At 42.6% G+C, this 71,487-nt stretch overlaps 4 protein-coding genes and 1 long non-coding RNA gene across 10 annotated transcripts in view; 3 read left to right on the plus strand and 2 right to left on the minus strand.

Moving 5' to 3' along the window:
* Positions 1-16,978: 16,978 nt before the first annotated feature.
* LOC147633562 (replication factor C subunit 4-like) lies at positions 16,979-21,320 on the plus strand. Of its 6 annotated transcripts, none has more exons than XR_015267141.1 (4): positions 16,979-18,589; positions 20,497-20,625; positions 20,717-20,863; positions 20,946-21,320. XR_015267141.1 is itself a non-coding variant. In XM_086806666.1 (4 exons), exons 1-4 carry the CDS (start codon positions 18,395-18,397, stop codon positions 21,094-21,096), a joined length of 633 nt encoding a protein of 210 aa, XP_086662792.1. In that variant the 5' UTR covers positions 16,979-18,394; the 3' UTR covers positions 21,097-21,320. The 6 variants fall into 6 exon arrangements, 5 of the variants coding, with proteins under 5 accessions (XP_086662792.1, XP_086662794.1, XP_086662795.1 ...); XM_086806666.1 differs by having other exon boundaries at positions 20,497-20,633; positions 20,717-20,866; XM_086806668.1 differs by having other exon boundaries at positions 20,497-20,633.
* A 2,239-nt stretch (positions 21,321-23,559) lies between these two features.
* Positions 23,560-26,161, minus strand: LOC147633563 (uncharacterized). The gene is made up of 2 exons (XM_086806672.1): positions 24,377-26,161; positions 23,560-24,291 (listed from the first exon to the last, which is right to left on the minus strand). The coding sequence occupies exons 1-2, from the start codon at positions 26,159-26,161 to the stop codon at positions 23,905-23,907; spliced, it is 2,172 nt and encodes a 723-aa protein (XP_086662798.1). The 3' UTR covers positions 23,560-23,904.
* LOC147633564 (uncharacterized) lies at positions 26,078-26,399 on the plus strand. The gene is made up of 2 exons (XR_015267142.1): positions 26,078-26,217; positions 26,262-26,399. It is a non-coding gene; the product is annotated as an uncharacterized LOC147633564 (long non-coding RNA).
* A 21,134-nt stretch (positions 26,400-47,533) lies between these two features.
* On the plus strand, positions 47,534-50,915 carry LOC147633565 (cytochrome P450 709B1-like). The gene is made up of 5 exons (XM_086806673.1): positions 47,534-47,879; positions 48,340-48,566; positions 48,760-49,025; positions 49,326-49,737; positions 50,315-50,915. The coding sequence occupies exons 1-5, from the start codon at positions 47,588-47,590 to the stop codon at positions 50,774-50,776; spliced, it is 1,659 nt and encodes a 552-aa protein (XP_086662799.1). The 5' UTR covers positions 47,534-47,587; the 3' UTR covers positions 50,777-50,915.
* An 18,860-nt stretch (positions 50,916-69,775) lies between these two features.
* LOC147633566 (xylan glycosyltransferase MUCI21-like) overlaps positions 69,776-71,487 on the minus strand; it is a 2,168-nt gene continuing 456 nt past the window's right edge. Inside the window, exon 3 of the mRNA XM_086806674.1 lies at positions 69,776-71,403. Within this exon, the coding sequence (XP_086662800.1) occupies positions 70,151-71,403 (1,253 nt within the window). The 3' untranslated portion in view covers positions 69,776-70,150. The remainder of the gene's footprint in view (positions 71,404-71,487) is intronic.

The following is a 71,487-nucleotide window of genomic DNA, read 5'->3' on the forward strand; positions in this document are numbered from 1 at the left end:
TGCCTGGCCTGATTCATTACCCTTGGCTGTAGAATAGTAATTGAGTGCACAAGGTTGGAAAAGGTGTGGATGCATTGGGCCAGCCAGGTGTTGCCAGTTGCATGTCTTGGAAGGTTGTGCAGTGGTGCCATTGCTTTGCATATATATATATATATATATATATATATATATATATATATATTGTAGCCAAGTGAATGCATTGGGCCAGCCAGGTGTTGCCAGTTGCATGTCTTGGAAGGTTGTGCAGTGGTGCCATTGCTTTGCATATATATATATATATATATATATATATATATATATATATATATATTGTAGCCAAGTGAATGCCCACACTAAGGCTCCACTAAGGTGAGAGTAAACAGTGAATGCTCAAGGGCACAATAGGCAAGATTGTATTGTTTTGATAAAGGGTTGTGAATCCCCCTAGAAGCAGAATATTGGCTTAATAAATAGACCCAAAACCAAGCTTAGAGCCATACTCAATCATAGATCTCATGGAAGCGAAAGAGAGCTATATCAACAAGTATCTTCAAGAACACTCAACTAAAGCCCTACTAGAGCAAAATCATATTGCCACAATTAGTGATGCCCTGCAGATTGTATTATGCATATTTGTCATTTTACAAATCATACAGAACAACTTAAGCTAAAGTGAGCAAACTAACAAGATTCAACAAAGCACTGAAATGCAAGAACCCCTAGGAGGCAAAGGAAAACTTTGCGGGGCTCATTCATTACTACGAGGTGGTGAGGGTATACAAGCTGGAGAACCCCAAGGAGCCATACCTTGGAATTGCACCTATCTTGACCAAAATTCTCTATTATGGCATGAAGGCCACAAAGAGATTGCCCCCTCCATTGCAAAGGCTAGCCCTCAACTCCAAAGGAAGAGCAAAAGACTCTGCAAGGAAGAGAAAAAGACTCCGCAAACCCCTACTGTGATGAGAAGAAGCCATGCCAAAAGAGAGAACATGAAGGCCATCAAGAATTATAGGGACTGAAGAAAAGGAGGAGAAAACTTTTTATCACTATCAATGAATAGAGCCAAGTGTTAGAATAATCAAGCTCAAAGGCAGACACAGACACAAAGGATGCAGAAATAGATAAGAAGAGCGAGGACACAAAGAAATAAGAAGCTAAATAGTAGACCACAAATACACCGAATACCTAAGAGGCCAAGGAGAAGAAGTAAGAAAGAAGTCCAAGCTACCATAAGCAAGCTAGAAATAAATAATCAAAAAATGTAGGGCAGTCGAAGTTGTGCTGGAGGTAAAATACGAGTAGCTTTTGAACTCTTACACCCAACAACAGGCTGCACTTTTTGAAGAAACACACAAAGCTGCCAACACCCTATAGGGCCACCTGGACAAAGAAAAGGTGTACCTCAAACAAAATGAGGAGACTAAGCAAAATCTCTACGTAGAGTTGAACAAGGACAGGGGTGTCATGGGGGGAGGGTTGACCATTCAGTTGGAAAGTGTGCAAAAAGCTCTCCAATAGCACAAATGCAAGCATGAAGGCTCATTTGGATGCAAGGGACAAAAGAATTAGAAGGCTAGAGGAAAAGGTGGTGACGCTAAAGCAGAGAGAAGTAGGAAGCCCCTCAACACTGAGGAGGATGAGTCATGCCACATTGAGCACTCTCCCTCCATATCCAAAACCAAAGGATAGCCAAAAGTGCCCATGAACAAGCTGGGACACTACTTTGAAAGAGATGAAATAACCGATGTGTTGTCTGTTTTATACAATGGAATAACAGTCTCCGCAATCTTGGATGGTGGTGCTGGTGGTGTCAACATAAGGTGTTAGCATAATCACCAAGGATTGATCAGAGACTTGGGAAAGCCACCACAAAGAGCTCATAACAATCATGAATGTCAAGATATTTTCTCCAACATGTGATGAAATATGCAAGCCTTTTGTATTGTGAAGAAGAGAAGTACATACACAATTTTTGAAGGGTATTGCAAATGGACACAGACACAAGCACGAACTTAATCTTTTACGCAAGTTGGGGAGATGACTTAATGGTTTTCAACATGTACCAAAACATTGGCATGATAGGTGTTTGTGTGAAGTAGAAAGAATTCTTCATTGTTCGGGTTGAAAGGATTCATAAGCATAGAGATGCATTTGGTGTTACATATTAGATAGATTTACATTTGAAGGGGCATTCACAACAATAAGTGCAACTCTTTCATATTGATGAAAATGGTAGATCACAACATAGTGAAAACTTCAAACATATTTATTGTGCTTCATTTTGCAAGTCATTTTTTTCTTGAGGGGGCATGTTAAAACTCAAGATTAAATGACCAACATGCTTGTGGTGGCAACAAATCAATCCACTAGTTAGGAACATGTGTAGTGGTCGAGAACAAGCATAGTGGTTGACATAATAATCGTGGTGGTCTAGAACAAGCATGGTGGTTTTGGACTAGCATGTTGGTTGGTAAAACCAGCTTATTAGTTAGTGAAAAAGTACTTAATACACTCCTTTGATATGTGGGCAACATTCAGACAAAGATTGATGTACTAATTCCACTTGGAGCTACAATCACGAGCTTCCCCAAACTTTGAAGAACCTAACTTGTGTGGTTTCTTAGTATTGGTGTTTACTTATCTCTATGAGTTAAGAGTTATTGTATCTTGTGTAAACACTTGTGTCCCTTATCATCAAGCAAGATAACAGAGTGTTGAATCACAGCGCTATATAGCAGTCGGCAAAGTTATCTAGTCTGGCTTATTTTTTCTAAACATCTCTCATGGTTCACACATGCAATGAATATTTACGATGCGGTCTGCATCTCCAACGCTTTTTGGGGCACATGCAGGCGGGCCCCAGTGTTCTCGGAGCGCACCATTTGTTCAACAGAACACCATTTTCAAAAACACTCTAGTGTCCCTTGTGGCCTGGCTACGAGTACTGTCATGCCACAAAATTGTGGATTTCTTGTGTACACAGAAAATGTTCGAGAGACATAGCGTACCACATAGTAACCATTTAGAACGTATCATATCTGAGTTCGAAGCATTGACATCTTTACCTAAGATATGTGGTGCTGTAGATGGTTCTCACATCAAGCCACCAAAAAGGTATTTCTAGTTAGTGAGGTATTGTGGAAGATAGTCTCTGGTGATGAAAAGTAATTCTAATAATAGTTTATTTTACAACTGAACTTTTTGGATGACTGATCGGATCTGTCCCTTCATGTGCGAGAAAGGCCTCCGTCGTCCGACCAAGTCACTTGTGGGCGGTACGAAGTTGGCTGGAGATAGTCAAGATCACAGGCTCTCTCTCTCTTTGCACAGCTAAGGAGGAACCGCGGAGCAGGAATGCCTCCCTCCCCCCTCTATATGGAAGGAAGGACGCCTGGCAAGCTTGCATGCCTCCCTTGCTTTAACACAGCACATCCATCAAAAGATACGTGGAAGGTTTCGCAATGGAGTTCTCTCTCTCTTACGGGGTCCAGGGAGACCGTTACAAGAGCTCATGCAGCAAATGGTGAAGAGATGCAAATACAGAAGGTTAAGGGATAGCCATAGCTCTGCAGCAGTGCATCTCTCTTTCTCTCTGTGGCACGTCTGAGGGGAGGTCGATGAGGAATTATAAGGCTTCTCTCTCTCTCTCTCTCTCGTGCGCAACCTCAATCTGCTCCGCGTAGAAGCGAAGAGTAGGGTGAGTGGTTACTATATGTCGGTTTTATATCCCAGCCGGTTTTTCCTGATTCTGCCGGCACAAATACACTAGTTTGTACTGTGCAGGCAACGCCTATGTAATTTCTGGTAGGCAATTGCCGCACGAGCACTGTGAGCTCGGAAGCAGAGGGGTAGGGTAGTCCGCTGAGGGCTATATTTTATACTACACACGGGAATAGGAAATATATTCTGTAATATATATTGGGTAATTTTGTTTTGAAATTTGGCGCTCGATAGCCATTGCCTTCGGTCGATTCTTTTTGGACTCTGGAGCTTCTAGTTGCGGAGCACAACGGAGAGAAATTCCAGCGTTTCGCCATCGACCATCTCTCCAGGTGCTGAGCTTGCCATTTTGCATTTGTTCAAGGATTTTTCCGTGTTATCAGTTTGGCATGTTTTTTGATTCTACGCCATTGCTAGGGTTTCGGATTTCTGACTTTGCGAGGGCTCCTAGGGTTTTTCCGATACATGTACTCTTCCATTGCTAGAGTTCTTCAGTTGTAATAGAAAAATAGATGCATGTCGGCAGGCCAAGCTGTCATTAGCATCTCCACCTGACATATTTGGCGTGCTAAATGCTAAATACCTCTCTGTGGTCCACTGGGATGCTGATACGGCTGAGGCTGAGATGGTTGTAAACCGAAAGTGTGAGCTGGACGGCAGGGCCACAAGTGCCATCCTCCTCATAGTGCAGCACCTCCCCTGCCTCAGCCACCCACAGGCTCCACACCGGCTGCATTGTGCAGGCTGCCCTGCAATAGCCAACCAATTATTGACTGTGAGGTTGCCATGAGCTAGGAGCCACATGAAGTGTGTCATCTGCCGCAGCTGAAAGCTCTCCCATAGTTGCTGCCAGAAGTTCGAGAGAGAACTCCTGTGCGTGACACCATCAGGAGGCTGCAAGAGTGCTGTCACGCTCATTTAGTAGTATGCGATGGTTGAGTCTTGCTGTGTACTGCAAAAAAGGGAGACTCCGGTCGGCAATGATGGTCTTGCCATGACCACCAGCTGGGATCCCACTGAAGCTGAGCCAGAGGGATTATCCCAGAGCCAGAGACACCACGAAGGGTCGTCTGCAACTTTGAGAGGATGTGGATCAATGTGCCATCGTGGGTCGTGGAAGCCTACCACTCTCACCCCCTGTTGGGGGGGAGGGTAGTCATCACCCCCGAAGGTTGGGCAGCTAGGAAACAGGCATTCTAACTCTCCAACTGAGTAGGCCATCCAAGGGAATCCCCCCTACATGGCAAAGACCGCCAAGAGCACATTATGGTGAAAATAGAAAACTACCCACTCTGGATCAGGTGGAGAGCCTAAGAGAGCTAACCAATCCGGTGGAATGGCCGAGTTGATGGTGGGGCCAGGTGTCCCCCCGCGGACCTGAGCCAAGTGCTCCTGTTTTTTTTTGGGGGGTGCTCTCGGAAATAGAATCAAGTGTCCACTGTTTGGGCCGGCCTTGAGCATAGGTGGGCCCATGCTCTGTGAGCGAGCTGAGGTAGTGACGAGAGGGGAGGCGAGTGAAAGCGTTCCTTAACAAAGGCTACCAAAGATGCTTCTCCTCGGAAGAGGGCTGCTCCTGAGAGATGGAAGGATGAAGAGCGGCTAGCCTTCCAAGCTCAGAAGAGGCTGGTTGCAAACTTGTCCCTAAAAAATAGGCCAAGCTTGTGGAGAGGAGCTGCTGAAATGATCCACCTGATGTGGGGCAGCCACTGTCCTCTGTGGGAAGGGGTGCTGTATAAGCCTCAAGCAAGAAGGAAGCCCTTCCATGGTTCCATGGTTCCATGCTAGAGACTACGGACAATGTGCTTCCCTAGAAGGGCTCGACTTTGAGTTGCAGAATCAATGATGCTAAGGTCTCCCACTGAACGATGACTCTCCATGCCATCTTGGCATGAGCTGCCTGCCGTTGCTGCTGGTCCACAAGAAGTTCCAAATGAGCTGCTGGATTTGTCGAATGCAAGACCGAGAGAGCGTCCAACATGAAGTGATGCACCATGGTTGGCCACCACCACCCTTCTAGCTGAATCCTAGTAGACTGTTCTGAATGCTAGGAGGAGGGGGATACTTTAATAACTTGAATAATTTGGCCCGGTTACTTTATAATAACTTTTTAAAACATGCTCTAATTGTCAGAATACGCAGCAGAGATGATGACCAGATCTGGGAACACAAGAGCAAAAACGCATGCAGAAAAATACAGCACAAGAGAGAGAGAGATATAGGCGTGTAACTCTGCTCTATATACACAAGAAGATCCCGGAGTATGATACAAAAATGGTATGGGGGCTGGGGGCCTATTTATATGCCCTCCCATCAGCAGTCGGCCTGCTGTAGGGCAGCCGACTGGACACAAGAATCCTCCATGACTGAATAATCACAGTCGGCCAGCATCAAAAGAGTCCCATGACTCATGCAGTGCAGTCGGCCATGTCACAGATGCAGTCGGCCAGGCTCAGGGTCCTCCTGCCACTACTAGACTGCCTCCCATGTAGGGGAAAAATGCGGAGAGTGGGGAAAAATGATAAAACACCTCATAAGGGCGGGCACACCCACAACAAAGACCCTGGTGTATAAAACTAGACAGGAGATGACTTCTAACACCCCCTCTCAGCTCTTGACTGTGAAACCAACCACAGGGAGCTGGGGTGCCGCCTGAGCAAATCCTGAGATAGCGACTTCGTGAAGAGGTCCACCGTACTGTCCTCCGTCGAACAGAACTCTAGCAAGATGTCATCAGCAACGATCTGTTCACGAACAAAGTGCCTCTGGATGACTATGGGTTCCTCCAGTGGAAGCCCAAGCCTGCAATGCAGCCTCTGCATCCTCACCACCTCACCAACAGCATCACAAGCAGCCCGGTACTCTGCCTCTGTCCGTGACAAGGCAAAAGATGACTGCCTCTTACTGCTTCGTAAAACTGCTCCTGGGCCTGAAGTAGATCTCCTTGTGTCCGGATCTCCTCCCCAAACTGAGTCACTCCAACCGTGGAGTCGGACTCCATCCAACAATCCCCCTCGTGTCTACAAGAGTCCATGATCCTTCGCATGCCGCAGAAACCACAGGAAACGCAATCCTGCCTCCCAAAGAGTCATCCGCAACCATGAGCTCAACTGCCTCACCAGGAAGCTCCCGTCCAATCTGGTGTCCATCAACCAGATGAATGAACCATTCTGCTTCTGAGTCAAAGAGGCATCACACTGCTCACAAGGATCAACACCTGTTACGGTGCAAAAACAAGTCCTGGAAACCTACTGAAGACCACGCAAGGCCTTCTAAAACCTGTGAACCACCCCCTCTGAATCCGGAACCACAAAGCCTGGAGAAACCACCTCCTTCTACAAGTAATCAACTGCCACCTGCCTGGCTTTCCTAAAGGTTCCCGTGGAAAGAACATCCTCATCTACAGGAGGTTCTTTGTCTCGAATACTACGAGACATCAGAGCATAAGTTACCTGTTCAGTTTCCTCTTACTGACGAACACAAGAACCACCAACATCAGTACTGGAGAGTTCTTGCCAACTGCTGCCATAGCTATCCACCATCTGGTCCCGGAAAGCCTGCACCTGCAACGTATCCACACACAAGTGGCCATTACTAGAGTGCCACTCGTCACAAACCTGAGGACCTGGGAGAGAGTGTTGAAAGCTTGTAAACTCCATTCTCCACTTTGCCTTCCCAAACCACTTGGCCTGTTGCTTTGTCCCGGAGAGCAACAAAATGCTCATCAAACTCCATCCATACGCCAGTCTTGCAAACCTGATGCACTGACAACAGATGAAAACCAAGTGCCGGACATACAACACCTGGGAGGAATGCTTCCCCTCTCTGCCATCGGGAACTATCTCCATCCTGCCCTCATTGTGAACTGGGATAGTGGATGTATCCCAAGTAAGAATGTGACCAGAAAGCCTGCAGAGATCCTGTAAACCGGAACGGGAAGGAGTCATGTGCCTGGAAGCACCACTATCTAGAATCCACTCCCGAGTATCCGTTGCGGAGAGTCCTCCAATCTCCTCCCTGCCTGAAGAAAATGAAACATCGGTGTCCACCACCTCCAGGTGCACAAAAGCTGGAGTCTTCATGATTGCTGCTGAGGAATCTTCACTCTTCTCGGTCTTCCGCTTGAGACATTGTCTCCAATAGTGGCCTTTCTCGCCACAATCATTGCAGGTCCTCTCTGCCTTTAGTTTCTCGCGATCAGTAATGGACTTCTTCTCAGAAGACTTCTTAACTTAGATGAAGACACAGAGGAGAGAGACGAAGAGATAGATTAGGTGTCAAGGTTTCTTTATTCATATGGTACAAAAAAGTGGCTTATGCTTGTACATGGCTGAGGCATGTGGTCAGCCCCATAGGGTTGACCTATGCCCTTTTTACATAATGCTTGCTGAAAACTAGATGAAGGAATGCTTAACTAATGACTTATGTTATGCTGAATTATGAGTTGTGTTTATATATGTGGATGGGATGCCAGTCGGCCAGCTGATTCTCTGTCGGCCTGTTGCTTGGACAAAACCTGGCTTAAATACTGAATTAAAGGCTGATTATATCTTCTGGTTTCTGCCCACACATGATGCTCTTCCTGTAGCACATGGCCAACTGCTGTATGGAGCATTGGCTGCCAGCCGACAGCACCTTGTGGATTCCCATGAGATGGGTGATGATGCATATGATGGTGCTGTGCTGCTTATGATGATGATGCTGTAGACCATGCTGAGGGTTATACTGCTGATGATGATGATGTTGATGTGCTGCTGTCACGTGCACACCTAGTCGGTGTACAGGTGACATGGCATTCTAGGCACTCATAAGCATTAAGCAGATAGCATTCATGATCATCAAGTATTATCCAGGCATTTACAGTAGTTATTCACAGTAGTTACAGCATGGTATGGGGCTGTTACAGCACCTACACAAGGTACATAAGGCATTCAAGGCATTTAGGGCATGTAGCACATCAGGTCGTGGACTGTGGAACCAGTCGACAGGTTTGTATCAGGCAGCCGACAGCATCTTAAGCATTTAATGAAGTCGTGAAGACATAGACAGCTGGCCAATAGTAGTATACTGACTGACCAGCAGTATAATCTCATATAAATAGGCAATTGCATCATTCAGTCATTCAGCTTCCTACTTCTCAGCATTTCCTTCCTAGAGAGCAAGGGGAGTCAGCAGTTCATCATCATCATTCAGCAGATCATCAACATATTCAGCATTCAGTTAGAAGACAACATACAGTTCATCTCCTGCCTCCTACATAGAGGAAAGCCAGCATCTCAAGGGTGGACCTCAGCATTGGAGAAGGGAACATTCAGTCAGCATCAACATTCAGCATATCTCTCTTCCAGGCATAGATCCATTCATAGATCCTCATTGTAACCATTCATTTAATATAGCTGCATTGCATTGCATTGACACCATTGCCTATCTCTTAATTATAATTAAGTGTAGTTTAGTTCAGCCAAAGGTTGTTTTACTACAATCAATCCCTCGCATGTCACAGCTGTTGATGCTACTGAAGATGATAGAGATGATGCTTATACTATTGCTAATGATTCTTATGAAGGTACTTCTGATGCTACTTGATTGCTAACTGAAAAGGGATTAAGACTGTTCCTGCACAGGGCTAGCCATGGCACGGGCGTGCACGTGACAGCCTAGCTACTCAAGCCTCCTCGTATGAACATATTGGGTGCCACAGAAAATCCCCCATAGCCAACCCCAACCACCTCTCCAATCTAACCAACTTCAACTCCAGCTCCCACCCATAACCCTCTCGTAAGCAATCCACAATATCTTCCATAGGAGCCTCTTCCTCTTCCACCACTCAACCCCCCAGCCTCGACCTTCTCCACTAACTCAAACCCCTCGTTAACTGCATCCATGAGCCCTCGATCCTCAAATTATTCCACAAGGGGTCGGATCTCAATGAGGAACCCTTGCAGACTACTCCAGAAGAAGCCAATGAAGACGACGAGAAGGACCTAGGGGTGTCCATAAACATCAGCTCACATACTTGCCAACCGTGTGGGATCTCACTTTCCAAGGCAACTTCCATAGTCTCCTGGATACCCCATGGTCGAAATCCGCTTGGTGAACCTACACTTGAATGCCTTATTTACCCAATGGAAGATCAACCACCCGTGGTACACTAGAGGAGGTTGGCATTTTGTTGTCCCCAGGGACTATCGAGCCACAGGTCACATAGGAATCTTGACCTTTACAGCATGGTCAAATACTACCACGGCCATAGAGTGGTCACCTTCGAAGTTATGTCAGATACAGGTGATACAGGGTTTTGAAAGCCCTTTGAGATTATACGCCGATCTGGTCGATGACTTTCCGACAAGCCTTTTGTCACATCTTTCTATGACTGGCGACATATTTGGTACCAATGCGGATTGGTAAGTCTCACCCCACATTGAGCCTGGCCTACTTCTTGTGGGACAAAACCCTTGTGGAGGGGTACCAAAAAAAAAGCAAAATGCAAAGTGTCGAAGTAAGAAGAGTGTTGGAGTTTTCACTGAATGAAGCTTCTACATGGGCCCACCTTTTGCCCAATGTCCATTGCCTTGCACTATTCACGGGCTCTGCATGTAATAGACACATAGACATTGTTTTTTCATTTTTGGATGGGAGGACCATGGTAGGCGCTGGCCCATGGTACGACCCATCACTTGGAACTTCCTATAATCAGCAGGACTCTTCCGTGCCTCGTCTTCGACCACCCCGCCCATTCAAAACACCTTGCCTCTAGTCCACATGCTTGACAACGCTAAGTCCATCGAGGCATAGAGGCCGCCTAGCTCCCTTGTAATTGTGGGCACAATCATGCACAAAACCGCTGCCGTGTCTCAAACACTCTAATGATCTTGACTTCCCAAGAAAAGGGATGCCAAGTAAATGTCAAACACCCCGCCCATTCAAAACACCTTGCCTCTAGTCCACATGCTTGACAACGCTAAGTCCATCGAGGCATAGAGGCCGCCTAGCTCCCTTGTGATTGTGGGCACAATCATGCATAAAACCGCTGCCATGTCTCAAACACTCTAATGATCTTGACTTCCCAAGAAAAGGGATGTCAAGTAAATGTCGAAGAAAGCAGCAAAGAGAGTCGAAGAAAGCGGTTGTGGTGGAGAAGTCCTTGTGTTGGTGGAGCAGTGAATCCACATGGTCACACCTTCTACCTATTGTCCATGTATGTCAGCTACATATTTCACTATGGGCATCACTTTTTTCTCGCCGCTCACATCTCATGTCATGCACAAACACATTCACTTGCACATAACGTTGTCAACGCCAACCTCCAGGTACATCTATGGATGGGGAACACTCTCGACCTTGTAGGTACCTTCAACGAGCTACCATATCTATATCCTTTTCTTTGACTCCAATTCACCACCAACAAAACCTCATCCTTGCCCACTGGCCAAAAGGGATGAGAGGTGTAGCCAACCACCCGTAAACTTGTTGCGTAACGCAGCAAGTCCATCTCGGCTACTGCGAATCGACTCGCAAAAAGGTCCCAAAAAAACCTCATCCTTGCCGACGTGTTCATCAAGCTTTCCCAGAGTTCCTTGCATCCACTTGAAGACTTTTGTCGAGAAGGATCGCGATATATTGAAGATTTCAACACTCCAGACGCTTCCATCGCGAAGACTTCTGTTGACATCGACTCTACTTGCAATTGGTAAGCTTTAATGGTCAATTATAGAAGCAAGTAGTAGGAGGGAGGAGCAAGACTCTATATTCGCATACCCTGTTTAGTGCTCTCTTGGTCCTACGTGCTCTCTTGCAGATTGTTTCTATCATGTGTGGGTGAAACAATAGAGAGTAGATGGTAGGGAACATGGGCACTTGAGAGGGTAGTTTGAGTTGCAGAGACAACCAGCCTACCAAGAAATAGGAACATGTGGGACAGCCGTCCTGTGGTAAAGAGAAAATGCAGGAAGGAGAGTCCATAGCCTTAAGGGCTGAATTTACTTATATGCAGGCTCTTCTTCATGCACAAGAAGAATTGAAGCTCTACCGCCAAGATCCATTGGTACATGATCGTTTAAAGGCCAAGAAAGGTGAATCATTTATGGATCATGCCATGGCAATGATAGCTCAAGAGTTGGCACATGCAACCGAGGGATGCATCACGTGCATACTTGGCTTCATAGTCACAGGGGATGGGAGGATGGGACGTGGAGCTACTGTGTCGGGACGTGGCAGGAACGGGGACAGAGGGGGGTGGTTGGACGCCCCCCCTGGAGGCGTCCCTCACAAGGGACGGGGGGACGGGGATGGATATGGGCAGGGATGGTGTGGGGGACGGATCTAGCGGGGGATGGCAATTGTCCTTTGCGTGATCTAACAGTCAGTTTTATGGCCGTTGGGGGACGCCGTCTTGGGGGCCTTTGGGCCATTTTGGCCCATAGTCACAAGGGCCATAGTGGCCCTCTTGCCTTGCCTCTTCAAGTCTTCAAGACTCTTGCCTCTCCCTCTGGCCTATCTATATAAGAACAAGCACACACACACACCTTCAAGCCTTCAAGCCTCTAGAGTCAAGGAAGTTCTAGTCTCATTGCTCATTGCTCAAGCTTCAAGACACACACACAAGCACTCTCTCCCTCAAGGCTCTTCCAACTTCCAAGCCTCTCACACAAGCACTCTAGTCTCTAGTCTCTCTCCCTCAATCCTCTTCCAACTTCCAAGCCTCAAGAGTCAACTTTCAAGCCTCAAGAGTCAAGACTCAAGCCTCACACTCTCTCTCCCTCTCTCTAGCTATCAACTTTCAAGTGACAAGCCATCTTCAACCATGGCATCCTCCTCACGTCCCGGGGCTTCCCGTAGAAGGACGACGGGATGGACATGTTGGGAGGATGTTAACTACACCCCATCCGCTCATGGAGGTGGTTCTCGGCCATGTGCCTGACGAAGACAAATACGAGGAGATCCATGCCTTGTGTCTAGGAAGGTGGAATTCCTACTACTCTCCATTGCAAGCCACAGCTTATGTGGTGGACCCAAAATTCCAAGGCAACAAGCAGGAGAGCGACCGGGATGTGAGCGCTGGCTGGAGGATCATCTTGGACCGTCTTGTGCTTGATGCATCGGTTAGGCGCAAGATTAGGGACCAGCTTTCCATGTACAGGTCATTTCATGGCTCCTATGGTTGTCATGATGCATAGATCAACCGCTCCAAAGTTGGTGCCGCTCTATGGTGGGAGGACTTTGGTTCGGATGGAGCGGAGCTACAACAACTGGCCATTCGCATACATAGCCAGGTTGTCAGCTCCTCTTGCTGGGAGCAACTTTGGAGCACTTAAAGACACATTGTCTCTAGGAAGAGAAACCGACTCGAGGTAGAGCGTGCCAATGACTTTGTCTTTGTCAGCGCGAACTTGCGAATGATTTACAAGAGTGTGACCAAGAAGGTAGATCCCTTCACCGAGTGGGAGATCAATCAACAAGAAGAGCAATAAGAGGATCAGGTGCAACAGAAGCATGCCAGTGAGGATGAGCTTGATGTTCATTTGGCACAAGCTACCCATGCATAGTTGTCTCCATATGACGTACGACGGCATATCGTATGGAACACCGTACAACACAATACTGTACGGACTTTTTCGGATTTTTTTTTCCGAGTTTTTTTTTTCAAAAAAAAATATTTTTTTGGGAGTAATGGTCTTGTTTTTGCTTGTCTATAGTTGTTTGAGCTTCCTCTGTACTATGATGCTTCCCTCCTTTTTAAAATACTCTATATCTCGAAATTGGAAATACCTAAGTTTATAAGTAATTTTTTAAAACATCGTATTTTATCGTACGATATGAATTTTTTTAATATCATACCGTATTTTTTCGTACGGTATCGTATGGTACGAATCGTACGATATCGTACCTGACAACTATATACCCATGACCATGAGGCGAGCACTTCACGTGGATGATCATTCATGGATCATGATTCATGGGCCTTACTACTTAGCTCTAGGCTTTAGCACTTTTGAGTCTTTCCATGCTTTAGCCTTTTTTGTCCTTCCATGTATTGTGCCTCCTTAAGGCTTAGTCCTGACTCTTGAGTCATGACTCATGTTGTATCTACTTAATACAATCAACTGTCAACGCCTTCACTCTTTGATCGGTGTATTTTATTAATATGACTCAAAAGCTTACCATTTTAGTGTAAATTTGTGCTCATTTTGATGTACTTCCAAAGTAGAATAAGTGTAGAGTAGAAAAACTTTTAAAAAAGGTATTTTTTAAGTGCCATTTCCTCCCCCGTCTCCGTTCCTTACTTATGGCCGTCCCTGTCTCTCGGTACCGTCCCCCGTCCCTTGTGACTATGCTTGGCTTCTACCGAGGATGCCTATGGAGAAAAGGCGACCACCTCACATGTCTTGGTATCCCCAAAGAACAAGAGAACAGGTCTAAGAGGATGAACCCTCATGCAACTAGAGAGCAACCATCTCGATGACTTCATGCCATGCATGTGTACCTTATGTAGTCTGTGAAGAATGCAATGTTTATGGTAGTTGTCAAAATGTATGTCAAGTGTCATTGCCGTCTGAAAATGTGCATGTACAACACATGCAACATGGGATGCAATTTTTTGTTGGTGTAGGTATTCCGTGTATCTCTTATGCTACTCATGTCCTCGAGTGTGCTCGTGAGGAAGAAGCTATGGGTGAGAATGCACCAATGTATGTTGAGGGGCCAGCCATGCCTCATGCCTACAGGGCACATGTTTGTATGCCCAATGCATCTCCTTTTGTTCCCAAAATGATGCCAGTCACTGGAGCTGTCCCAATGGACTTGCATATAGAAAAACTTGTTGAGATGGTGTCTAATGCATCAAAGTCTTGTGACTTCAAAGTCCGAGACAAATTTGTTAAGTTTGATATATATCATGGGAAATATAATGCGTCAAAGGCACTTGATATTGCTTTTAGTGATGAGGATTTCACTCAAAAATCCATGATCCGACATGTAAGCATGTTTATGGAAGATACCGCTACTCATTGGTGGCTTATTGAGAAGCTCTCACCAAATCTTGTTAGATCATTGGAAGAGTTCAAGGAGAGGTTTTATGCCTAGTTCTTGCCTCCCAATACATTAAATGAGATAACAATGAAGTGGGATTGGGTGAAGGAGAATGAAGAGGAAACGGTGAATGCATATGTGCACAAGTTTTAGAAAGTGCTTTTGGAGGTGTCTCCATTTATGCATGTTCCAAAGGTGGAAAGGAAGAGAAGGTTTCAATCGAGATTACAACCCGTGTACAAACCGAGACTACAAATGTATCTTGGTCACACTTTATAGTAAGTAATCGCAGCCACCGTTGCCACCGAGCAATTGGAACTCAAGTTGAGTCGATCCAACAAGGCTAAATCCTCATTCCAAGGCAAAGAGAGTAAACCGTCATTCGAAGGCAAAGAGAGGGTTGTCCAAAACCTGTAAAATAATGGTCAGGCACTTAAGAAGGACCAAAACCAAGACAAAAATGGTCCAAAGGCTGAAAATAAGTCTACCAAGAAGCGTCTCTTCAAAGTGAAAGACTATGGTCTCAGTGCTGAGCAGTATACGAGTGAGGGAAAATGCTTTACTTGTGGTAGCATTGAGCATATAGCAAAAACATGCCCAAACAAGAAGAAGCGTAATGATGTGAATGCATTGAAGCCCAATGTGCATATGGTTTTTTGCATGCACGGAAGCCTTTGCTGTACTGATCCACAACCCTAAACTTGATTAAGAACAAGATGCTAATGGTAATGCTTGTACTGCTAATGATGTCCTAATTGATGGTTCAATCAGGGATTAGGTTGTTCACGCTAAGGATTAGCCATGGCACGGGCGTGCATGTGACATCTCCTCCTGCTAAATTTGATGATGGGGTGGACTCTCTTTCATCCTTCCTCCCTGGACTTCTAACTTTGACTTTGACCTTCTACTGTTGACTTTGACACTTCTACTTTGATGGTTTTGTTTGAACACCTTTCACTTCTGATCTCCACTTCCAAGTCTTGTTGAAGAACTGAGCGTCTGTTCCACTGTTGTCTCCATGCCTGCTATCCCTTACCCTTAACACAGTGGCGGGTCACCTATTGGAACTGATCATGCCTGTTTTTGCTAGGCCTTTGAAACTGATCTGAGAGTAGTGTTGCATGCACGGAAGCCATTGTTGTACTGATCCATAGTCCTAAGCTTGATTAAGAACAAGATGTTGATTTAAACATGATTAATACAAAGGAGAGAGAAGAAGAGAGAAGAAGAGAGATAGTTGGTGTCAGGTTATCTTGTATTTATATGGTGACTTTAATGCTTGTACATGGTTGAGCCCTTGGTCAACCCCAAAAGGGTTTTGTGGGCTTCAGCATGACAAGTGGAGCACAGCAGGCGCTTCGACGAACCATGGAAATTTACTCCAATACCACCAGATTTGCTTTGGCTTGCAATACTTACGCAAAGATCATTGAGCCGATTCAGAGCAGGTGTGCGATTGTGAGGTTTTCAAGGCTTTCAGACCGGGACATCTTGGATCGGCTGCTTCGTGTTGTTCAAGCGGAAAATGTACGTCATGTAGTACACTAATTTTTTTATTTGTTGACTGTTTTTTCATGGTATCATGTTCAAGGGATGTGTTTGTCTATCTATCTGGCATGTATGTAACAAAAGCAGCAACATTGAATGCAATGCTGGTGGGGGGCAGAACTCTCAACTAATCAACAAGCTTGTTTTCATAAAGGCTTTTGGACCAAGTGTAGATCCAATCTTGTGCTCATCCTCTAGCCATCACCCTTACTCCAGCAAGTGCAGCCTTTGTTAGCTCAGCATACTTAGCAGCTTTTTTCAGTCTTTCTTACTGCACTGTCCAGCTATACTTTTCTACAAAAGACCTTAGCCTTGAGCCCTATCAAGTGCGCACACGAGCCTTGACAATCTTGACAGATTCTTTTTGTTTACAACCTTTTGGCCTCAGATCAGTAAGAAATACTCTCAAGGAGGAGGAAGCCAGGGGAACATATGATGGTGTTTGTACTCTCTTTCAATTCTGTCTCCTCATGTGTGTAATTTTAAAACTTATGGGGTTGACTTCGTTGCGACAATCTTATGCTGTAGAAACATGACAAGAGAGAGTAGTCTAGGGAGTACAGACATGTAGATGATAAGGGGCAAGATACATGAAAACTGCAAATTCCTAAGAGCGGTTTTGGATAATTTGTGTTGGAGAGAGGGAGCAAGCTTGAGAGACAGCGTGTGTTGTGCCATTCATTATCTTGCATATGCGTGTGAGAGAGTGAGCCATCTTGTGTGAGCTGGCAACCACGGTGAGTGACACACTGACAGAGCGAATGAGGGGAGAGAGCATCCAAAAGGAAGCAACACCTTTGAGCACAGCTCGGTGTGGGTAAATGATAATTTCCCCAATGACAGTTGGGGAGTAATATCTTTGGCCGTTGCCTGGGAGGAATGGCTTGTTGCCTTCCCTTTTCTTGTTTGCTAGCTTAGCTCACTTTAGATTCATCTTCTTGCCCATGTTCTTTGAACATGGTATCCAAAGAAAAGATGCGTTTGTTTTCTTTTTTTGGTGATTACTATGGGTCAAAAGATAAGGCTTCAGCCTACAGAACATGTACTTGGTGAAGGTTCAACACATCTATCAAAATCATTTCTGACTCGTGCACCTCTCTCTCTCTCTCCCCCACAGCTTCTACATTGGTGGTCGAGTCTCTCCATTTGTTCATCCAACATAAAGCATACCCTAATTCTTGAGTCCCAGCTAACACATGCAAGCCAAACAATTAAAAAGGCCATAATAGTTGTGACTGGCATGCTTACAACCCAACCATAGCTCTATATAGTGCACCCCTAAACTTGAGGCTAGACCAACACTATTCGGGCCATGTCCATTTACCCAAACCTTGGTCTCCCATATCATCAAATTTTACTATCCAAGTGTTTGGCTATTGCAAAACCAAGGCCAGGCTTTGGTCTTCATTCCCTGAGGATGCTTAAGAGCCAATAACTCACTCAGATAGGCATGCACGGAAGCCTTTGCTGTACTGATCCACAACCCTAAACTTGATTAAGAACAAGATGCTAATGGTAATGCTTGTACTGCTAATGATGTCCTAATTGATGGTTTAATCAGGGATTAGGTTGTTCATGCTAAGGATTAGCCATGGCACGGGCGTGCATGTGACATCTCCTCCTGCTAAATTTGATGATGGGGTGGACTCTCTTTGATCCTTCCTCCCTGGACTTCTAACTTTGACTTTGACCTTCTACTGTTGACTTTGACACTTCTACTTTGATGGTTTTGTTTGAACACCTTCCACTTCTGATCTCCACTTCCAAGTCTTGTTGAAGAACTGAGCGTCTGTTCCACTGTTGTCTCCATGCCTGCGATCCCTTACCCTTAACACAGTGGCGGGTCACCTATTGGAACTGATCATGCCTGTTGCTAGGCCTTTGAAACTGATCTGAGAGTAGTGTTGCATGCACGGAAGCCATTGTTGTACTGATCCATAGTCCTAAGCTTGATTAAGAACAAGATGTTGATTTAAACATGATTAATACAAAGGAGAGAGAAGAAGAGAGAAGAAGAGAGATAGTTGGTGTCAGGTTATCTTGTATTTATATGGTGACTTTAATGCTTGTACATGGTTGAGCCCCTGGTCAACCCCAAAAGGGTTTTGTGGGCTTCAGCATGACAAGTGGAGCACAGCAGGCGCTTCGACGAACCATGGAAATTTACTCCAATACCACCAAATTTGCTTTGGCTTGCAATACTTACGCAAAGATCATTGAGCCGATTCAGAGCAGGTGTGCGATTGTGAGGTTTTCAAGGCTTTCAGACCGGGACATCTTGGATCGGCTGCTTCGTGTTGTTCAAGCGGAAAATGTACGTCATGTAGTACACTAATTTTTTTATTTGTTGACTGTTTTTTCATGGTATCATGTTCAAGGGATGTGTTTGTCTATCTATCTGGCATGTATGTAACAAAAGCAGCAACATTGAATGCAATGCTGGTGGGGGGCAGAACTCTCAACTAATCAACAAGCTTGTTTTCATAAAGGCTTTTGGACCAAGTGTAGATCCAATCTTGTGCTCATCCTCTAGCCATCACCCTTACTCCAGCAAGTGCAGCCTTTGTTAGCTCAGCATACTTAGCAGCTTTTTTCAGTCTTTCTTACTGCACTGTCCAGCTATACTTTTCTACAAAAGACCTTAGTCTTGAGCCCTATCAAGTGCGCACACGAGCCTTGACAATCTTGACAGATTCTTTTTGTTTACAAGCTTTTGGCCTCAGATCAGTAAGAAATACTCTCAAGGAGGAGGAAGCCAGGGGAACATATGATGGTGTTTGTACTCTCTTTCAATTCTGTCTCCTCGTGTGTGTAATTTTAAAACTTATGGGGTTGACTTTGTTGCGACAATCTTATGCTGTAGAAACATGACAAGAGAGAGTAGTCTAGGGAGTACAGACATGTAGATGATAAGGGGCAAGATACATGAAAACTGCAAATTCCTAAGAGCGGTTTTGGATAATTTGTGTTGGAGAGAGGGAGCAAGCTTGAGAGACAGCGTGTGTTGTGCCATTCATTATCTTGCATATGCGTGTGAGAGAGTGAGCCATCTTGTGTGAGCTGGCAACCACGGTGAGTGACACACTGACAGAGCGAATGAGGGTAGAGAGCATCCAAAAGGAAGCAACACCTTTGAGCACAGCTCGGTGTGGGTAAATGATAATTTCCCCAATGACAGTTGGGGAGTAACATTTTTGGCCGTTGCCTGGGAGGAATGGCTTGTTGCCTTCCCTTTTCTTGTTTGCTAGCTTAGCTCACTTTAGATTCATCTTCTTGCCCATGTTCTTTGAACATGGTATCCGAAGAAAAGATGCGTTTGTTTTCTTTTTTTGGTGATTACTATGGGTCAAAAGATAAGGCTTCAGCCTACAGAACATGTACTTACAGAACATGTACTTGGTGAAGGTTCAACACATCTATCAAAATCATTTTTGACTCGTGCACCTCTCTCTCTCTCTCCCCCACAGCTTCTACATTGGTGGTCGAGTCTCTCCATTTGTTCATCCAACATAAAGCATACCCTAATTCTTGAGTCCCAGCTAACACATGCAAGCCAAACAATTAAAAAGGCCATAATAGTTGTGACTGGCATGCTTACAACCCAACCATAGCTCTATATAGTGCACCCCTAAACTTGAGGCTAGACCAACACTATTCGGGCCATGTCCATTTACCCAAACCTTGGTCTCCCATATCATCAAATTTTACTATCCAAGTGTTTGGCTATTGCAAAACCAAGGCCAGGCTTTGGTCTTCATTCCCTGAGGATGCTTAAGAGCCAATAACTCACTCAGATAGGCAGTCAATTAAAGCACATTCATTAACAATTCGGTCGGTTTACACTTGGTCCACACCCAAGTCCCATAAATCCCTTAGAACCGTAAAATGTCCTTGACCAGTGCCATTTAACTCTCAAATTAAATGGCAAGGTGAGAAGAATCTTAACAAATTTGTAGGAGGTAGGGAGGAGTTATCGCCTAGTTCCACTTTGAGTGCCAGTTAAAATTCTGGTCACCAAGTGTGTCAATGTCATGACTGCACTGCATGAACCCTTAAGGTTGGGTAGAATCTCGATCAGTACAGTGACAGAGTATCCCACAAGCAAAGATCTTTTCTAACAAATTCCTGATTTAAGCATTTGAAGCTAGTCTCAATCAATGGAGCACTACCCAGCAGCTTTGTCATGGTAAACTTATTTGGGCAAATAATGCATGGTTGTAGGTGCCATACATACCTGAAGTGTTGGAAGCAGTGGTATTTACGGCTGATGGAGACATGCGACAGGCGCTAAACAACCTTCAAGCAACGTACAGTGGTTTTCACTTCGTCAACCAGGAGAATGTTTTCAAAGTGGGTGTGTAAGTAACATCTTAATTACCATTCTGTCACTAAAAGTTGGTGGGATCCTGTTGACAATCAGCATACGGCTTGATTTGTGCAGGTTTGTGATCAACCGCACCCCCTCCATGTTGTTAATATCATTCGTCACACTTCAGGAGGCAACGTTTGATGAAGCTTATACAGGGCTAAAGAAACTCTATGATCTGGGCTATTCAGCTTGCGGGAGGTGTCTGAAAAGGCACTTTACGTGGTTGTTGTTTGCTGTCTAACAATATTTGTTCTCTGCAGGAGTTGGGGTTTGCTGTCTAAACAATATTTGTTCTCTGCAGGAGGTGGGTTTCGCAAATATGCGAATTGCTGATGGTGTTGGGACAATTTTACAATTGTCAGGGCTTCTGTCAAAGTTGTGCATCATTCGTGACAAGGCAAAAGCATGAGAGAACATGTAACACTCCTGTTGTCACCTCCTTATACTGTTAGTGCAATTTGTGGCTAATGTATGAGGTCTCAGTCAAAAGTTGTGAAAGAGCTTTGCATGAGCTACTTGGACAAGCCATTTTTCTTGTGTCAAAGTTAGTGATTGTGAGAACCTACTTGTTCAAAAGAGAGCTGCAAAAGTAGATACCTTTAAGGGCAGTTTTTTAAATGTATATGGTGTTGACTTGATTCTAATGCTGATGTGCCTATACGTTGAGATGCTCTTATCATATCATGCCCCTTAGAACTTTTTGCCTACTCCTCCGTTTGATGTGAACATGCATGTACTTGACCTATGCCAATGTGAGAATGTGATGGATGTATACCGTCCTTTTAGGGAATTTGAACATAATTTCTCAAGTGTCATCATCATATTAGACACTCAATGTATGTACAATTGGGGACTTAAATTAGTTTTGGAGAACTTTAAAGCACTCTAGTAGCTACAAAGAACTCAAAAAGGAAAGGCACTATACTCATTTAGAGCATTATAATATTGAGGTGAGTGCTGCACATATTTTGGTCAGGGGTCTTTTTACCTTAAGAGGCATCTCAACATAATTTCTCAAGTGTATGTACTCTTATCACTCAATTAGACGTTTCAGTACGAGCTGGATCATTGGGAGGACATTATAATATTGAAGTGAGTGCTGCACATATTTTGGTCAGGGGTCTTTTGACCTGAAGAGGCATCTCAACTTCTCAAGTGTACGTACTCTATGATTCAATTGGACGTTTCAATATGAGCTGGATCATTGGGAGGACATTCTAATCCATTTCTTTTGTCTCCATTGAGCCCCTTTGTTGTTCCTTTGGAACTTCATTGTACTCACCATGCTCGAGCAAGGATGTTCATCCCTAGACCAAATGGAGCTGTTGGTGAAATGAAATCGCAGAAATATACAACCATCCATAATCAAAGTGCTTGGCTACTTGTACAATCTCAATGCTGTAGTGAGGTTGAGGCCCATTTATATTTGATTCTCAATGCTGTAGTGAGGTTGAGGCCCATTTATTTTTGAATAGCATGTCAAGTTATTCATAAAAACCCTTTTTTGGAACATGACAAGGTACGATGCAAATCTGGCATGCCAGTCTAAGAACTTCGTCAACTTTGAATGTGCATCTTAGATAAGAGTATGAATTAAGATTTTTGGTCTGCCATGGTAGGCCGTAGCGTTAGTTCCCAATGAGTGTATTCTCTGTTTCCCCTAAACACTTCAATATCTTTGGCCTCTGTGTTCTGACTACCAGCTTGTAAATCTAGTATCCCACAGCAATAAGTGGTGGAAGCAAATATACCTTCCATTTGTGCCTCCATGCAAAATGGGCTAGAACTTTTTCACAAGTGTCTGTGGTGCAATCACGACAAAGAGCAGGCCAAAGTAGACATAAGACAGTAAATGAGACTGAACTGGACCTCATATAACAAAAGTGAGCCATGCAACTTGCGAGGCTCACCAAGCCGGCATACCCTTGGTTAACTTTGGTAAGAGTGCCATCTTGAAGCCAGTTAAGGCCATAGATGTTGCAGCTGAATCTCCACCCTCCTGCATGCCCCTATCTGCAATTACCTTACATTCCAAACCCTCGGGAATAGCTTTAGTTGGCTGGCCTTTTCAAGTGTGTATTTAAAGACCTAAACCATTGGCCTGCTTTGCCTTTAATATGTGCATGCATTCAACCCTCTCGGACACTCATTCAAATGGTGATATGTTCACATGAAATATGGATGAATCCAAAAAAATTTAAAAGAGAATGTACATAAAAGCATCAATATAAGGGGGGTTCCATGGGCAATCCAACAAGGGTCAAGGCCCAATGGCCGTCTTTATTCTCCTAGCCGCACGTGCTTAGCAAATAATTGGTGTTACTCTTAAGAAAGAAACTCCTCTCCTCACGCCCCTCCCATTCCATCCCCCTTGCCTTCTCACCCCTTGCCTACTACCTCTTCCACCAGCACCCTACTTCTCACTTAACCAGCACCATATGAAATGGCCCACTGGTGCCACCATTAAAAAATCAAACACAATTTGAGAATGGTCCCTAACAAGGCCTCAAATGGATAGAGATAAATATCAAACCCTTAGCCGTATCTTTTGTACACGTGTGAAGCACGAATGATGTCAGCAAACCTCTGTTGTCCGAAGAGAAAATCTCACGTGTATGCCATTGCATGACCAAAAAATACACGCAAATGAATGTATGCCATTGCATGCAGGTGGCATGAGGATTCAAACCGAGTTCACCTCCAACCACTCTAAACAATGCACCAGAGTGACCACATTGATAACTCCACTTTTCAAATGCTATATTAATTGTTCTTACGCATGCGCATGTTCCCGGCCTAAGGCCAGGAACGGCTAATAGTGCCCAGATGATGCAAGCACTCTTAATCAGACAATGAGAGCGCTCGATAATATCATGCACTGCCTCAAACAGTGCATGTAGTGCAAAACTACATCATTAGACATTAAAAAGGATGAAATGCTTCTGCATTGAACCAAAGGCTTCTGAAGACTGTGAAGTTACTTAAAAAAAGCTTTTTGCCAGCCTTGGTCCTAAGAAACAACAATGATGATGGGCAATGGGCCATAGATGTTAACATCACAAATCAGGCACCTGGAATCTGAATACCTTACAGCGTGCCCTTCCCAAGGAACTCTCTCATTTACATGAGATTCTGCCCATAGTAAAGCCAAGATACTGATGCCACTCTATGAATATGCACCAAATATGGAAGGCACGGATTTGAATATAAGACTGCTTGGAAAGCCTTGCCAAAAGAAAGACCATAGGACAGCATGACATTTACTCTTCACCATCACTATCAGCTGCTGTTTCCGGTGGCTTCACAGATGCTCTCTTAAGCTTCTTGTTTTTGGCTTTCTTGGCCTTCAAGCGGCGCTTCTTTTCTTTCATGTCAATCCAGGAGTAGTCACTAGGAATGATGAAAGGATCCATATCTTCCACAAAATCTTCATGCACAGAAGATGTGCTGCCAATCTGATCTCGAGAACCCCGGATCCATGAAAACCATGAGCTTGAAGACTGCGATGATTCATGCTCCTTGCCCTTGGAATCTGAAAAGTGGGCAGGACTTGAAAGTGGTGTACCAAACTCTTCTGTTGTGGAAAGCTCCTCGAATTTATTGAATGTCACCACCACCCGAATTGTTGGAATGATGGGGATTGCCACCTGCAGTTCACCATGACAAAGTCAATCCTAATAAAAAAATTATGGCAGATTTTAATGGTATGTAAGCAAGATTGATTTCTGATACCTTCACTGGAAACATCCCTGAAGGTAGCTTTGTAGTCAATAACTCCCTCAAACGTCGCACAGCCTTGACCTTGTTGGCCAAAATATCCAGTAATGGCAATAGCTCTTCCGTCTTGAGAGGGAAATCGGGTGTCAGCCAGAGCACTGGTCTCAAGCCCTTCTTGTATTCACTCTCAAGGTTGCCATTGCTGCTAGGAATCTGATTGCGCTTATCTTTGATCCCACTAACCCTCCTAGCAGCTCTCTCTTTTCCCTTTTTGGATGGTCCATCTACCAGAGCATCGTTTGCCTTCTTTCCAGTAGACAATCTACTGCTTTCTGCAGTATGCTTTGCACTCAGCTTAACAAACCTGTCTGAGGCTGTGCTCGAGCTTGCATCTGAGCTTTCAACTTCCCCGTTTCCATGCAATCTGACATAAGGCGCATTCTTTTTACCACCTTCCTGTTTGCCAGCCTTCTTTCCCCAACCAAACCAGCCTTTTTTCTGGTCTCCTACAGAAGTCACCAGCTCCATTGAACCATTTTGTTCATGCCCTGATGAGGCAGAGGCCAAATCATCCATGTCATTATCACTGTGATTTTCAGCATGGTCTAAATGAACGCTGTGTCTGGAGCCACTGTCGCCATGATCATCTTCACACAGGTCCAGTGTTTCCATGCTGAGAACATTCTCTAGTTGCTGCTTCTCTTCCTGGGTTAGGAGATCCGCATAGTCATCTTCATGATCTGCTTGGGCCTCACTCTCAGCAGCAAACAATTCTTCATCGGTCATGGCTCCAGGAACCCTCCTTGACCTGACACTGATAAGCACATGATGCATGTCAAAAATTTTGGCTTTCCATGATCCCACCATTTCTGTCTTCTCTTGCCTTCTCCATGTCAATTGTGGAACCAGCTCAGCCTGTGTAACATCTATTCCAGGCCGATACATGTTTGTTTGAGACATGATGGCAACTTCCTGAGCTATCTCAGCTTCTGAAGGCTGTGCACCAGCGCCTTCAAGTGCACTAGTGACCTCTTTATCTTTGTGAGTTAACACAAGAAGCGAACCAGAGGGAACCTTACCATCCTCAGTTCCATCTCCAAGGAACAAGAAACTCTGATCAGAGCGTTGTATCTTGAAGCCATCAAAGCCAGCAAGGGTCATGTCAGCTCGCAGATTGGAGCCCCGTTTCCATATCCTGTACGTGTCCGATGGGGCGATGCGACTGATGAAAGGGATAACTGAGCTCTCGAAGTTGAATGTAATTTCCATGTAAAAGTCTCTCATTCTGCGCATGGCACCAGTGATTCTGGGCAGGCGTCTGCACCACTTAGCCCAGGCCAAGGGCTGGTAATACCTTGTGATAATCATGGCGATACCTTCCTCTCTGGCACAAACAGCCTCCTGCAATGCACTCCATCCCTGCTCATTCTGCAGGCTCCAATCCGCACCTGCGGCCATGAGCATTTCCACAGCTGCTGCATCCCCCAGTCGGACTGCTAAGTGGAGAGGAGTTTCCCGACCTGGCACATCTCTTCGATCTATAACACCGGTGACTTTGTCTGCAGCCTCTTCTGCGATTGCAGATTCTTCCTCTGTTACAACTTCCCCTGCCTTCGGCAAACTTGGGAGCTTGGCAAGAATACGCCTCAGCGATGCATAGTCGTGGCGAGCGATGGCATGGTGCACTGGGCTGTGCCCGTATCGCTCAATCTCCTGCACAGAGAGCTGTGCCATGGCTTTCGTGTTAACGGTAGGGTGGATCAAGCCTCTAGGAAGGGGGACATTGCCAGTTGCCGGCATCAACGATCTTGAAGGCACATGGTGGGGGAACAGAGTAAGGATGCGGCGAAAGAAAAGTTTTTTGCCCTCTTTCTAAAACCCCGAAAGCAGGCAAAGCAAGGCTATGGCAAAGATAGAGATCTCCAACGCTGCAAAAACCCTGATTTTCTGTCTTCGTGGTTAGGCGAACCACGAAAAGCGTTCCTGTTACCTGGGTCTTGCATGCGCAGATCCTTCCCGATGCCGAGTCCGGCTGCAAGACGAAGCTTTGTCTTGCTTCAAAAGGAGGATCTGGACCTCCGGCCAGTCTCTCTCTCTTTCCCTCCTTCCCTCCCTCTCTCTCTCTCTCTCTCTCTCTGCAAAAAGAGCGGGGGGGGCGGGGCCAAGGGTGGTGCCCGCGGGCTCCGTTCCCTCCGATGCAGGCGTTTGTCTGATGCGGAGGAGGAGGGCCACACACACTGCACGTCCTCGTGGGGCGTACTCCGTATACGCGTGTCTGAGACCCCCTGCGCAATTCACTGCAAGCCGGGCTGTAGTGTGTACCCTCTCTCTCTCTCTCTCTCTCGCTCTCTCTCTCTCTATATGGTCCGAGTTCAACAAAGCCTTCTCTACAAAACCCTGCTTTTACCCATCGCTGCCCCTTTCTGCCTGGCTTTTCCTTCCTTCCTCCTAAAATCTCCCTACTTCAAATAACTGTTTCTCCCTCTTCAAAACCCTAAACATCCCCTGCATTACCAGACGTGTTTCTTGAAAACCCTAACACCCTTTCTGTGTCTGCCGCGCTTTCACAGAACTGTTATTGCCCTAGATATAGAAGCTTCTTCGTTTACTTCTTCTTCTTCTTCTTCTTCTGCACACTGAGAAAAAGTCATGGAAGAGGCAGCCTATCTCCGTCATAGCTAGGAATCCTCGCGCTAAGATCTCCATGTCAGCTCACCACGTGGCTCCAACGGCCCAGATCCTCTGATCAGTTCCTTCTACGTTTTCTTCCTTCTTGCCGTTATTATTCTTCCAATTTAGTAAATAATTAGTCGCCTCATAAAGGGGTGGAATGAGTCATCAAAAACCCACTCCCTTGGTACTTAATCAAGACATTAGCTTGTAATTACATGGTTCTCATGCAATTCCAAATTACAGGGTGTAGGTAGGAGATTAATTAGTTGCATCTCTCATACAATTACAAGGTGTAGGTAGGGGATTAGCTACATTTTTAATGCAATGGTATTTGGAGTGGACCATAGTATGGGAACCCTTACAATTTTAAAAAGAAACCTTCATGGAAGAGCAAATAGTTTTTACTTTCAATTATGTGTAGGTAGGGGATTAGCTACATTTTTAATGCAATGGTATTTGGAGTGGACCATAGTATGGGAACCCTTACAATTTTAAAAAGAAACCTTCATGGAACAGCAAATCGTGTTTACTTTCAATTATAAGGAAAGCTTAGTCTTCTTTGCATCAACCTCCAGATTTGAACTTTAAAATATAAGGAAAGCAAATCTTGTTTGTTAACAGTTGCCTCATTGATATGTGCTAGAGGAGTAGTCAAGCATATGAGGAGGGGATGAGTGCATCAATGAGCCTCAACCTTCAAGGTTGTCTTTGCAAAGTAATAAAACCTTTCAAAAGATTAAAAAAGAAACTTCAAAAAACTTGATAAAACTTTGTTAGTTGTTGGCTTTCGACCTCAAAGAGAACCTTTATTTCTCTCCATTCCTTGTGATTGTTTTACTGTTGTTTCCCACTAGCTAGTTCCCCAAAGATCCCATGACATTGCCAAGGTAGCAATCCCATCCCCTCGATTCCCTCTCCTCAAGACTATCACAAAACTCCACTTTTCACCCAATAAATTCAAACTCTCTTTAAAATTTCTTCCCATCATCATGGGCCAATTGCATGATTGTTAAAGGATACCTGTGTTTGTGACCCTCATCTCACCTTGATGCTCTTTTCTATGATTTCCAACTCATACAATCGTTTTAGTCTAACTTATGTGATCATTTTCTTCTTTGGAAGCAAGTTAGATCATTTTCTTCTTTGGAAGCCACAATGACACTAGAAATACATTTTTCTTTGCAAAGAAAAAAAGTCCCATTCCGTTTTTCAATTTTGTAGTGTCAAAATCAGCGACTTTTTTATAGTGTCAAAATCATCAACTTTTTTATATTCTAAAACATGCTATCCCTTAAACTATGTAAGCATGATAACTTACATAATGACCAACAAACCTTACATTTCACTTTTTTTTTTTGGAGGAATATATAATTGTCATCCCCAAAAATTCACAACTTACATTAAACCCCAGTGAAAAAGGGGTAGTATTTATTAGAAGGCTACACTTGCCTTCTTATGGCTTTGTAGCATGACACCAAGATTGACCCACAACCCACCTTTGATGCCCTACTTGTATGGTTTCCAACACATGATAGTTTTAGTCCAACTTATGTGATTGTTTTCTTCTTTGAAATCACAATGAAACCAGAAGCACAAGTTCAACAGCTTTTGAAGCATGCATTTTTCTTTGCAATGAAGAAAAATCCCTCAAAAGTCAATCCACTTTTCAATTTTCTAGTAAGAAACAACACTTCTGTTTTATTTTCAAAATGCCAATTCTTCCATGCCATTTCTTAAACTATGTAAGCTTGATAACTTGCATAAGGACTAGCAAAACATGTAATTGTCACCTCCATACATCCACAATTTACACATTTCTTCTTTATTCATACATAAAGTGGCCCCCTATTAGAAAAAAGGTAAAGAAAAGTCTCCATAGTGTGGACATTTGCCTTTGTGTACCTTTGCAGCATCATATCTCGAAAGGTTTTCCCTACCCCTACCCTACACCTCCCCCCTTCCCTTCTTCTTTTTATTTCTTTTCAATAATATCAAAGAATGTGGAGGTCATCATTAAATATCGTAGTTTTTATGATTATGGCATTGCTTACAAGAATAGTTTCACTATTAAAGTAATAAGTTATCATCACCAATGTTGTTGATGACAACATAAAATGACAAAGTTTATAAATGGCTTATTATCATAAGCAAATGCAAAAGTTTCTCACCTTGAGCACCTATCATGAAAATAAACATGTGAGGAGGAAACTCCTAAAAAAGAAAAACACATGGTACATAGAGAAGAGCGAGTGACTTATGAAGATCATTTTTGTTTTTCATATGTATCAAATGGTGGTACAATAGTGCTTAAGATTTAACGTTTCACCATAAACCATCTATCTAAAAACTTCAAATATGATTCAACGTGCATTTTTATGAAGATAATGCTTTTCTAGAGCATGTAAAATCTAGGTAACAAGGAATAGTACAATAAAGCAAGGAGGGCGTCTTTTTCCCACATACCACATGCGTTTGAGCCCTCCTTGCAATTTAGTCTTCCTTGTGACCACACTTTGAGAGAGAGAGAGAGAGAGAGAGAGAGAGAGAGAGAGAGAGACCTGTCAAAAGCATGGTAGTTGGAATTTTAGAGAAACTTACAAGTAGAAACCCAAATAAAGTTATAAGTAGAGACCCAAATAAATTTTAGGGTCTTCTGTTTAAGTGTATATTATTGTTCAAGACAAGGAAGGGCTTACCTTAGCCATGCCGAATCATGTGTCATTGGGCCTTGCCTTAGTAGAGTGGTAATGCAACTCCTCGATGTGGGCACTCTAGCTCATCCATCTCCTTCTCACTCCATTGTCACATCGGAATGCTCCTTTGCTAATGAGGGTAAAGGTAGAGCTCTCTATACATAGATGGAGGAAAAAAGAGAATGTTCTTCACAGTGGTTCTCTCTCATAAAAGATGGTCAAGGAAGAAGTTAATAAAAGAGGTCCTGCAATCAAACCTATTCAAGAAAGCATCTATCTAGCATGCAAGAATCCAATAGAGCACATGCAAGTAAGAGTGGAGAAGAGAAGAGCTCACACTATATAAGTGAATAGTTTTCACACTAGGCCAGCCAAACTTAAAAATAGAAGCTTTGGGTGCCTTAATCTCCATGAAATGTCCCAGAGTCACTCATGTGGTATAGCTGCATCAATCTGACCAATATGTATGCGAGAGCCCCTAAGATGTTGAATGGATGTAGCTCTCCAATCTACCAGAAGAACCTTAAATGGATGTTGAATGGATGTAGCTCTCCAATCTACCAGAAGACCCTTAAAGGTCTTCCAAGCAAGAATTGTGTATGCACATCTCTCCCATCCTGACCACTGCATGTAATGAGATGCACCAAGTGGCCGACTGGCCTCATCCCTAATGAACTGGTTCCACATAATAGGTTGCTGATTAGCCTCATCCAAAGACCTAGGAAGCTTTTATCGCAAGAATGGTCTCATGCTTCTAGCTGCAATAAGAGGGGAGGATTTTGCCTTGATATCAGCCTCTGTTAACAAAAACCATGTGCTGGGCCGAGTGAGAGAAGACTATCCATGCTATGCATTTAAGGTGATCAGAGGAAAAAACTTTTTTTGTTCTGCTTAACTAATGTTATGGCCTATTAGCACTTGGTAGCTTAATCAACAAAAAATTTCATAAAAAACAAAATAAAACTCTTGATTTTTGCTAATTTTCACACACGAATATACTAGTTTTTTGTTTAGTGAAATCAAGAGAAGTCAAGAGACGAATATACTAGTTTTTTGTTTAGTGAAGTCAAGAGACAAAAATCATAAAAAATCAGAGTTTAGAGGGTAGATTGGGCTCCATTGATAAGCACATATTGACGATCTTCATGCTTAGGAGACCCATACTGGACAATTTGGTCAAGTAAAAACATAAAGAACTTCTCAAAAATCAAACTTCAAATTTTTGCAAAATCACGTTTTTGGGTGAAACCTACAAAATCACGGTCGTGATTACACTCATGATTATCTTTCTGAGATTCTCGCTGTAAATTTTGGGATCACAAGGCCAAAAATAGTAAACCTTATCTTATCCTGATTGACATGATTCTGCAATCATGAAAAAAATCGATGTGACTTTGCAGTCACACGAAATCGACGTGATTTTGTAGTTATGGTGTATGGACAAATCACAGTGTATGAGTGACATGATTCTGCAGTCATGGCAGTGGGATACCTTAGCTTTTCTTCTACATTTAAGCACGTGGCAGTCTCCGTGTGTGAACAAGCTGAGCATTTAGCTTATCTTAGTGGCTATTGTTTACAGATAAGGAAGCTCAAGTAACGAAAAGGTCACAGAGAGCTTCGTCAATTGACTCAAAAGGTAGCTCCATTTGACTGAATGGCTTGGGTAAAGAGTACAAGGCATTTGAAACCTCTATCAAGGTTAGAGGTGGAGACCCCCCAGACTTTGATGAGCTGATTTCATTGCTTATTGTGGAAGAGATGAAACTTGGAATAGGTGCCTCATCTAGCACAAATGAAAGTTCAAGGGATCAAGCATTCTACACTCATCATGGTGCTAGAGGCAGGGGGAGATTCAGCCCAAGAGGATGTGTAGGTGGCTGTTGGCAGGATCGATCACCATAGTCTCAACTGAATTTTCAGCCATCATTTGGTGCTAGAGGCAGGGGGAGATTCAGCCCAAGAGGATGTGTAGGTGGCTGTTGGCAGGATCGATCACCATAGTCTCAACTGAATTTTCAGCCATCATTTGGTGCTAGAGGTGGTCGTGGTTTTCACCCTCATGCTAGAATCTAGAGGCAGGGGGAGATGGCAAACACCACAATAGAATGCTAGTAGCATTGAGTGTCACTATTGTGGTAAAATGGGACATATGACTAGAGACTACTATAAAAAACAGAATGACTTTCGTGGTGGAAGAGTGCAGCCAAAAGATGGTCAAATCAGCAGAAAACCATTGGAAATCATTCACAGTGACATATGGGGTAGGACTCCTATGTAGCTATAGTATACTTGTTGAATAGGACTCCTATGTAGCTATAGTAACCTATGGGGTAGGACTCCTATGTAGCTATAGTATACTTGTTGAATAGGACTCCTATGTAGCTATAGTATACTTGTTGAATAGGACTAATATGTAGCTATACATGAGTGTACACCTATTATGAGGATGACAAGATTTAGGCCGGATATCAGTCACTTGAAAGTCTTTGGATGTGTTGCATATGTTCATGTACCAGATGAGAGAAGAAGGAAATTGGATCCAAAGGCTGAAAAATGTGTTTTCATTGGGTATGTGCAAGAGAGAAAAGCATACAAATGCTATAATCCAGTGACAAAACTAGTTGTCATTAGCAGAGATATGATCTTTGATGAGATGGGAACTTGGTACAAAGAAAGTGAGCATATCATGGTTGATGACATAGATGCAAATGAGGATGTGTATCTTCTTATGCAGGAATCTACGTGTATAAGTGGACCACTTGAGGCATCCAGTGATAATGTGAGTCCATGGCGGCCAGGAAGATTGAGACATGATGTGAGCACTAAGAGTAGTGCTGTGGATAAAGGAAAGAAGAAAGTGGAAGGTGTTGACATTGGTACTACAGGTTATGATTCATCAAGATCAAAAAGCCTTGATGAAGAATTGGGGATTCCAAAAATAAGAACTCCAGGTGTTAGAAATGATAGGTATGTGCCACCATATGCTAGAGAACATGGAGCTCGTAGAGCCACCCAGTGAGGAGATCACAGAGAGTGAGATACCTAGTATAGAGGTTGACATACAGTAGTTATGCTATGCATTATGCATATATGACATCAATGGTAAAGCATGTAGAGACTTCATGTTTTGAAGAGGCTATTGGCAAGGAGACATGGGATAGAGCCATGGATGAGGAGATGGATGCCTTGGCGCATAATGACACGTGGGATTTGGTAGATTTTCCAGATGACAAGAATGTGATTAGCTGTAAATGGGTTTACAAAGTGAAGTGTAAATCAGATGGTTCAATAGAGAGGCATAAAGCAAGGTTGGTTGCAAAAGGATATGCACAGACACATGGTTTGGATTATGATGAGACATTTAGCCTAGTGGCTACAGTTAGGTCTATGATATCTATGGCCGCTTCTCGTGGATGGAATCTATTTCAAAAGGATGTGAAGAATGCCTTCCTCAATTATGAGCTACAAGAGGACGTATTTATGGAACAGCCATAGGGGTATGTACACCCTAAGTATCCAACACGTGTATGCAGATTGAAGAAAGCATTGTATGGTTTAAAGCAGGCACCAAGAGCTTGGAGTGACAAAATAAGCAAGTATCTTATGAGCATTGGTTTTCATGTGGGAAACTTAGATTCTTCACTTTAAGTGAAGAAGACACATAATGGATTGGTTGTGATAGTCATTTATGTGGATGAGGATTGTGACAGGTGATCATGGGAAAGACATTGAGGATGTGAAGACATCTATAAGCACACAGTTTGATAGGAAGGATTTGGGTGAACTCAGATTCTTTCTTGGTATTGAGGTGATCAGGACATCTCATGGTATATGGCTGGTGCACAAAGGTAATATGCCGCCTTAGACATGTTAGCAAAGTATGGAATGACAGGTTGTAAGCCTCTGATGACACCTTTGGAGCAGAATATGAAGCTTATGGCTGATTTGGGTGATGAACTGGAAGATGTCACCATGTACAAGAAAATGGGTAGTCTTATCTACTTGATTATTACGAGGCCGGACTTATGTTATGCTATGGGACTAGTGAGTTGTAAGGTTCCTCCTTAGCCCCTAAAGATGTATAAGTTCACCTCTCAGTCCCCTATAATCATCCCCTATTTCAGAATGCAAGAAAACATTAATTTCCTTTGTTTTTAGCCTAGAGAGAGAAAATATTCTAGAGAGAGATAATACAGTTTTGAGATATTTTTAGATATAAAGTTATCCCTTAAATTTAAGATAAATTCCCCTAAAACAGAAAATTAAAAAGAGTTTTCTAATATGCATTAGAAATTAATTGAATATATGCATTGGACACCTTAGCCTAAGGGTATCCATTTTCAAAAAATTATGGATTAAGGTCAGTGTTTTAAAGGGCCAATGGGGTTAATCCAAGTGTTTGAATAAGAAAAATGTAAGAATAAAAGAAAATCCACCAAAAATGAGTAAATTCTCACATAAGATGAAGAGTTGACTGGTACTAGGATTTATTAGTAAAAAAATGAAATTTTGACACCTCTGGAGGATGAGTGGAGCTCATGAAGGAGGCACCTAGAATCTCATCATTTCCCCCAATTTTTAATTCAAAAAAATGAGTTATTTCATCTCTCCTCTTTCAAACTAGATCAGAAAAGTGGACCTACTAACTGGTCCAAAACTTGTCCAAATTGGATCAAACTGAAGCTGGAAGCCTCTAGATCCCAGTTGGACTTGGTTGGTGGCCTCCCTCTCCTATAAATAGAACCCCATTCCTTTGTATTTTCATCTTAGTGTATTTACATACTAGTGTAATTATCAATTTAGTGTAATTCCATTATCCCTCTACCTTGCCTCTCCATTGTGAAGCTTTTGAGCTTCACTAATCCTCTTCTTCTCTTGGAGATTACCCTCTTATTCTTGGTGGCCAAGCTTCTTCTTTAAGGGCTTCACATCTCCATCGTGGTAGATAGCTAGATCCTCACACACGGATGAGGATGAGCCTGACCTTGACATTCACAAAGCTCTACACAGGTCTCAGCCAGGTTCCTTCAAGGGCAAAGGGGAACACTTAGGTGAGGCTGTAGAAAGTGGATCGAAGCTATGGAGGAGCACTTTGATGTCACATGTTACAAGGAGAAAAGTAAGATGGCTCTTGCCAGGCTGAAGATCGTAGAAATAGAGCCAGAGTAGCATGGAGGAACCATTGCGAGACAAACCGCTTGGATCGGAACACCCATACATGGGACCATCTCAAAGCATACCTCAGAAAGAGATTCTGTTCTCCAGGCTTCTTGGAAACAAAGATGAACGAGTTCCTGGAGCTAACCCAAGGAAGCCGAACCACGGAGGAATATCACCATGCATTTGCTCTCCTCCTCAAAGCCATTGTTGGATGAAGAACAGCTGATGGCCAGGTTTATTCGGGGAATGAACGAACCTTTGGATACCCTGGTGAAGAATGCTAAGCCAGTTTCTATGGCCGAAGTAGTGCTGATGATGACGAAGGATTTCGCCAAGGCCTTTGTTGTCAAGGTCTTGCCAAAGCCACAGCACCCTCGTCTTTCAAAAGGTTCTAAACCCCAGAAAGTACTTCCAACTTTGCACCTCCTAAGAGAGCAAGGTCCTAATCAAAACTAGGAGACGAGAAGTTTCATAATCAAAACTAGGAGACAGGAAGTTTCATAATGGAAGGAAGGCCTTTTCCTTGGAGCACATTTTTTGGAACTCTGACTCATTCTAGGATGCAGAAGGAAGAGCTTCGAAGTGAAAATAGATGTTTTGGCTGTCAAGGTTTTGGGCACCAGCTCAAGGATTGCCCAACTCCTTCTATATCAATGGGCCAGGGAAGCCAAGGTCCTAGAATGCTAAGACCGACCCCTTCGTATCAATCTAATTAAGGTCCCTCTCGCCAAAATCAGGGCAACCCCTGAAGAATGCCAACTCAGCCTGCGGCCTCAATGTAGAGTAGTCTCAGAACCCCCTCCTAGAATTAGGGAAGCCAGAGAGAGAGTTCCACCTCAGACAACAGTAGCCAGAGCCACCACAAAAGCTGATGTAGTGGACGAAGAAAGAGGACAGATTTATGTCGCCATTGAATATCAAGGGCAAAATTGTCAGTTCTCAGTCCTTCATACTCCAGCAGAGTACAAGGGTAAGCACTTTAAGCTTTTGATTGATTCAGGCAGTACACTTTTGAAACCTATGCAAGTTATTGGCCAGTGGGAAGATTCTTTTCACACCAAGAGACAGATCGTATTCAGTTTAATCTAGATAGGAATGTAACATACTGCCAGTTAAGAGTCTTACCCTTGGGAATCTATGACGGAATCCTTGGAATGGATTGGCTCCATAAGAATTAGGCTGACATTCACTATCACAATGGAACCATCTCTTTCCTCGACCTTCACGAGAATCAAGTTTAAGGAACTGGAATTTTTGAATCCCCAGTTCTGCAGCTAATCAAAGCTTCTAAATTGCTGAAGGGACTCAGAAAGAAGCAGGCTGTCTATGTCGTTAAAATGAATCCAGTAGACAAAAAATCCAAGGCTAAGGAACCAGAGTGGCTAAGTGAGTATGCTGATGTATTCCCAGAAGAGCTGACAGAGATGCCTCTGACTCATGAAGTAGATCATGAGATAGAGCTAACCCCCGGAGCTTAGCCAGAACTTAAGGAGCATTTAAGACAACTGCTAGAGCAAGGATTCGTAAGACCCAATGTTTCACCTTGGGGTGCGTCCGTTCTCTTTAAGAAAAAGAAAGATGGAATGTTAACTCTTTATTGATTACAAAGGATTAAATGAGTTACAGTAAAAAACAAATATCCTATTCCTAGGATTGATGAACTTTTGGATCGATTAAGTAGAACCCAAATGTTCACAAAAAATAGATCTCAAATCTAGATATTACCAGATTAGAATTAAGGATCAAGATATCCCCAAGACAGCCATCAAAACTCGCTCTGGGAATTATGAATTTACAATCATGCCGTGACAAATGCCCAGCAAAGTTTAATCGCCTTATGCAAGACATTCTCAGAGAATACTTGGATGAATTTGTTCTTGTCTTCTTCGATGACATCCTGGTATACTCTAAGAATGTAGCAGATCATGAAGATCATGTGCGTAAAGTCCTGAATATCCTAAGGAAACACCAAATCTTTGTAAAAAAAGAGCAAGTGTACTTTCTCTGTTGACCATGTCAAATACTTGGGATTTATAGTATCTAAGGATGGGATTTCTCCTGACCCCGCTAAAATCCAAGCAGTCGTAGATTGGCCAGAGCCTAAAACAGTGAAAGAAGTCAGAGGATTCTTGGGATTAACTGGGTGGTATAGAATTTTTATACCCAGGTATGCTCAAATAGCATCCCCTTTAACTAACCTTCTCAAGAAGAGTACCCTATTTCATTGGACCGCTATGTGTCATAGTGCTTTTGATAAGCTGAAGACAGCCTTAGTAGCCAACCCTGTCCTTAAATTGCCAAATTTTTTCATACCCTTTGAAGTAGTGACAGATGCCAGTGGTTTCCCCCCTAGGACGTGCACTTATGATATGCAGGAAGGTCATGTAGTAGCCTATGAATCCAAAAAACTCAGAATGCATGAGAAATTATGCTGTCCCCATGACTAGGAGTTACTCTCAGTAGTTTATGCTCTAAAGTTGTGGAGACATTATCTCTTGGGACAGAGATTCACCTTGATGACAGATCATCAAAGTCTGAAGTGGATCTTCACCCAAAAGGATCTCAACATGCGTAAAGAAGGTGGATGCAGACCCTGCAGGAATTTGATTTTGAGATTAAGTACTGGCCATGGAAAGAAAATGTGGTAGCAAATGCACTCAGTAGGAAAGCCTCCTTGCTTGAAATAACATTGGTGTCAAATCCTTTGATTAGTAAAGCAAGAGAGAAGATCATGCAGGACAAATTCTTTGCCCCTATTGCTACCCTACTGATGCAGGAAAGCAAGACTCCTCAGGAAATGAGTCGAGTTCTTGGGTACAAATTGGATGAAGGATGCATGTATTATAATAATCGGCTATGCATTCCAAATGATGAGGAAACAAAGGGAAAAATTCTGAGAGAAGCCTATGATAGCCCGATAGTTGGACATCGAGGGTTTATAATGACCTACATGTCTGTAAAGAAGAGCTTCTTCTGGCGAGGACTTAAAAAGGATGTACTTAATCATGTGCGTCGGTGTTTAATATGTCAGAGTCAAGGCAGAAAGGGTAAGATGCCAAGAAAGCTGCATTCCTTAGACATTCCACAGATGAAGTGGGAATGTGTTGCATGGCTTACCCAGAAGGACAGTAAGCGATAGAGATCCTAAGTTCACATCAAGGTTCTGGACAGCATTCTTTGAAGCAGTGGGAACTTCCTTAGATCTCAGTACTGCTTATCATCTCGAGACAGATGGCCAGATAGAAAGAGTGAACCAAGTAATAAAAGATATTCTTTGGTCATGCTATGGCAGAGAACCTAAGAAGTGGTTAAGCTACTTACATCTAGTTGAGTTTGCTTATAATGCCTCTTATCACCGAAGTATCAAGATGAGCCCTTTCAAAGCTCTGGTACGGACAAGACTGCCTTACAACATTAACTTGGTCTAACCCATTGATCAGGGTTGAGATGTCCAGACAGATGCTTGATGATATGGAGCAGCAAATGTAGGCAATTCGCAAAGATATTAAGACTGCCTAGAATAAACAAAAGCAGTATGCTGATAAGAAGAGAATGGAGAGAGTGTTTGAAGAATCAGATATGGTCTTCATTCGTGTATGACCCAAGAGAAGTTCTTTATCTTTAGGGAAGTACAAAAAGCTGTCTCCTAGATACTGTGGACCATACGCCGTTACAAAGAAAATAGGAGATCTAGCTTACAAACTTCTTCTACCTCCCCATCTCAAGGTACATAATGTGTTCCATGTCAGTTTACTTAAAAAGAATGTACCCAGTCAGAACAGTTGACTCATTAGACTCAAGGCCAGATCTGGAACTCCAACCCGAAGAAATCCTAGATGTTTGGGAGAAGGCTCTTAGGAACAGAGTCCTTAGGGAGTTTTTGGTCAAGTGGAAGTTCTATCCTTTAGAGGACGCCTGTTGGGAAAAAGAAGATCAACTGATAAAGGACTACCCCCACTTTGCGAGATGAGGACATCTTGTATTTTTTCAAGTGGGAGAGGATGTAAGGTTCCTGCTCAGCCCCTAAAGATGTATAAGTTCTCCTCTCAATCCCCCGTAATCATCCCCTATTTCAGAATGCAAGAAAACATTGTTTTCCTTTGTTTTTGGCCTAGAGAGAGAAAATATTCTAGAGAGAGATAATACATCTTTGATATATTTTTGGATATAAAGTTATCCCTTAAATTTAAAATGAATTCCCCTGAAATAGAAAATTAAAAAGAGTTTTCTAAACATGAACCAAGGGCCAACAGATAGAGGAATAATGCTTTATTACCACCGGCTTCGATGTCTTCCAGGATACATGCACATCACTTTCGAAGACATGGTGGCTGGATTCTGGAGATCACATTCGGCTTTCCGACGTACACTCAAGAAGCTGCAATCTAGGAGAAACTTCTACTGACATGAGTTCACTGACCAGGTCTTAAGACCTCGGTAACAGGTTCTGCGGACATAACCTATATCAGGAAGGGGGGATGTTAATCCCATTTTGGATTAACAAACATGATACTCAATTGAGGACATTAATAAGTGTCATGAAATGGCACTATAAAAGTTATACATTATGAGGTATTGGCCACCCAAGGCCTAGTAAGTAAGTTTTGGGCGTCCAAGTGTGAATAAGTAAGTTTTGGGCGCCCAAGTGTGAATAAGGACCAAATATATAAAAGGCATTTTCTCATAATGAAAAGACATAATCCCCTTTATGCTATAGAGAGATATCCCTTGTTTCTTGAGAGAGATTGAAGGAGTGAGAGAATTCTAGCATTGTGCCTCTTTCATGCTTGTGTGATTCATGCTTGTGTGAGAAAGTGAGAGAGAGAGTGAGAGCCTTATGCGACAGTGTGAGCGACTCTACGGTGACAGGGTGGAGGTGGAGCTTAACAAGTGTTCTTGAAGGCCTCAAGGGACTCAAGTTTAAAGCATTGGTAAGTACCCTATTATAGTTGTGATCTATTGCTCATCCTCTAAGTGAATGTGTAGAGTTCCCTCTTGGAGGTGTGGTAGCCCATAATAGCTGCAGAGAGTCTTTCCCTAACATAGTGATAATGCATCTCAATGTGCTTAGTGTGAGCATGGAACACTGGGTTCCTCACAACTGCTAATGTGCTCTGGCTGTCAGTGAAAATCATAGTGCTAGACGACTGTCCAACACCCAAATCAACCATAAGATGTTTGAGCCACACACACTCAACTGTAGCTGTAAAAGCTGCCCTCCTGTACTCAGCTTCACAGCTGGAAGTGGCCACTATAGGCTACTTCTTGCTAAGCCATGATATACATGAATCACCAAGGCGAAAGCAAAACCCACTAGTGGATACTCGTGTGTCATAATATCTAGCCCAATCTGAATCACTAAAAGCATGTAGCTGTGACTCACCCCCTTTTGGATAAAATAATCCAAAATACTGAGTGCCTATAAATAGCGAAAAACGTGCTTAACAGCCTCCCAATGCTTCTTACCTTGTGTAGCCACAGGTTTATAGTCTTCAAGATTAAACCTCTTCAATAGCTTCTGTATATATTTAGACTACAGCATAACAATGCCATCATTACGCTGCACGATGACTGCAAACCAGTCTTAAAGGCTAAAATCTAATCTATATCGAGTCCTGTGAGTAGCATGTCATCAACGTATAGAACGATGGCCAAAAATGTGTCCTTACTCCTTCACATAGAGGGTACTCTCTGTTGGACTGTTGCAAAACTCATTTGCAACCACGTATGTATGAATCTTCTCATACCATGCTCTATGAGCCTGCTTAAGGCCATAAAGAGCCTTTTTCAACCTACATACTTTAGACTCTTCTCCTTTCACAACAAAACTAGGAGGTTGCGATACATACACGTGTAAATCACCAGTGATTCAAGAATGCAGTCTTAATGTCCAACTGATGTACATTCCACCCATGATGTGTGCCAAAGCAACTGGTGATTTACACCTCCTCGTGTAAATCACCAGTGATTCAAGAATGCAGTCTTAATGTCCAACTGATGTACATTCCACCCATGATGTGTGCCAAAGCAATGAGACACCTAATGGTAGTCATACGAGATGTAACATCTCTAGTGTTGGTTTCACAAGACCCTTTTTTCAAAACCCTGACTTCCTTAATGAAAATCATGAATCTCATATCTCGATGATCCATCCATCAATTACAAACAAATTTCTAAGTTATTTTCTAGACGATTTCGGGTCTTAGGTGAAATTCTCTAAATCAGACAGTTATCCCTTCTTCGTACTGAAGAAATAATATCACACCATGCTTGACCCAAAACTGACACTTCAAGGGGTTCAGTGATATAGGATATAATCGACACCGCTCAAACACTTTCCTTAAGCAGGCCAGATGGTCTACCCATTGAGAGTGTGCACATAGATCGTCAATGAATATCTCCAACCACTTTTGTAAGACTGTGCATATCAATCACTTTTGTAAGACTGTGCATATCAACCGTTTAAATAATGTTTGGGCGTTTGTGAGGCCGAACCACAATGTGTTGAAAGCTGTCTTGTGCTGGTCCTTTGGTGCTATGGACACCTGATTGTAGCCGGAGAATCCATCCAAGAAGCTGTAAGCTTCTCTCCCAGCCACTCTTTCTAAAACATGTTTTGTATAAGGCAATGGATAATGGTCTTTCCTAGTGGCTGCATTAACCTTTTTAAGATCAACACATACCCTAAGCTTTCCATTCTTTTTTGGCACTATTACAATTGGTGACAACCAATTCGTATGTTTGATTTCATAGATAAAATCCACAGCAATGAGCTTGTCAATTTCCTCCTTTACAATTTTCGCATACTTAGGATTCATCTAGTATGATTTCTGCCTGGTTGGTCTCGAACCTTCCATGATTGGAATCGTATGTTGTACCACCTCAGGGCGGTACCCCTTCATCTCGTAATTCTAGGCGAAACAATCCTTAAATTCCTTGAGGAGAGCAATGAGCTCATCTTCTTCAACCGAAGTCAAATCTTTAGCAATGTATACGAGCCGAGCTTCTTCCCTTGGTCCCGTAATATCCACTTCCTTGTATCGTACGATGTGGATAGTCCATCCTGTTTCACCCTTGTAGCTGTCAGAGGTTTTGAAGTGGTCGGGTACTGAAAGCAAGTCTAGTTTGTCCTCATTGTCACTTTTGGCTTTAGCCATGATCTTTTTAGCCTCACGTTCTGCCTCTGCTAGGGCTTTATTGCATTTTCGGCGCCCAACTTTTGTAAGCTTGGGTGTGTCTGGCTCTTGAAGGACGATTTTCTCTTTGTTCCTTCCTTCCAACGATATCTTACTCAACTCCTCGCCCCAATCCTTTGAGAACTCATCGTGTACCTTAGTGGCCTCAAGGTACCTCAGCCCACTGGGCATCCGTGGGTTTTCTTCGCAATAGGGCATTTCGTCAGGCTATATACCATTTCTGTTTTCGCCATCGTCTGAGCTCTGAGCACTGGTATAGCTTCGTGTTATAGTACCTTCTGTACTTGATGTCTCCCCTCCTGATTCCTCCTCAATGATCTGCTAATTAACCATGTAGATAGAGGTCATAGGGGACGGTTCCAGATTCCAAATACTGGGTTCCCCTGGGCTGCATCGCATCAATGGTGGCCAACACATGCATCCAGTTTTCACAGAAGTCCGAAGGAGGGAGTGACACATACATTTTCATTTCCTCTTCATCCGTGGGATCTCCCTCCAAGGGTTGGCATATCTATATAGAAGTGGTTCATTCTGTTGTGATCGAATCGTTACCAAACAATTGCCCCTCCATGGGGTATGCTTTCCGTGTTCTCAGTCAATCTTTAAGATTTTTGAATCCCTACGTACATACACATGATCCAAGGCCCAATAATGCACCAATTTGGATTCCCTCATGAAGGGTCTCCCCAATATTATGTCATATGTATCAGGTTAGCATAGGAAGTCCATGACCACGAATGTATGATGATAGCGAAATGTAAAAAGTCTGAATTTAACATTCTCCAAAAGCCCAATGGGCCTCGAAGATGTTCCATCAACCATTTCAATGATCATATCTGCTTTTTTTAGATTGGGTTTCTCCCAGTTTTCCCAGAGCAACGTTTTGTAATGATGCTAACCCCCGCCCCACCATCCAAGATAGCCAGTGCCTTGGCTGGCTTTAATCACCCTCTACCCATTCCTTTACATCTGTACATAGGGTTGGTGAATTGCGTAACAGTTACCCTAATGGCGTTTGGATAGGCATGGATAGCACAGCCCGCGAGACTTCCTATGTCTCTAGGTTCTTTAGAGATAGAGGGTTCTTCCCATGTAGGGGTAGGGAAGGAATGGATGGACTCCCCCAACCCATTTTCCTCAAACATTCTGGACAGTGTGTTTGCTTGGGACTCCTCTTCTATTCCTTCCGGAATTGGGATTGGCATGTCCAAAAATTTCGGCAAACTTCGTGGTGTCAGAGGTGTCAAGATAAGGTTTTCTATTTTTGGCAAGGCAATCCCGTGATTTTCGGCATTAATTGAGGCACTCATTTCGTGAGCGATTCACCGCGTGAAATTGCAGGAAATGGTTCACGGTGTGAACGATTTTTCTGTAATTTCACATGGAACTTCCCTCGTCGAAAGTTTATGATTTTGGGTGCGTAATACTTATCCACTTGATACCAAATCGATTGTGCCACTCATAAGGAATGAAATGCAAGTTCTTGGCACAATCAATGGTCCCTTATGTTTTTTATTTTTATGAATTTTTGAAAAAGAAAGAAAACCAAACACCAACCTGCTCATTCATGTTGGTGTTTTCAATGATGCAAATATCAAAATTAACAAGAACAAACAGCGAAGCTTTATCCTAAAACCACTCCACCACAAACATACACAACATCACAACCAATTTTTCACAATTTCTTCCTACCACACATATCTTATCCATTCATTTTCCACAAGTATGAAAGAGGCACAATGCTAGAATGCTCCCACTCCTTCAATCTCTCTCAAGACACAAGAGAGAGCTCACTATAGCACAAAGGGGATTGTGTCTTTTCATTATGAGAAAATGCCTTATATACATTTGGTCCTTATTCACACTTGGGTGCCCAAAACTTACTTACTAGGCCTTGGGTGGCCAATATCTCATAATGTACAACTTTTATAGTGCTATTTCATGACACTTATTAATGTCTTCAATTGAGGATCATGTTTGTTAATCCAAAATGGGATTCGCAGAGCAGCAAAGATCAGCTTGGTATATGTGCCTACACATGACAACATGGCAGATTTGTTCACGAAGGCTCTTCCTCGTGAAAATTTTGAAGCTTTTCATAAAGCTTTGGACGTACTGTCTTTTCAGGATTGATCGGCCATACCCTGTACATATTCACATCATCATTCCAGGGGGGATTTGTAGCATTATATGGTAGTGATGTGTGTGAACACACTTAGGACCATCGGGGTACTTTTTCCCTCACTAGGAAGTTTTTTCCCCGTGCGTTGTACACTCTCTTATCTACTCATTTTGGGGTGTGTACTTATCTTTTGTATCTGGCACACATTTGTTCATTCTAATCTAGTGAGTTTTCAATAGATAGGATCCATAGCTTTAAAAAAAAAAATAAATTTTAAAAGGCTAGGGGCAGGGCTAGGGGCCAACCCCCAAGGGTGGGGGAAGGGGGAAAATGTATTAACTTTATATGTGGAAAAGTTAGATCAAGAATGTCAATTTATCATTTAGCTAGAATGCCCATTGACTCTGTGTACTATGTAGAATATAAAAAAGAGAAGAAGATGTTAAAGAAGAGGTAGGATTAGCAATTAGAGAATAATTTAGGAGTTGATTACTAGTAGTAGAAGAGTTGGAGAGAAGTATTAACAAAGGAAGGTTTAGTAACTTAGCAATTTCTCGTAGAGTGGTGACAACACTTTAAGGTAATTTAGTGGCTTCTCTAAGATTAAGAGCCCTGACTCTTGACCTGCCCTAAAAGGGAGTCAGATGAATATACTGATTTCTGGCCTAGCCTTTTTACAGGCCCCAAACATGCTAGTTAGTCTACCCTTACAGCTATTAGCCTGCTCACGATCTGCATCTAATGAAGCACCTTCACACATGTGAGCTTCTGCTGTTACTGGCTGATTGTTACCTATGCTGGCTGCCCTTGACGACGACAGGGTCTTGGGCTTGTCACAAGGCTACCCTAAGTGCTTTAAACCTATTGTTTATTTGCTACGGATTAGCCTGGTCTCTCCAAGCTTATCCCTAGAGACCATGGTTGGTCTTCACCAGGGATTAGCCAGGAGAGATAAGCCATGTCCATGTGTGCACATGACATAAGGAGAGTAGGCTGAGAGTCACCAAGGAGGACTTCATGTCGATCTCGATGGTACCCATGCCATTGGATGCAATAATGTTTGCTGGGAGGTAACTTAAGCATGATTTGTTGTTGCATGGCTATTAATAATGATGTAATACATTGTAACCGGATGAGATAATTAATACAGGGTGATGGTGCCGCGGTTGGTGTTGCATCGGTCGTTTGCACTGCGGCCGATTCTTGATCTTGGTCAAGTTGATGTTCTGAACACTGATAGCACCTTGAAGAGCGCCTTCACCATGGTTTGCTTGCATTGGGCGGGTGGCTAATCAACGGACGGAATTTGATACTTTTTCACACCGGGCATACGTACTGTGTATATGCACACTTGGTGTTTCCACACTATGCCAGCTACACAACTCTAATCTTTCTTACACACATAAATATGTTTTGAGTGTGAATGGAACAAAGGTGTCGTTGGGCACTCTGATGTTGTGGCTACAACCAAGATGCCTAGTTTTGTCTCTTCTGGTAGTGATGTGTGATATTATTATGCGAAGGTCTAACATTACAAGGAGAAGGCAAACTAAGCATGATTAGTTGTTGCATGGCCTATTAGTGTAATACATGGTAACCCTATGAGATACTGGTGCCGTGACTTAGACAGGTGATGGAGGAGGTATAGAAGGGTTGGACATTTATAGCTTTTGATGAATCCTGTTGGATAAAGGATTGGGTTTGGTTCAATGGTGTAAAACTGGACAGAGAGGCAACAAAGGACTTATATAAGGAATTAAGAAAAAGTGATAAAAATGTAAATTACTCCAATAAAATCTGGAGGGTAAGCTAGAGCTCCAAAAGTTGGAGAAAGAGATGGAAAGCAATATGGGAGATTGATATCCCCACAAATCCTAAGTATTTCTTTGGAGAGTATGCATCCAGGCTTTACCCATTGGGGTTAGGCTGCCTTAGAGAAACTTCACCAGTGGTTGCTATCCCAAGTGCAAGGTTGCTCTTGAGGATGAGAAACATGCCTTTTAGGATTGCCCTGCTATCAAAGGTACTTAGACCAGAATTGGGAAATGGGTCTGCTGTAATATAGGTATACAAAGCCAATGGGGGGATGAGATTTTAGGGAGATGATCAACTAATGATGGACATGCTGACTTAATCTTCAATATAATCAAGTTCTGCTGTTTTTGGGAGACATGGAATATCAGGAACTGTATAGTTTTTCAAAAAGTAATTGATACAAGGATAGATGTGACAGAGTTGATGCATAAATGTATATACATGTGCTGGTCTATTTATTATGTGAATAAGCTAATAATAAGGAAGAGATGATGCAGATGATTCTAGCTCTGCAAACATCCATCATTTAATTCCTATTCCCTCTAGGGAGACTTTCATACATACTGGGCTGAGTCTAGCAGGTCTCTGTCTATGTTTTCATGAAATTACAGGGTTAAACTTGAAGTCAAATCCAGTGAAGTTTGGACCAAAGACCAGAAGGTGGTACTGCAAAGTGAAACATATTGACTACACTTATGTGGCCTTTATAGAGAACTCGATTGGAACGAGACAAGTAGTTAAAATCTGGACTAAGAAGGGTGAAGTTTTGGAGAAACAGTCTCCTATAGGTTGCACTGCTGAAGCCATGATTGAAGCTTGCATTCAGCTAGGTTATCAAATCTCGGGGGAGAGTCTTCTTTTGCATTAGAAGATGACAGATGGTTTTTGGTTTGTGATTTGCTGAACAGGGCTTGAATACAATGATGTAAAATTTGCTTTTTGGTAATAAATATATATATCTATTGGTCCCCAAAAAAAGAGAAAAGATTATGGTGCCGCGGTTGGTGTTGTCCACCACGTGCATGGGTTGTTTGCACTGTGGCCGGTTCGTGATCTTGGTCAAGTTGATCTTTCGGAAGGCGAACTCCGATAGAGAGCCCTTGTTGCCTCCTCGTTCGCAATCACGATACTCTTTTTGAAAGGCTTGTCGGTGTTCGAGGGATTATGGGCTCCTTTGCCAGCATCACGAAGCGTGCCACGTTGGATCGTGCTCACTTGCAAGGTGTAGATCTCCGCTGCCCATGTAGCCGCCTGGACCTCTCAATGGGAGGTTGTGGGTTCAAGCCTACGCATTCACATCTTCTTTCCGTAACTAATCTCGTAATTGATCTTTTTCACACCGGGCATAAGTACTTTGTACATGCATTCGTTTTGCAAGGTTAGTGTTTCCACACTATGCAACTCTAATCTTGCTTAGACGTTTTGAGTGTGAACGGAACAAAGGTGGCGTTGGGCAACTAAGATACCTAGTTTTGTCTCTATTGCGACCTTACAAGGAACTCTTGTCCTATATATGAAACGGGAGACTGCAGCAGCAGCCATCATATTTTTTGGTTGAAGGAGGATGGAGCTGCTGCTGAGCTTCTGGTATACCATCAATCCCACGGTTGCTTTAGTAGCGGCGACTGTGCTTGTGGCTGCAGTTATTCACAAGCTGGCATGGCGGACGCCCACCTCCGTGGCGAACCTTCTGCAGGAGCAAGGGGTGTCCGTCCTCCCTTACAGGGTGCCCCTGGTGGGAAACGCCCTCGAGATGGCCCGCCTACAGAAGTCCGCCGAGTCCTCATGCCTCCCTCTCCAGCACTCCTTCTTGCACCGTATCTTTCCCCTTTACGCCAAATATTCTGCATCCTACGGTATGCTGTCATTTCCTTCAAATTTGAGAGAGAGAGAGAGAGAGAGAGAAAGAGAGAGAGAGAGAGAGAGAATCCGTGCATGATGCATGCATTGTTATACATACATGGAGAACGTACACTATATAACATTTTTAAATTTGATCCATGTATGACTCTGTGTGTGTGTGTGTGTGTAGAGAGAGAGAGAGAGAGAGAGAGAGAGAGAGAGAGAGAGAGAGAGAGAGAGAGAGAATTCTTGTATGATGCATCTATGATGATTTTGTACATACATGGATAACATTCTCTATGCCACATTTTATATTTCATCCATGTATACTTGTGCTACAGGTCTTCTTAGCTTTTCAAGTTTTCCAATCCACATTATTGTAGCTTTTTTAAACGGTGGATGTAATAGTTGCAAGACTCCAATATAATGTGTGCTATGATTGGCTCCTCAAGTTGTGCCCATTGATCAAACCAGGAAAATCTTTTGTGTATTGGTGGGGGAGACAACCCACGTTGCTCGTGACCAATGCAGACGACTTCAAAGATATATTGTCCACACACTTCAAGCAATACCACAAGTCCTCCATGATGCCCGTGCTTGTGCATAGACTGTTTGGCCATGGCATTCTCTCAGTGGAAGGGGAGGAATGGGAGAACCAGAGACGCATTATCCAGCCGGCATTCTTTGTAGACAAGATCAAGGTCGTCAACAAACAAGTAGTTGATATAACTGAGCATATTAAGTTGGCACTTTAGATGCGATTCTGCACTATGATTGAGCATAACAAATATCTTTTTTGTAATCTAATCATATGCAATTGCTAAGTTCTATGAGGCTTGCATTAGCTGATTGTTGTGATTTCTAATTCATGTATCATGTTCTTATTTATCTCAGGGTATGGTGAGTGATATGTTTGCTAGTGCAGTGGAGATGACAAACGGGTGGGAAAGTATGTTGGAGAAAGCTTCAAGCCATGGAGGTACTCAAACTCTTGAGGTGGAAGTGGGAGAAGCTCTGAAGGCTCTTACAGCAGACATACTAGCGCGCACTTGCTTTGGCTCTTCCTACCAGCAAGGGAAGGCAGCATTTGAAGATCAGACCTCATTGTTGAAGCTCACATGGAAGGACACTGTGTGGCACTTGTTGATTCCTGGCTACAGGTTTAATCTTTCTATTTTTTTGTTTTTGCTTTGTTTTTCCTTTTTAGGAAGGAAAGGGAAAAAGAGCAAATGTGCTTATATTACTCTTGAAAGAATCCTAGTAATAATTATAAACGTGAACAGATCTTGAGCATTACATAATACAAATTCACCTATTAAACATACCGTTTTGAATCTCAAATTATAACTAATAATTCAAAGAGTCACAACACTTATATAACTGAATACATAATAATGTATGTGTAGGTGATAGTATATATCTATAGAAAAAATAAAATTGAATTGAGTTTATCATGATAGGTATATTCCCACACCAACAAATATTCAAAGCTGGAAATTGCAAAAGAGCATGGTGAAGAGCTTAAGGGAGGTAGTTGAGTCACGCATCCGTTGTGTGAAAGAAGGTCGATTTAAGACATATGGACAGGATCTCCTTGGACTAATTCTTACAGCCAACAATGCAACTACTCAAGAAGATGTGACTCAAGAAGGTGTGAAGCCGCTTGTGCGTCTGTCCACATCCCAAATTATAGACCAATGCAAAGCCTTCTTCTTTGCCGGTCATGAGACCACTGCGAACCTCCTTGCTTGGACGATGATGCTCCTAGCCCACCACTCAGATTGGCAAGAGAGAGCACGCTCTGAGGTGCTGGAAGTTTGTGGAAATCACTTGGAGGTTGTAAGAGCAGATCACCTTAGCAAGCTCAAAGTTGTAAGGACCCTTCATTTGCACTATCCTTCTTTTCTTGAAAATGTGGGATATATGTTATTAGCTACTGATAACTTGCTTTCAACGTATGTAGGTCATCTCTGCTCATCTTTCAATGTTGTGAAAATTAATCTTACTTTTTGGTGGATTTGTGTGTGTGGGGGGTGGGAATATGTGTGTGTGTGTGTGTTTGTTTGGGGGATGGTCTGGGGGTGGGAATATATGTATGATTATGTAGTTACATTAAATCCAAGGGTGTAGGCTAGAGGTTCTTCCTTATGAGGCAAAACCCTTCACCAGCAAGCTACACCACTCGTGGACTATTCACTTGTCATCTTGAACAACCCTTCCATGCATCTTGAAATCAATGTTGAATTATGTACCTCCATGTTGAACAATTACAACCCTATAGTACATAAATTTATTTAATGTTTTTCTATCTCAAATCGTTTACTTGTATATAACATACCCGCATAACTCTGATCCCTATTATAGTAGTTCTGAATACAAATCATTTTTTGAATCTCAAGTCATTCACTTCTACATTTTTAAAATTGCGCTTGTTGTTATGCACATACAGGTGGGCTTGATTTTGAATGAATCACTCAGATTGTACCCGCCGGTCCCCCAGTTCCTGGCGCGCACCCATCATGCAAAGTCCTCTGCATCAAAAGGAGGAAGCATCAGGTTGGGGAAGCTCTTGCTCCCCAAGGGTCTTCTTCGTTTTGCTGCAGTGCCAGCGGTCCTTCATAGGGACCCGTTGCTGTGGGGAGAGGACGCTGACCTCTTCAAGCCCGAACGGTTTGCTGATGGAGCAAGCAAAGCTTGCAAACATCCCAATGGCTTTGTCCCCTTTGGCCTTGGCCCCCATTCCTGCATTGGCCAGACCTTCGCCATGATGGAGGCCAAGTTGATCTTGGCCGTTATCCTCCAACGCTTCCGATTTGCTTTGTCTCCAAACTACAAGCATGCCCCCCAGTCCAGAATCACATTGTCACCTCAATTTGGTATCTCCTTACACTTGCAAAGGTTGCAACTTTAGCCATTGCTCTCCATGTAGCCAAAGATATCACCATTGTTAACCCATGTTTGAGTGTTCCCTAACCTCTTCTTTGTTTTGGAGGAGGGGTGGCGGGGGAGAAACCAATTTGTGAATAGTAGAATAAAATAATTTCTTCAAATTTCACTCAAATTATAGAAGAAATTTAAATTATAGCAGAATAAAGTAATTACTTCAAAGTAATTATATATATATATATATATATATATATATATATATATATATAAGGGTGTTCTCCAAACCAGCACAAGAATTAAGATGAACACAATATTTACCAGTTGTAAATACATTGGGTTACTATGTGAGTTACTCAATGGCAAGAATACAAGAAAGTATTCTCAATTAATCTACTCATCTTTTAATTTCAGTAAAGTAATTAAAACACCAAACAAATATTTAAGCCCACTCCAATGGTCTAAAACATCAACTACTAAAAAGAAGGCCAATCATAATTAACCGCGTTATGTATTAAACAGAAAAAGTAATTGTAGCAAAGTAGCTTGCTTAAAGAGAACCCAACTTAATTCAAAGCAACCCTCCAATGGCTATGGGCTATATGTAAAGCTACTCTTTAAGTTATCTACTCACTTTGTATATGTGTTGTTTTCTTTACATTATGAGAAAATTTACATGATTTTGCACCATATGTTATGAACTTTAAATTTTTTCTTCTTGAATCAAGGTTTCTTCCCTACTCTGGATGCTTGTTGAATCAGAATTCATTCTTCTTTGTGGATTCCTATGGAATTTTTTAGATGCCTTGATTTTGCACCTTACACTATGAAGTCTACTGTCTTCTCCTTATCATGTCACTATTAAATAAAGATTCAAATTAAGATTCCTTCTTCACTATGGATCCGTATTGTGGATTTGTATAAAGCTTCTACTATTGTGAAAAAATTAAAGAGAAAAAAACCATTATAAGGACATTCTTAGAATTTGGAGCCATGGGATGGTTTCTAGTGGAAGTATATAAGGCTTGTAATGAGTTTAGACTCTAAATCTTTGGCTAGCTATGGGATGCATTCCTCTTTCATATCATCAATGGAAAGAACACTTTGTAATCTATGAGTTAAGATAGTTTGTAAGAAATATTTAAGGACTTTAGGGACTAGCTTAGAGAATGGAAGCTTTGAGAAGTAGATTAGAAAAATTAGAAAGAATATGAGTAGTAACATCAAGAAAGTTGTTTGTAGGAGGGAGATAGTCCTCTTACGCAAAGATAATTAAAATACCCCCCTCCCCCCTCTCTCTCTCTCTCTCTCTCTCTCTCTCTCTCATTGCCTCTTCAAAACCAGCCTGGCACGACTATCGGCGCCGCTCTGCTCTGGAAGTTGGCCGGCGGTTCTGCCTTGGGCTGTTGGTCTGCCACTTGCTTGATAGCTCACACTTTCAAGCAAGTGTATTTAGATATCTTTTTGCATTACTTGTGAGACAAAAATAGTTTTTACACTCCACTTTAATTAAGCCTTGTGCGTAAAAATAGAAAGGTCTAAGCTTTTATGCATGAACATTGCTATAACTTTAAATAAATTGGTCTATGAACCTACTAAGGGTGAATAAACCATATGAACAAATGTGCTTGGCCGTCATTTGGCTATAAATTTGCTACAAAAATATAATGTCGACAAAAAATGTGCACACGTGCAACCCTTATATCGAGTCACTCGCACTTCTCTTCTCTATAACCATATAACTAAAAGATAAGAGTACATACATAAAGGGAAAGTAAACAATAACACACAATGGTTGGTCCATAGTGTGAATCCGACTATATGAGTTGACGCTATAACTATGCCATAACTCTAGTATTCCAAAGTGATGTCACACAGCATATCATTCACTAGTGGCATATCAACTATAATCTCACCAACCATGCTAGTGGCATAAGTGCGGAAGCTATCACTCAAGGCAATTGTTGGCTACTTCTTACTACTCCAACTCATAGTAGCACTCCCAAATGAGAACATAAAACCATTGGTAGATCTTGTGTGTGCAACACTACCAGCCCAATCAGCATCTGCGTACCCATGTAATTGTATCTCTACACCAGCCTCATAGAAAAGTCCATAATCAACTGTGGACTTTATGTACCCGAGAATCCATGAAGCGGCATCCAAGTGTGGCTTCCTAGGGGCCTGCATAAACTGACTCGCAAGTCCAACAGCATAGCTCAAGTTCGGCCTAGTAATGGTCATGTAGAGTCAAGCCATCCATTATGTGCTTGTACGTAGTGGGATTCTTCAAAGCTCACCCGTATCTGTGGAAAGCTTTGTATTCTACTCCAATGTCATTGAAATAAGCTTACAGCCTATCATACCATACTTGGACAACATGTCCAAGCCATATTACCTCTGTAATAACAAAATGCCATGAGGTGATCTCACCACCTCTATGCCCAAGAAATATCGCAGCTCAACCAAATCCTTTATCTCAAACTTCTGCTTTCAAAAGCCTCTTGACATAATGTATGTCAGTTTATCACGATTGATAATCAAGTTATCCACATAGATGACTAATAGCATAATCCCTATAGTGTCTTTTTCATATAAAATAAAAAATCTACATTGGATATCTGAAATCCAATGGTAACAAGATACTCCCTGATCTTGTTTAATCATGCTCTGGGTGGTTGCTTCAAGCCATACAAGGCTTTGTGTAACTTGCACACAAAATCTGGGTGTGCATCACTCAGAACTTGGTGGCTACATCATGTATACTTCTTGCAAATCACCATGTAAGATGTGCAGCATCATCACTTCTTGTTACTGGTGCATACCGACTACTCATCTTCTCAAAGACAACTTCTCTACTTACTTGCATCTCATGAGTGGTAGGGTTATAACATCTTTAACCTTTTTGCTCCATAGCATAACCAATAAAGATGCATTTCTCTACCTTTAGATCCAACTTTATTCTTACTTCACAGGAAAATGCACATATGCAATACACCCAAACACTTTCAAGTGAGACACGTCCAATCTTATGCCTGTAAACTTCTATTTAGGCGTCATGCAATGAACATTTATAGTGGGTGACCTGTTCATAATATACACAACTGTTGCTACTACTTCAACCCAAAAATAATGTGATATATTCTTTTCATCCATCAAGGCGACACATGCCTCTTCTGCAATGTGCCTATTTTTTCTTTTTACAACATTATTCTGTTTGTGGACTGTACCTGCATATAAATTGTCTCTTAATTCTCTGATTTCTTAAGAAATCGTTGAACTCATTGGAGAAATATTCTCCCCCACCATCTGATCTCATGAATTTGATTTACATGTCTTTTTCCTTCTCGACTAAGGCTTTAAATCTCTAAAAGTGAGCAAACATCTCACTTTTCTCCTTCATAAAGTAAACCCACACTTTTGTAGTGTGGTCATTAATGAATTTAACATAATAATACCTGCAACCTACAATTGTTTGCAATACAATGACACATGTTCCATGCGCAAACATGTCTGTCTTTACCTTAAGCATGTTCACATTCAAAGTAAACATCCTACCATTTTTGCTACCCTCTGCAACCAAGCGACACTGATCTTTAAATTCTTCCACAAAACATCCTTAAGGATTAAACCTCACTTTGCAGACCCTACTCAACCATCTGTTCATAGTAATTAGGTTTTTTGTAATATTTAAAATATGAAGTACGTCTATCAAATACTTCATTTTTCCATCCTGCATAGACAATGGCACTTTACCAACATGTGTCATATCATCACCTATTTCAACATAAAGTGGTTTTTCCATTTTCCACTCACCAAGACTGGTCATGTGCTTAGAGGCGCCAGAATCCACATACCATATATCTTGAGATCCTAACACATCTCTTATTGTGGAACTAAGCATGTGGTGCAACACAAACAACTGCTTACTTCTGTCATCACCCTGTATACTAGATGATGCATAGTTGCCTTGCTCTATAACTTTCCACTTTTAATGTCATTCTACTTTTTATAGCATTCCTTTCCCATGTGCCCTGGTTTGCCACAATAATAGCACTCTATGCTATTTGCACTCTAATTTCTTTGCCAACCACCTTGGCCTCTTTGGCTCCCCCTGGCCTCTTCCACATGTGTATGATTGGTGCTGCTATGAAACATTAGACTATTATTGTCCAAAATTTTTGTTTCCTTTTCGGCCACCACCTTGGTCTCGCCCATGACCTCTACCTCTCTGTCTTTAGCTGACTTAGAGTAGAAGGTCTATTCTTATGTGTTCTTGCTTTGTGAAGAAGAGTCCTCACCTGGAGACTTTTCTTTTATGATGAGCATAGACACCAAGTCCCAAAAGTTGGGAATATTTTCTCTGACTGCAATGGAGCTCTTGAATGGCTTGTACTCTTTGCCAAGCCCATTCAAACCACCACCACTCACCAAATCATCATCTTCCATCGATACATTGATAGACCCAAGGGATTTAACAATTTCTTTTGATCTTTAAAGCATAGTCATTGATAGACATGCTTTTCTTTTCCACAATATGCAGCTCTTATTTTAGCTAGAGTTTCTTTGCCTTTGTATTTGTTTGGAATAGCTTCACTAGGTTCTACCATGCAACTACTAGAGTGTTGGCATCCTGTATGTGTCCTATCATTGTGTTTGTTACATTGATCGAAAGCCAATACATGACTTTCTTTGCACATTCATTCGAATCCTTGAATGCCTTTATATCTGTTGAAGTGGCATTCTCATAGTCCAAAAATCTTTTACCTATAGAAATTTGGTCACTCTGAACTTCAGGCATGGAAGTTGTTATTGTCCAGCTTCTCACTGATAATTTCATTGAGTCCTTCAGACACGATTACTTGCAACAATCAGAAACCAACAAATAGACAATTTATGTATGCAACCTGTAACACAACAGTCTCTTCTGATGACTACTACTACGGTACTTCAGCATGACCTGTATGTCACCCGATCTGACCAATATCACAGGTGTTTAGTGGACCCGGAGAGTCCTTTAGCAGTGGATCCAATGTTAGTCCATGGTCAGAGAGGTGGAGGACGGATATAGGTACACATGTATCACGTAAAGGGAAGGAAAAGGTAGATCAACCTTTTATACCTGATCTGTTAATAGGTCACTCATATGTGGATGGTGATTCTAACGGCTCTGAGTAGAGCCTTGTTTGTGGTTACTCTTGGTGTAAGGAGAACTAGGGCTATTTTGAGGACACCTGGCAGAGTGAACGAGGTGTACGCAGGTTTATGAGGGTTAGGTACCCTGTTGAGACAGGTTGAGATATGATGGATATATAGCGCATCATTATGCTTACATGGTTAGCAATACAAGAGTTGGAGCCCACTTGTTTTGAGTAGGCACTTGGAGATAAGAAATGGGAAGATGCCATGAATGAGGAGATGGCATCATTGGATGCAAATGCAATGTGGGAGTTAGTGCCTTTGCCTAAGAAAAAGAAGGTAATTGGATGTAAGTAGGTGTATAAAGTCAACCATAACATTAATGGCTCAGTGAGTAGGTATAATGCAAGATTGGTTGCCAAGGATTATGCGCAGATTTATGGCATGGACTATGAGAAGACATTCGCCCTAGTTGCAAGAATGGCAACCATGAGAGCTCTCATTGCTATGGCTACAAAAAAGGGATGGTCTTTACATAAGATCGATGTTAAGAATGCATTCTTGCATGTTAAGAATGCCTTCTTGCATGGCGATTTGAAGAATTATACATGATGTAGCTAGCCACTAGGTTATGAGAGTGATGCACACCGAGATTTTGTGTGCAGGCTATGTAAAGCCTTGTATGGCTTGAAGCAGGCACCTAGAACATGGTCAACAAGATTGGGTAGTATCTTGTTACCATTGGGTTTCAGATATCCAATGCAATTTTTTCACTTAATGGGAAAAAGATAGATAGAAGGATCATGCTATTAGTCATCTATGTGGATGACTTGATTGGTGATAGTTATGTTGACATACATGATGTCAGGAGGCTTTTGAAGTAGAAGTTTGAGATGAAGGATTTGGGTGAGCTGCAATATTTCTTGGGCATAGAGGTGGTGAGATCACCTCATGGGATTTTGTTATTACAGAGGCAGTATGGCGGCTTGGACATGTTGTCCAAGTATGGCATGACACGCTATAAGCCTATTTGAGTACCATTGTGGAGCAGAGCACAAAGCTTTCCACAGATACAGGTGAGCTTTTGGGAGGACCCCACTACGTACAAGCATATAGTGGGTAGCTTGATCTACATGACCATTACTAGTATAGAGATATATCTACATGGGTACACATGCAGATTGGGCTAGTAGTGTTGTAGAAAGGAGATCTACCAGTGGTTTTATGTTCTCATTTGGGAGTGTTGCTATGAGTTGGAGCATAAGAAGTATCCAACAGTTACCTTATCATATACATAGGTAGAGTACATGGATGCTCATATGGCACCTTGTGAGGTAGCTTGGTTTTAGAAGCTACTTGGTAATATGGATGAGCCCATGGATAGGGAAGTTGTCATATACATAGGTAGAGTACATGGATGCTCATATGGCACCTTGTGAGGTAGCTTGGTTTCAGAAGCTACTTGGTAATATGGGTGAGTCCATGGATAGGGCAGTTGTCATTTATTGTGATAACATGAGTAGTATCACTTTGTGAGGGAGAAGGTTCTAGCAGGTGATGTAGATTTGGTATATGTCAGCACACAGAGGATCAGGTGGCTAACATCTTCATGAGGGCAGGGCACAGAGAAGCTCCACAGGTTTAAGATCTTGCAGTGTGTGGAGTTAAGCTCGAGGGGGAGTGCTAAGGTATCGAGTTAAACTAGTGCTATGGACATTGATGACTTGCCAGGGTGATAGCTTCTACACTTATACCATTGGCATAGTTGGTGAGATTATGGTTGATATGCTACCATTGGATAGTAGAGTTATGGCATAGTTATAACACCAACTCATATAGCTGGGTTCACACTATGGACTGACCATTTTGTATGTTATTGTAGGAGAGTAGTTATAACACCAACTCATATAGCTAGGTTCACACTATGGACCGACCATTTTGTATGTTATTGTAGGAGAGTAGTTTGCCTTTATGTATGTACTCTTATCTTTTAGTTATATGGTTGTAGATGTGTGTGTGTTTGCTTGCATCATCAATGAACTCGAGCTCTCTCTCTCTCACTTGCATTCTCTTTTCAACATGTGAGGTGAGAAGCCAGAGGAGGATGCGGGGTTATGACAAGTACTCAAGAACCTGCATTTGTGCTCGGGAAGGAGCAAGTTTGAGGGGCTTGACACGTGCACAAGAGCTAGATCGTTTATCTGGATTAGTAGGGGAGCCACTCATGTGAAAAGGGGTTAAAGTCCAGTTCCTAATTGCAAGCTCTCAAGGGAATAAAGGAGGGGAGAAATAGAGTAAACTTGCTAAGGAATTTTTTTTTTGTCTTCACCTCCTTGATAGATTTCTAGAGTTGGTATCCAAATTGTGCAGATCGCAAACAATAGATAAGACAACATATTTGACCGCACAAGGCATAGTTGGTACATATAGCAGGATCGTTCTTGTCACATCTAGCAATGTAAGGTCCACATGACCCACCACACAAAAGGTGCACAACGCTCGCCATAGTAAGTCAGGTAGTGCAAGGCCCACACAAGCATGCCCGCCAGCACAGCGAGCCCGTTTATGATGCGACTTATTGTGGAGAGAGGAGGTAGTGCACTACAACAACTCACTCCTTATTGGGAGATCTTATGGTCATAATTTTCCCTTTATGCACTAAGCTACAGTCTTAAACGTGCACATGTGGGATAAATCGCCAAGCTCCACAGTCCCTCCTCTAGTGCAAGATATGTAACTTCTTCCTTTTTCAACAGTTTTTATGCTTTGAAAGCTTGAATTGGTGTAAATAATGTTTGGGAGAACGTATATGTGATGTAAATATGCATGTTTTATGCCTAGTTATACTTTGCAATTTTTGATATTGCTCAAAATCTTGAAGAAATTCGAGGCTATGCATTGAAAACTCTTTGAAATACACTTATGTGATGCACTGGAACCTTATGCTTGATGTATATCTCATCATGTATGCAAGGGTTGGATGCTCTTTGATGCTTCATTTCCTTATTGTGTGTCATATAAAGCATTTGTATCAATGCCTTAAAAAAAATAGAAAATCTAAAAAAAAGATAGAAAGACAAAAAGAGCTATGGATCTCGATGTAAATCAAGACCAAAAGCAAGGGCAAGAGCCCAATGCATCTTCGGAGACTATAAATGATCGCATGAATATGTTAGAATATACTTTAGCTTTCTTGATACAAGAGATGCATACTTTAATAGTAGTAGCTAAGGCTAGTCTAGAGATTATTTCATCTGATGTGAACTGACCAGGGCCAAGTGAACCCGAGATTGTGCTAGGTGGACCATTCACTAGCCAAGAACAAAATGGCAACTTAAAGACCTTGAGCCTCCCAAATACTCAGGGCATTAACGACTTGTATGGCTGATGCTGGTTGACTAAGTGTGAGAAATGCTTTAAAATATGTGGTATTATAGATGACAATACCAAGATTCAGCAAGCCATGTATAACCTCCTCAATGAGGCACATCGATGGTGGAGAAAATCATATTTGACAAAGCTGTGCCCGCAACTTTTTGCGAAGAGTTTAAAGTTATTTTTACAAACAGTTTTGTACCTCCCAACGAGCATAGTGGTGCGCTCTATGCATGGTTTTTCTTGATGAAAAAGCACATGTCAACTCAAGAGTATACGAACAAGTATCAACAGGAAATAGTTTTGAAAGCACTTGAGCATATTCCAGATTTTTTGCAAGTGCATAAGTTTGCACTTAGTCTTAAGGCCATTAGTGAGGAAAGAAAAATGTTTTACTTGTTTAGATATCGAGCTCAACTAGTGCTGCAGAGCAGTCATTGATGACCGGCTTGGGTGATAGCTTCTGTACTTATGCCAATGGCATGGTTGGCATTGTTGGTTGGTATCATGGTTGATATGTCGCCAATGTGGATGACAGGCTGTGTGACAACCACCTTGGAGTACTAGAGTTATGGCATAGAGATAGCACCATGTTATGGACTACCACACCTCCAAAGAGAGAAATCTAACATTCACCATTGGATGAAGCAATAGACAATAACCATCATTGGGGACTTACCAATGCTCCGAGCTTATGTCCCTTGAGGTCTCCAAGCTTTCTTCCGAAAGCTCCAATCCTCCAAGCTCCACCTCCATGCTATCACCGTAGAGTCTCGCACCACCACACAAGGCAATCTCTCTCTCACTAGAAAAGGCACATGCACTAGAGTACACTCTCACTCACTCTCTCTCTCTCTCTCTCTCTCACACACACACACACACACACACACAAACACACACACACACACACACAAACACACACACAAGACAAGGCAAGAGCTCTCATAGCACAAGGGGGATTGTGTCCATTCATTATGAGAAAATGACTTACATACAATTGACCCTTACTAACTAAGGCCTTGGGTGGCCAATATCTCGTAATGTTATAACTTTTAATGTGCCTTTGCATGACACTTATTAATGTCCTCCAATGGAGGAGAATAATTGTTAATCCAAAATGGGATTCACACCCCCTACCTAATGTAGGTTCTGTTCTCAGAACTTGTTACTAGGTCCACTTGGTCACCGAACTCATGACAATAGAAGTTTTGGCGGGATTGAAGCTTTTTGAGGGTTCTTTGGAATGTGGAGTGGGAAGTCCAAAGCCTAGTGTCAACCATGTCTTCAAACATTACATGCATGTTACAACTTGGCAGACACTTGAGGCGATGGTAGTACAACATCATGCCTCATTCACTTGGTCCTTGGTTCATGTCATCAAAGAGGAGTTGAGATGCATCAAAGCCATCATACCTTTCTTTTGGTTGGTCAATAAAAACTACGATCAACTTTAAGAATCTGACACACTAGCCACGATAGCTGGATCCAAAATACGGCACATGCACGTATCCAGGGGTCAACATTTGTTGTCTTTGTTGTGCTATATCTGAAAAAGCTGCTGGGACAAATAATGGAAAATTGTAGCACACATGAGAATTCCGCTGCTTTGCATCTTGGAACTCTAGTGGTGTCATCCTTCACTTGACTGTCATGTACAGTGGATCTACTCTTTGTGTGGGTGGTGAACACTGGTATTGTTGGCTATATTTGGGAATGATCAAGTACTCCTTCTGCCACTTTGGTTGTATGCCAAAATCCTCAATTCTAGGATTTGCTATAATTCCCTCTTGTATGTACCGGATGTGCCTTTCTCCACCGGCAGTAACAGTAGCTGATCATAAATGTCACAATCTTGATTTCCAGCAAATTGACTAAATGAGGGTTTGCCAGCTTTGTATGCTTTGCTACATTAGCCCGTAGAGTTCCTTCTCCTGCCATTTGCAATAACTCCAATTATGGCATGGGTGCTCGAAAAGGATATGGTACATACGCTTGCCATGTAGATGTGACTTAAGAGTAAGCTTTTGGCATTATGCAGCTAGTGGGTTCAAATGGTGTGATTTGCGTCAACACCTTGAACATCAACTTCGACTTCAATAATGGATTTCCAGCTTTGATTAAACCTTCATACTCTACATAGGATAAAGACTCAAGAACAGGGTCATCAAGAAAAGGTTGCATGTCATCTCTAGGTTGAATTTGATGTACCTCTTGAGTTGGCCTTAGTGGAGACGGGTGGGGTGCCAGTAACTCCTCGAGGGCGAGAGTGTTAGTGGGAAATTCTACAGCAGGTATAGAAGGAAGATGAGAGAAGATGCAATCCGCTAACATAGGATAAGAGTGGAAGAACTCTCTGTTTCCTCTTGGCCCTCTCCAGAACTAGGGGGTGGGTGGTTGGGCTTGTTTATTTTCATAAATTCTTGAAGCTATGTGATATCTTTTGAAGTTATTTCAAGATATTCAATATGTAATTTTTCAAAATTATATATCACTATTGTCATCATGGCTTCTAAGTGTTTATGTATATAGCCGATAAAGATTTAGAATGTCATATGGGTGATAAAGGGATGATTCAGTTAGATTTAAATGCTGGTGTGTGTTATAGACTCCTAACCATCCATGACTAATTATCCATTGATAACTTCGTGCTACAAGCTCGTAGTTGGCCGGTGTATTAGGGATATCATCTGGTACAAATAGGTCAAGTTTGTCGACACTGTTGTCCAAGATGTCTGATTGCTGCAACACCCGACACCAACTATGTAGGTTTAACACAATTGGATGCAAGGAGTAGAAGAATATATCACTAGGGTCTGTTAGTACTAAGTCCCCCCGAAAAATACCCATGATAATAGTCGGGTCAGTATCCCTTTCTGTATTTTGCTTAATTAGTGTTAAGTCCCCTAGGCTTAGGTCTTTAGATAAGTTAATTTCATACTGAAGGAGTAAGAGTGTTAGTGTAGACAAAAACAGAGTGAGAGTTTGAGGAGGGGCCCGAGGAGTCACTAGCAACGCCGAGGCTCGTTCAAGAAGTAGTTGCAGTTTTTCCAGCGGCTCATAACTTTCACTTCTTTCTTATACGGCTAGCTCGCTCTCCAATTCCTGTATTCTTGAGTCTTTGTTGGTTGATAGAAGATCTGAGATGGCCGTTTCACGAACCATTCGAGCCGCATCTAATTCCTCATATCTGCATGTGGCAGCTTCTTATGCCCTTGCTGATGCTTCCAAAGCTTGACCTTCTTCAATTCGCTTGAGCCTTTTTGCTGCCAATAATTGGCTGTGCTTGAGTTACTAAGTGATTTGTGTTTGTGGCTAGTGGACATGTGTTCCATCTCCAAGGACTTAGCATTTAGCACCTCATTTAAAGCCTTAACTTTTTATGCATGGGTCTTGTTTGTCTACTCCTATTTGGTATGAAGGTGAAGCACTTTCTTTTCAGCATCGGCAAGGGATTCATTGATGGTAGTAATGCTCCTTGTGAACTCTTCTTCTTTGGCATGGAACGTTTCTTGAGCATTTTGAAGCTATTGAGCATGTTGCCTCTCTTTTTCCTTAGTATGTGCGACTTCTTTTTGAAATTGATTCTTTTCTTGCTCTACTTGCGCCTTTAGTTCTGTATTTTTCTTAATCCTTTGCACAATTATCTAGCTGAGTACTTGGTTGTTGCCTTCTACAACCTGGTATCTTGCCTCATGTTCTTCCACAGCCTTTAAGCCTTTGAGGATGACATCTTTATGTGTAGCCGTCACCACCGTAACCATTTGCTCTTGGAGAATTTGCACATGGTCACTTGCTTCTTGGACTTGTCTCCAGATGGTAGCATTTTGGTCATTGAACATGTGAGTAGTTAACAAATGGCAGTGCCATACCCTTTTTTTCTTTTCCCCCCAGATGGAAGCACTTGTGGAAGCTAGGCCTTCTAATCCCCTAGATGGAAGCACTTGTGGAAGCTAGGCCTTCTAATCCACGTAGTGGCAATTGTAGCAAGTTGGCTAGAACCTCCATAGTTTCTGTTAGGAAGTGGTCAGTATCCAGATTATGCAAGAAGGAATTCACTGAGATTTGGTCTTCATCATCCAGCCGTTTGTCGCTTGCTCGGGCTTATTGCTTCTTCATCTCTCTATCTTTTTTCCACTTCCTAGCTTTCATCTGGGGCCTCTACATGTGAAGAGGTTGTCTCTTCATTCTTGTGGCTTATATCCTCTTGTAGTATATCTCTCAGGAGCTTTATCTGCACCAATTTCTGCTGATGCATCCAGATCTGAGATAATAGAATTCAGAGGCAGTGAAAGATTCTTAAACACCATATGTATTGGGCTTGGAGGGGGTTTTTGTTGAGGCAACTCTAGGGCTGTTCTCACTGGTACATTTGAAAGGTTAATTCCCCGTGTTTCTTGTTGTTCCATTACTTGTTGTTTGCTGGTAGGAAGCAATATCCTAGGCCAGCTCTGCTTCCAGGCGTTGTGACTCCTCAGCAACTCTAGGAATGATTCCTCTCATCTTTTTGTCTGTCTTCTTTCTTTTGCTCTTCTTTAGTTCCTTGATAATTTCCTTTGTGTCCTTTAGAAGTGCTTGCCCTTTCCTGGAGCTCTTCAGAGGTAAGTGATGGTGGTTTTTCTGGTGCTGCAGCTTGTGGTACCTTTACCTCTGGTATCGAAAGATCTAATGCATGAATTAGCACCTTGGTAAGAAAGTATGAATTGCATACTTTGGATTGGTGCGCTTTCAAGTAGTTTTCCATTTCTTTGTGAATGTACCAAGCCTAGTCATCTTCTTGCATGTGGAGAGAAAGGTTGTCATATATTGTGACAATCTTAGCTATATACAGTTGGTTAGGATACCATGAAATGGCAGACTGCTATTTTTGGAGAGAGTCTTGGCAAGGGACATCTACTTGGCCTACGTCAGCACACAGGATCAGGTCGCTGACATCTTCACGAAGGCCTTGGGAGCTGAGAAGCTCTGTAGATTTCAAGATATGCTTGGAGTTCATGAGATGGAGTTGAGCTTGAGGGGGAGTGTTGAGATGTCAAGCTCAACATGAGCTGACACTCACGAGGCGCATGCTTGACCGTTTGACATTTACATCACTGGGGCGGGTTTGGTAGATGGCACCGACATATCTTCGCCAGATACTCTACAGTTGGACTACACTAACTAGATTTTGGGCTATGATACTGTAGGGCTATCTTACCATGTATTGTCTACACATTCTTGCTGATTGTGGAGCCCTTGTACATTTGTGCATACTTCCCTAGATAACCGAGCTTTGGAACTCTCGGTGCTCTTTTCCTTATGTCCATAGGTTAACCCGTGGTACTTGCCTATGTGACAACCAGATTCACCTCCTCGACTTTTGGTTTTGGGCTTGCGGAGGACGACATCTGTAACAGTGATAAGAGAGTCAATCATAATGACTGGCAAGAGCATGTGGTCTTCTCCTCTTTTTTTTTTTTTGATGAGTGTGTGTGTTTTATATTGATGAGAAGGGTGTTAGTGGGGTGAGAAATAACAAGGTGTAGAATACATGAGGATTCAGGCTAGAAGGCTTAAGCTGTGAGAGTGCAGAATCTTAACCCGTGAAGTTGCAGGGTTTTAACCCGTGAGACTGTTAGCATGTGAGATGGTTAAGCCGTGAGATGCTTAACCCCTGAGATGGTTAAGCCATGAGATGGCTTAGCCTATGAGATGGTTAAAGCCGTGAGATGGCTTAGCATGTGAGATGGTTAAGCCATGAGATGGCTTAGCTCGTGAGATGGTTAAGCCGTGAGATGGCTAAGCCATGAAGGTGCAGGGTTATAACCTGTGAGATAGTAGGGTTACCTGTGAGATAGCAAGGTTATAACCCTGCACCTTCATGGCTAAGCCATGAAGGTGCAGGGTTATAACCTGTGAGATAGTAAGTTTTAACGCGTGAGTTAGTAGGGTTACCCTGATGTTTTTTTTATTTTTAAATGATATTATGGGTAAGCAAGGGCATGATTTAGATATTTTGACAAAGATGCAGGTGTGTGAAGGTCCATCCTAAGGATTGGAGTGAATACCATGAAATGGCAGACTGCTATTTCACGGGGAAAATCCATCGCCAAGAGAAACATTTTATGCACATATACACAACATAGTAGCAACATACAAACGTATGATGGGTGAACATATACACAACATACCTGCACAACACAAATAGAGCACACACAACAAAGTGTTACACTTTAGAAGATTGAACCATAACATGCAATTGTGTACCAATGTTTTGCAAAGAAAGAAGGAAAGAAAAAGGGGTAAAGCACGAGCTCCCACTTGGAATCAGCGTCGCAAGCTATGACAGAAGCACAAATCCGACTAACGAGCACGATTGCGAGGAAGCTCGGATGTAGAAATCGCACAAGCAAAAAATGCACAAAAGAGGGAAGAAATTGATTTTATGAATCAGTCACGTCTGCTAACTTAATGAAGCAAGCCACATGGCATCTTGTGATTGGCGAATGGTATTTGACCGTTTCACGCTGTGAAGCACTAAGGTGGTTCACGACGTGAACCGTTTCTGATTATTTCATGGCGTGAAGCATTAAGTGTTTCACAACGTGAATTGTTTTTAACCATTTAATGGCGTGAAAAATTAAGCATTTCATGACGTGAATTGTTCTGATATCTCGTGAACTGTTCTGATATCTCGTGCGTGCAAGGTTGATACCCTATGGTTCCTACATGCTCAAACACTCAATTCCCCATATTATGCATTAAGATAAGGGTTAAATACACTTTTACCTTGGACCCATTGTTGAGGAATAGATACCTTTTGTACTTCTTCTCTGCTTATTGCCATGGAAACCAATTTGGTACCTTGGCCCTTGTGGAAATTTGTTGTTGTTGTAACCTCTTCAATTCAGAGTGGGAGTGTTTGATTTTGCTATCCATCCAATTGAATAATGCATCCACCCCTGATTCTTGTTGAACCTGTTGTGTGCCTTGTTCCAAACCAATTTTTGGGTCTTTTTAAGATTTTCTTTAACTGTAAATGGGTCCTCTTTGCCTTCATGGTCCTTTCACAAGCTTCTGAAAGTGCCAATAGTATTGGAACTCAGGTAGGATTTGGGCACCCATATTGATGTATTACCCTGGTAATACCCTTGGTGCAGCTAGAAAATCCTTCCTAGCCCATTGCTTTTGAGCATTTTGTGGGTGGTGGCTCTACTTGGAATAGTGCTTACTGTCTTTGGATTGCCTTCTCTCTCGTTTGTTCGTAGCTTGAACTTTTTGCCTTGATTCCTTGGCTACCCCTTTTGCATCATAGTATCCTTGGGCTCAAAGTTGGTCCTTAGGAACCCACTGCTGAATTACTATGTACTTTAACTATTTTTTGTGTGGGAGCTATGATGTTGACACCTCTTTTGGTACAATAGTTGGTTGTTGTGGCATTGGTAGTTTCATGTCATCCATCATTGCCTATGGGACTCCATAATGGCATGGTAATGGTCTCCTTGCCCTCATTGAGTTGTGCTACCCTCTTTTCCCACTAGATATTACAATTATTCGTGTAAATCTAGTATGTGTAAGGATCATCTCTTCTTCCATAGATCCTACAAGCATGATAACCAAGGGATTATTTTTTATAGAAATATTAACATTTAAAGGTCCCATAGCTTTGGTAGTTGACAAATGCACACTTTGGTCTTGTGCATTGGTAGCCTCAAGGTGAGGTTTGTCTAGTGCTTTCCATGTTTCATAAGAGATCAAGTTATGAATTGATCCTGTATCAATTAATGCAATGCTCATTGCATGACTTTCGATCATAGAGACTTTTCCATTGAGGCATGCTTGCTCAATGTCCAGGTCATCCCTATCAACAAGGAGGGTTAGTGAAGCCATGTTCACATGCAATATTCTCTCCTGGAGTCTCTATTTGGCCTTAGGCCTTCTTGCGCCTTGGCTTCATCTTGAGCTTGCTTGTTTTTTTCATTGGGGTTAGCTCTTTCTTTTGTTTCAGTAGATGCTCTTGCATGAGCATCTCTTGGGTTAGTGGTCCCATAATACTTCTTAAGCTTGCTTCCATTGATGTATCCTTCCATTTGCACACCCTCGCGATAGTTTCGATTCAGATCCTTGATGGGTGATTTCGGACACTCTAAATGGGCCTAACCCTCTGTACTTGAGTTTCTTTTTCTTGGTGCTTTCAACACCATACATGAGGACTAAGTCCCCCGTTTCCAGTTCTTTTTGTTTCAGGTTATGGTCAAACCAACGCTTTCTTCAAAATTTCTCGACCATAAGCCCATGTGATGTAATTAGCTGGGTTAGACGAAAGGGAGTATAAGATAGACGAAAGGGAGTATATCCCTCACTACCTTATACGATGTTCAATATGCCCATAAAGCTGCAGTCAGCTTATGTTCCCAATCCGTGCGGCTTGCTTCTAATGTTTTCGTCAAGATAGTATACAAAATCTTATTTATACTCTCCACTTAACCAGTTGCCTATGGATAATAAGGTGATGACTTTCAATGGACTATAAGGAATCCAGCAAGTGATCAATCACCTCATTAATGAAATGTGAACCCCGATCACTGACTAATTCCAATGGGCAGCCGAATCTAGAAATGATTTTTTTATATAAGAACTTAGCCATTGTTCGTGCATTAGTTCGCTTAGAGGCTCTTGCCTTTGCCCATTTTGTAAAATAGTCTATGGCCACGATCACATATCGGGCTTGATGGATGCGCAGCTAGACTAATGGGTCCAACAAAATCAATACCCCACTTCTCAAAAGGTTGTCTTACAATCACATGGGTGAGTGGCATCCTGTATCTTTGTTGTGGGGAATAGAGAATCTTTGACACTCTTCGTATCTTTTTACAAACTCCATAGCGTCCTCGAATAACGTGGGCCACCATAGTCCTACTTCTTGAAGCACCTTGTAAGCTGTAATCTCCCTAGCGAAATGTCCTCCGGCTATTCCTGAGTGTGCTTCATCTAGTATTGTGAGAGACAAATTCGTCTTCCCACACACATCTTCTTAAGATATTATCCTTACCTAGCTTGTACAATTCTTTTTAGCAAATTAATTGATAAGGTGCAGCTAGCTTAATAAGCCGATGCATTTTATCCTTGTTCAAAGGTCATTCTTGTGGAAAACCATAAGAGCCAGATAGTCTAATATCTCCTCACTCCATTTAGGCACCATGTTCAGTTTGAACAAACAAGCATCTGGGAGATCATCATCAACACCAATTGTAGGTTCCCCATTTGGAAATCTAGACATGTGATTGGCCAACCCTTTTCTTACTGTGACCACCGTGAAGTTGAATTCCAAGAGTAGGAGTAACCAGCGTGTGATTCTTCCCGTGGTGCAAAGCTTATTCACTAAATATAATAAGGCCTGATGGTCCACAAAGAATACAAATTTGTTGGCCAATAGGTAATGTCGATACTTCTTGATAGCATAAACCATGGCCAACTCTTCTCTTTCCGTTAGTGGTGTAATTTATCTCTGGATCATTTAACTGACGACTGGCAAAACTGACTGGGTAATCCGATTTGAACTCACCAGGCTGTGCCAATACACATCCTATTGTAAAGTTTGATGCATCGATGTGCACGTGGAATATAAGGTCCCAATTGGGTGGTCTCAGAAATGGTGCACTAGCAAGTGCTTTCTTCAATTTATCATATGCTTCTTGGCATTCCTCAGTCCATTCAAAGATAATGAGTAGTCTATACAATGGTCTGGCAATTTCAACATAGAATACTATGAAGCGACTATAATACTCAACATGGCTCATAAGCCTCTGTACACCTTTGTAATTGGTGAGTGGGGGTAATTCCAAGATCAGTTTGACCTTGACCATTCTTGGAGAAAATGTGTCCCAACATCACATCATGTTTGACCCAAAATTAGAATTTCAAAGGGTTTAAGGATATATGATATAATCAACATCGCTCAAACACTCTTCTCTCAAACAAGCGAGATGGTCCGTCCATCATGAGTGTGCACACATATCATCAATGAATACCTCCAACCACTTTTGCAAGTAGTCTTTGAAGGCTGTGCACACATCAAGTGTTTCACTTCCACACACGCAACGATATGAAGGAGACGAGGAATGTCTTTGTCAAATTTGCCGCCATTTAGGGGAGTTGGCATTCATCATGCACCACATTGATTATTGATATTGCTATATTTTTTACTTTTATATAGTGTACCGTTAGATTAAAAATTGCTTTGTATCCGCTATCCAAACAAGCTACAAAAACAAAAAGCAGGCCACTTTACCATGCTTCCACCCTAAAATCACATGGTGGGCATAGATAGTAAATTACTTTTCAGTATTGATGAACAAATGAAGAAATATGGCTGAAAATTTATGTGGCTAAGAATTTGAGATAGCCATAGGAGCATAAAACGATAGTGTTTCAATTAAAATTTAAATCAAAGGCAATGATCTCCATTTCATAATACCTGAAGGTCATGACCAAACAATAAGTGAAGTTCTTCAGCAAACAAAGGATGGGAGAGAACAAATCAAATGCAATGATCCATCATATGTGAAGTTCTTGAGCAAACAAAGGATTGGGGTGAGGCCGACAGCTTAGGCCTTATAGGATATATCTTGAGCATAAACTAAGAGGACATTGAATGATTTCCAAAAAAAAAATTTTTGTAAAGTTTGCCGCACCAGTAATGAATGGGAGGATATGTATTATGGACGGCTTCCACATGGCACGAAGAATGGAGTTGATGCTCTTAGACGGCAAATGCGGTGCCAGAATTTGATACGGGGAGGAGTCTACGTAGTAACCGCCAGACACGGTTGAACACGCAAGGCGGACAAATTCAACGTTGCACGAGCCGAAATTTTGTCGGATGTAGGTGTGCAGAGTGGCCACGGCCCCGTCAAGATACTCGAGTCGACGTCCACCACGACGGAGACGAGGAAGCCATGACGGCCCGCGCGTACGCAGCGCCGAGCGTGCCTCTGACTCTTTCCAACGACAATCTTACGTCCTGGCCCTCCAAGTAAATGCGCTTGGTCTCCCACCACCCTTTGCTGTTGACGGAGTCGGGATCGACCAGCACGGGATCATCCATCGCATACTTCTCAGAAAGCGAACTCTCCAGTGGGCTCACCTTGTACTCCACGTAGTTCAGGCCCAGCTTTTGGGCAGGCTCGCCGTAGTATGTGGCCGCCGCCCAGTCCGTTCCCAGCGGCACCACCTGAATGAAGGTCGAGCCCGGCCTCATGAAGAGCAGATGAGTCATCGCCGCCCCATGCACCCCCAGCATCACGTCGCACGTGTTGAGCGCCCAGTAGATGTCCACCATCTCTGTAGTGGGCTTGGGCGCCAGCACGTGCACGAAAAACCCTAATTCTTCTGCAAGCGCCACCACTTCCATTTGGTTTAGCATGGCACGCGGGCTGTCGCGCGAGATAATCACGAGTTTGGGCTTGGTAATGGGGAGAGAGAGGGCTGAGGCGGGGGCTAATCCGGAAGCCTCCAGCTCTGCTCTGCCTTGCAGTCTGGGCAGGTATGCCGAGCGGAGCAAGGTCTGGAAATCCTGCATGGACACATCATGGCCAATATGCGAATCCTGATGAGGATGGATGGCGAGCTCGTCGTAGATACGCAGTCCCACCGTGACCTCAGGGAAGCAGTGCACACGCTTGTCGCGTTTGAAGTCCAGGACCTCGTGCTTGCTGATCTGCGCCACGATCTCCCCGTATTTGCTCATCCACCAGTCGTGGTACTCGAGGATCATGAGCACCACCTCGCCTTTGAGATGCTGCGCCGTGATGAAGAGCGGGATGATGCCGTCGTTGAACTCATGGTACACATTGCCTGTGTAACCGCCTGTTGAAAACAAAATGGCCGGAACATCATGCTTTACGTCGCAACGCGGCGGAGACTGATCATCACTGGTGTTGCCAATGATCACCCTCCTCATTAGCACCTCGTCTATCGTCTTCATCACACTCTCCTCCCACTTGCGCGTGTAAGGCCTCACTTTCTCTTCCCTCGCTTTGCCAGCCTCGGAGAAAACCACCACTGAGCCAGTCTGCGCCCCATTCACTCTCACGTCCCCTTTCGCTGCGCACACATCTGTGCGGAGATGAGAGCGATCGCAATAGAAAGATTCGTCTCTTGGCTCTGCATAACATTTCCAACCGTTTTAGTTTGCGATCAAGAATCGCACATACTTAACGCAACGGCCTAGGATTAACGGCTAATACA

This window comes from Cibotium barometz, chromosome 12 (assembly GCF_041138505.1).
Source record: "Cibotium barometz isolate CiBa-2024 chromosome 12, ASM4113850v1, whole genome shotgun sequence".
NCBI classification, from domain to species: Eukaryota; Viridiplantae; Streptophyta; class Polypodiopsida; order Cyatheales; family Cibotiaceae; genus Cibotium; species Cibotium barometz.

Coding starts and splice junctions, on each gene's coding strand:
- LOC147633562 (XM_086806666.1), top strand. CDS start 18,395: ATGACAAGTGGAGCACAGCAGGCGCTTCGACGAACCATGGAAATTTAC. Junction 18,590..20,496: donor GTGTTGTTCAAGCGGAAAAT/GTACGTCATGTA, acceptor GCATGGTTGTAG/GTGCCATACATACCTGAAGT. Junction 20,634..20,716: donor AATGTTTTCAAAGTGGGTGT/GTAAGTAACATC, acceptor TGATTTGTGCAG/GTTTGTGATCAACCGCACCC.
- LOC147633565 (XM_086806673.1), top strand. CDS start 47,588: ATGGAGCTGCTGCTGAGCTTCTGGTATACCATCAATCCCACGGTTGCT. Junction 48,567..48,759: donor TCTTTGTAGACAAGATCAAG/GTCGTCAACAAA, acceptor TATTTATCTCAG/GGTATGGTGAGTGATATGTT. Junction 49,026..49,325: donor TTGTTGATTCCTGGCTACAG/GTTTAATCTTTC, acceptor TTATCATGATAG/GTATATTCCCACACCAACAA.
- LOC147633563 (XM_086806672.1), bottom strand. CDS start 26,161: ATGCCGGCAACTGGCAATGTCCCCCTTCCTAGAGGCTTGATCCACCCT. Junction 24,292..24,376: donor CAGGGATGTTTCCAGTGAAG/GTATCAGAAATC, acceptor GGTGAACTGCAG/GTGGCAATCCCCATCATTCC.